This window comes from Heterocephalus glaber, unplaced genomic scaffold, assembly GCF_053883595.1.
Source record: "Heterocephalus glaber isolate CG9 unplaced genomic scaffold, H.glaber_assembly_v1.0 deba00001532, whole genome shotgun sequence".
Classification (NCBI taxonomy): Eukaryota; Metazoa; Chordata; class Mammalia; order Rodentia; family Bathyergidae; genus Heterocephalus; species Heterocephalus glaber.
In genome coordinates this window covers 34372177-34444265 of record NW_028258330.1, presented here as the reverse complement: position 1 = coordinate 34444265, position 72089 = coordinate 34372177, and the positions used below count along the sequence as shown (strand labels likewise).

The 72089-nt window shown below is 37.5% G+C and overlaps 1 protein-coding gene and 3 pseudogenes across 1 annotated transcript; all 4 read right to left on the bottom strand.

Annotated features, from left to right (window-relative positions):
* Positions 1 to 3424: 3424 nt before the first annotated feature.
* LOC101698989 (N-acetyltransferase ESCO2 pseudogene) lies at positions 3425 to 6140 on the bottom strand (annotated as a pseudogene).
* Positions 6141 to 13115: 6975 nt separating this feature from the next.
* Positions 13116 to 28544, bottom strand: LOC101698623 (olfactory receptor 7A40-like; annotated as a pseudogene).
* A 9638-nt stretch (positions 28545 to 38182) lies between these two features.
* LOC101700920 (synaptotagmin-9-like) lies at positions 38183 to 39754 on the bottom strand (annotated as a pseudogene).
* An 11537-nt stretch (positions 39755 to 51291) lies between these two features.
* Positions 51292 to 52721, bottom strand: LOC101698242 (olfactory receptor 7E24-like). Its single transcript, XM_021248962.2, has 2 exons — positions 52687 to 52721; positions 51292 to 52234 (listed from the first exon to the last, which is right to left on the bottom strand). The coding sequence occupies exons 1-2, from the start codon at positions 52719 to 52721 to the stop codon at positions 51292 to 51294; spliced, it is 978 nt and encodes a 325-aa protein (XP_021104621.2).
* Positions 52722 to 72089: the final 19368 nt, after the last annotated feature.

Below are 72089 nucleotides of genomic sequence, written 5' to 3'. Positions count from 1 at the left end.
TCAACTCTTTTTTTTTTTTTGAGGAATATGAAACATTTTTTATTTCACCTTTAAGTTTTTTTTCTTTTTTTCTTTATATATTAATTGACACATTGTAGGTATAGAATACATTTACATTTATCATTGGGTGTTTGTACCTGAACATGATGTATTTTAGTTCTTATTTTTCCCCCCATTACCTATGCACCCTTCAACCCCACCACCCTTCCCTATTTATATAGAGTTTGTTTCCATTTGTTTTTCCTTTCTTATAATTTTTCCTTTCCTTTCTTCCCTTTCCCCTTCCCCTCCCACCATCTGTCCACCTTTGGACCTTTACCTATTTCAAATTACCAATTATTAATTTTAAACATTTTAAGCCTTATTTACACTTTCAGTTTCTCACACTAGAGAAAATATTCAGTATTTACCCATATGTGTCCTATTTATTTCACTTAAGAGTATGGCCTCAATATGTATCCATTTAACTATATATGACTCTAGTTTCTTGTTTTTCATGGCTGAGTAGTACTCCAAGCTACTGTGATAAAAACATCATGGTACTGGCAAAGAAAAAGACCCAAAGATCAGTGGAATAGATTAGAAGATGCAGAAACAACTCCAGACATACTCAGCCACCTCATCTTTGACAAAGGAGCCAAATGCCCTCATTGGAGAAAAGATAGCCTGTTCAATAAATGATGTTGGGAAAACTGGATTTCAACCTGCCAAAGATTAAAACTAGATCCATGCTTGGTTTCGCCACCTGCTGCACCTGCTGTGCAAGTGCAAGGACCCAAGTTCAATCTCCAGTACCAAAAAAAAAAAAAAAAAAAAGAAAGAAAAAACTAAATCCATACCTGTCATCGTGCACTAAACTAAGATTGAAGTGGATTAAAGAGATAAATATCAAGACAGAAACAATAACTTGCTGGAAGATAAGTTAGAACTCTCAATGACATTGGCATAGGAAAAGACTTTATGAACAAAACTTCAGTAGCACGGGAGCTAGCACAAAGAATCAACAACTGGTACTTCATCTTATTAAAATGTTCCTGCACTGCAAGAGAAACTACCAACAGACCTAAGAGACAACCTATAATATGGGAAGAAACTTTTAGCAGCTGTACCTCAGACAAAGGACCACTATCAATAATATATAAAGAATTGAAAAAAATCAGACCCCCTCAAATTCAAAGACCCAATTCAAAAATGGGCATCCAAAATGAACAGACATTTCTCAGACAAAGAAGTAAAAAGAACAAACAGATATATGAAAAAATGTTCAACATCACTAGTCATTCGAGAGATCCAGATGAAAACAACACTGAGATTCCACCTCACCCCAGAAAAACAGCTATCAAGAAATCAACCAATAACAAATGCTGGTGGGTGTGTGGAAAGAAAGGAACCCTTCTCCATTGTTGGTGGGAGTGCAGCCTGGTGCAACCACTGTGGAAATCCGTATGGATATTACCTCAAAGAACTAGGACTTGAGGTCCCATTTGACCCAGCTATTTCCCCTGATGGGTATCTTTCCCAAAGAATTAAAAGAATCATACCACAGTGATATATGTGCACCTATGTTTATAGCAGCACGATTTGTAATAGCTAAGGTTTGGAAACAGCTGAAGTGCCCATCAACTGAAAACTGGATAAAGAAGATGTGTTGTTTTCTTTTAATAAAATGGAGTACTACTCAGCCACAAAGAACAAGAAACTACAGTCATTTAGAGCTAAATGGATGCATATTTAGGCCATACTCTAAACTGAAATAAATAGGACACACATGATTTTTTTCAACTCTTTACATATTATACATATTAGTGTTTTGTCTGAGGAACATCTGGCAAATATTTTTCCCATTCTATTACTTGCCTCTTTGATCTGTCAGTGGTTTCTTTTGCTGTGCAAAAGCTTCTCTCTTTTTTTTTTTTTTTAGAATTTTAATGGTTTCGTCACTAAAAGCATTAACCAAACAAATGATGTGAATAAAAATTTTTGAATAAAATAATTTTTAAAACAGTAGTGCAGAAAATACCATTAAAATGTTTGCATATTTTCACTCATTTTACCACTCCCACCTCCCTTTTATTTTAATTTATTTTGGTACTGAGGATCAAACTCAGGACCTTGTGCTTGTGAGACAGGTGCAGTGCCTCTGAGCTAATTCCCCAGTGTCCCTTTTTCGAACATCAGCTTTTAGAACCACATCAACTAATAAGCAAATAAAGACTACATCTAAACAGTTCAGACATAGAGCAAGACAGCTTGGAAAACTTTGAAAACTTACTTTCTGATCATTTAAAAAAATTTTTTTGTTGAACCAGGGATTGAACTCAGGACCTTATGCTTGCCAGGTAGCTGTGGTGCCACTGAGCTGTATCCCCAGCCTGAAAACTTACTTCCTTAAAGTCATTGCCGGAGTATGGTTTTAAATGACTTAAAAATCAAAACAATCTGAATTACTTTTTGCTCTTCAAAGTGTCCAAAAATTATTCACAGCAACGTGTACTATGTTTCCAGGCTGTCATAATCCTCTGTGGTGCATCAGTTTAGATATAGTGACTAACGTTGGTCTGTTATGAATCAATTTGCAAAGAGTTTTGCTGGGCATCTCAAAACAAGTGAGGTGTATTTTAAACAAGCAAAAAAACTCAAACATTAAACCAAATGAATCATTTGATCTAAGCATTTGTTTTGTTAATGACCTCAATTACTAGTATAAGTTCCCTCAATATAAGCAGCATTAGACATATTTTCATGTAGTAAAAAGTTAATGAAATGACTATAGTGCAGTGAGTATAATTTCAATTAAATATAATGGTGTGTATGTGATTGATTGGCTTTTTAAAAATATTAACACATTAAACTATAAAATACATTTTACATAAACTGATATAGTGTATGTTACTCCTTCTTTACCATCTTTTCTTATCCCTAATTAGAAATTCAAAACTGTCTCTAAATATATTGAACTGAGCTTCTATGGATAACTCATGTAAAGTGAGAACCCTGTATAAAGAATTCAGAAATTATCTTTAAAAATTGGAAATAGAAATTATTTGCCTGGGTTTAGATTTGCTTCTCTGCTTCTGATGAGGTTAGATAATCCTGGTCGAAAATCATGCTGTTTTATACAAGACAAAGTGGTGATATTTCTGTAGAAACCAGCTTGCTTTGTCAATGTTCTTGTACAGGAACCCAGAAGTTTTCTAATTATGGCTATAAAGTTCCATAATTACAGACTCAGAGTGCTAATCAGTATATTATCCAAAGATTTTTTCCTTTCAACAAACTTATCCCTGACTTTCCAAATCATAAGGAACATGACTATGGGGTGGCGGGGTTCAGTATTTTTTATTTTGATATTGATTTGTTTATACTGTATAAGGAGTCATCTGAACTTATCCACATAGTAACTGTTTTATAGCTGAAATTGACTTTAACAATTAAAATTATATACAAGGAAATTAGACATGTTGCAGCACTTGGTTGCAAATAGCTTGCCATCTGGTGTAGGGTCAGAAAATGCTATTTCATTTGTGCTGAGGAAACAGCCAAACATGAAGCAATTCCTGAGAGTATCTACCAGTCATCTTGCAATGTGCTTTCTTGTCTTCAGTTTGAAAACCCAGATTCTACTTAACCTACAGACTGCAGGTTCTGTTACATTTTAACATTGCCAGGCTCTGGGACATTCTTTCGAGCCTGAGGATTCTGGGCCAGTTGGCTCAGACAGGACATGGAAGTCCTGTTTGATGGGCTCTACAATTACACATCCAGCTACTTTCTTATCACCAGAAACAAAGAGAAAAGTTTTGGTTTTTCTTTGGACACCTGGGAATGACTTGCTGGAAGCCCAATTCATAATCATCAAGTTCTTGGAAATCTGTTATATTTTTGATATAGTAACTTGGATCATAGGACAGGACCAACAGGACCTGGGATGACAGGAACATTTCAAAACTCTGCCAACTACTTGTTCTCTTTTCAGCCTGTATATATGATTCCCTCCATAAATCAGTGATGATACTGGATGTGTTGCATCTCATCTTCCATCTTCAGGATTTGAAGCAGTATAGATCATGCCACAAGACTTACACATAGTAGTCCCAAAATATTTCTGACTTGCATCAATGATGAGCTGGTCTTTTGTTTCTTTATTTGTATCTCCAGTATTCACATTTTTATGTGCATTGGTCTGTTTTGTGGTAGGTCCCACAGAAGACTCTTCTTCAGCTGGAGATCTTTGTGTATTGCTTGAAGACACACTGAAGATAGGATAGACAAGGTCCTCAGGAGAAATTTTGTTGTCACCAATAGAATCATCTGAAGGCAAATGCTTATTTTTATCAAGTATATATTCCTCTGAAGAAACTACTGGACCTGATGAATCCTTTATTAATTTCTCTTCATTTTTACTTCTTATAATCAGCTCAATATTCAATTTCTTTAATAGTAGCAAACACTTGGGCACTTGCTCTTTCACAAGTTTTTCTTTCACATACAGTCTCTGCATCACAGACTTCAATCACTTCTGATTAATTCTTTTGGTTGAGACCCACTGATGGTTTATTTTCCAGGGACTATTTTCTAAGACAGAGCTCTTTTTTAAAAAAAAAAAATTACTTAATTTTCTTTTAGGAAAGAGCAACAATTGTGCTATATAATTGAAAGAAAACAAGCTGAAACAGGTACATCTGAGGCAGGGCTTTGTTGGGGAAGGATCTGCCAGGAGAAGACCAACTGGGATGAGGTTTACATAGGGTGATGCAGTGGGGAGAGTATCCTGAGAGTTGAGCAACAGGACACTGGGTGATTGGAAGGGGAGGATCATGTGGGTAGCAGAGTGAAGCAACAAGTTAGGTTTTGTTTCTCCAGAGGGGGTAGGTTTCACTTTTCTGAATTGGCTCATTTCCATAAGCAAGGACTATTTTAGGAATGGGAGCCATTTTAGAATGTAGGACCATTGGGACCATTTTGTCTGGTAGAGAACTCTATCATTCCAGACTCTTGTTATTATGGAATAGGGGCGAAGGCCTCTTTTTCTGTAGCTTCTTCCTGCCTTCAAAGGGGTGTTGTTGGCTGGGGGCTTTAGATGGTCAAGGTGTGGTCTCTAGGTGGAGCCAGCATCAGTAGTGAGGGCCTGGTAGCCAGCCATGATGAGTTCCGCAACTGACTGGTTGGTAAAGGCCTGCATGCATTACTGCAAGAAATTTTGAAAACAATGAGACAAGCAGGGTGGGAAAAGCATGGTCCTGCAGATAATAGTGAAAGGACCTAAGAAAGTAGGAGCCAAGGAAACCATTGGTTAAAATATCCTGACAAAGAATGTTGGGTTTTTAGATCTTGTCTGCACTTTTCTGTGTGTTCCCTGAGTTTTCTAGCCTTGTTGCCTATGATGCCTGACTGATTTACAAAGTAGCAGCATTCTTCTTCCAGCAAGAGAGAGGTCCCCCCTCTTTCTGCTGTGATCACATCCAGAGCATGCCTATTTTGAAGTACCACAGCTGGCACCAAATTGATTTGTGATTGTAGGTTGAACTGAGATAGGGAGTAATAGAAGTGTGTTGGTGTTGAAATTCTTGCGACCCCTGTGCCTATTCCTGCCAGAACTCCAGCTCCCATCAGGAAAGGGAGTACAGGAAGGGCAATTGGTTAAAAAAAAAATGTCTCTGGCATTTGTTGTTGATAGTATCTGCAGGATCACTTTGAATTTGGCAACCTATAGGCAAGAATAAACAAGATTTTTAAGGAAATTAGAGTATGAAAAATCTAAACATGAATGGAATTCTAATCTACATTAGAAGAGAAGGGCAGGTTGGGGGGGAGTCATGCTTAGATACTGAAATAGTGAGGGATTGTAACTAACAGAGAGCTGTTTGACTAACAAAAAATGCTGCTCCACCCTGTAGTGTATAGTTTTATATTTTGGCTTAAAACTCGAGGAGCATTCAGTTTACTTCCAGTTGAATTCCAACTATTCTCTTTCTCCACAGCTGGATTATATCTCATTCAATTTTGATTGCAATTTTTTAGAATTTTTTGGTACAGGCTTGATGGACTTATAACTTGGTTGATACTTAGTAGTTAAACTTTTCTGTTTTTTTGTTCCTTTTCTTGGTGCAGACTGGTTTTCCTTGCATTTTTTCTGTCATAGTCCAAAAATTGCTGCTTCCTCATATTTCAAGCAAAAGCTACCATGTTCTTAGTTGAATTTTCTGCACTCCAAAAAGTTCCACATCTGCTCGGCCTTCCATGTGCAGCTTGTCACTCACAGGGGAAACCTATACCTCAGCTTCCTCAGACCTCTCCTCAGCCCAGCAGTTAGCCTGCATTCATATTAATGCAGCACAGAAGCAGCAGGCACTGCTACATTCCAATTCATCCCTCTGCCCAAAAACTTCTAATATGATTAGATCCTGGTTGTTGATTCTTTGTAATATTTCCTGTGTGATCCAGGTTGTATTCATAAAGTCTTTGTCTACACCTATGTCTTCAAGAGTTCAGTCTATTCTCTCTTCCAGCAGACTTAGTGTTTCTGTTTTAATTAATATTTAGATCTTTAATCCACTTTGATGTTAGTTTAGTGCATGGTGAGAGACAAGGGTCTAGTTTTAGTCTTTGGCAAGTGGAAATCCAGTTGTTCCAGCGCCATTTATTAAAGAGGCTTTTTTTCAATTAATATGTTTTGTCCCTTTTTCAAAGATAAGATGGCTGAGTGTGTTTGGGGTTAGTGCTGCATCTTTGATCCTCAGGTCTCTTTTCTTTCCACCAGTTTCATGCAGTTTTTATCTCAGTAGCTCTGTAGTATAATTTCAAGTCTGGGATTGATATGCCCCCTGCCTTACCTTTGTTGCCCAGAATAGTTTTTGGTATTCTGGGCCTCTTCTGGTTCCAAATGAATTTTAGGATTGTTTTCTCTAGTTCTGTGAAGGATGCTAGTGATATTTTGATTGGGATTGGATTAAATCTGTATAACAAGTTAGGGAGTATGACCATTTTCACTATGTTGATTCTTCCTACCCACAAGCACAGTACAACTTTGCATTTTAAGATATCTTCTTTCATCTCCTTTTTCAGAATACTGTAGCTTCCACTGTAAAGATCTATTTCCTTTGTTGGACTGATTCTTAAATATTTCATTTTAATGTGGTATTGTGAAAGGTATGGTTTCCCTAATTTTTCTCTCCTTAAGTTTGTTATTTGTGTACATGATTAATATTGATTCTAGACTGTTGACTTTCTTTTTTTTAATTAATTTTACTGGTACATTTTAGGTAAAAATACTATGACATTAATCACTGGAAATTTGCACCTTTACATAATCTCCCTTGGTTCTTTATTTTTCCCCATTCCCCTGCCCTCCCTTCAACCTCTCCACCCCTCCCTATTTAAAAAGACTTTGTTTCAATTTTTTCATTTTCTATTATTACTTTCATTCCCTTCTTTCATTTCCCCAACTCTCTCGATTTCCCCTTCCCCTATGCCCTTTTTCTTCCTATTTCACATTATCTATTATAACTTTTAGTCCTTACATACACTTTCATTTACTTACACTAGGAAAACAATTCATTATTTACACATGTGTACTACTTATTTCCCTTAAGAGTGAAGCCTCAATGTGCATCCATGTAGCTATAAATGTCTCTAATTTCTCATTTTATATGACTGAGTAGTACTCCATTCTATAAAAAGAAAAAAACCACATTTTCTTTATCCAGTCTCCAGTTAGTGGGCAATTGGGTTGGTTCCAAGTTTTAGCTATCACAAATTGTGCTGCTATGAACATGGGTGCATATACATCACTGTGGTATGATTCTTTTAATTATTTTGGGAGGATACCAAGCAGGGAATAACTGGGTCAAATGGGACTTCCAGTCCTAGTTCTGTGAGGTATCTCCATACTGATTTCCATGGTGAGAGACAGAGGTCCAGTTTTAATCTTTGGCAAGTTGAAGCCCAATTTTTCCAGCACCATTTTTTAAAGAGGCTATCTTTCCTTCAGTGAGGGTGTTTGGCTCCTTTGTCAAAGATGAGGTGGCTGAGTGTGCCTGGAGATGTTTCTGCATCTTCTAATCTGTTCCACTGGTCCTCAGGTCTGTTATGTTGCCAGTACCATGCTGTTTTTATCACAGTAGCTTTGTAGTAGAGTTTCAACTTGGGGGTTATGATACTCCCTGACATGTCTCTGTTGCCTAGAATTCCTTTGGCTATTCTAGGTCTCTTCTTGTTCCAAATGTATTTTTGGATTGTTTTCTCTAGGTCCGTGAAGTATGCTGCTGGGATTTCAATTGAGATTGCATTGAATCTATATTGAAGTTTTGGAAGTATGACTTTTTTCACTATGTTGATTCTTCCTACCCAGGACCAAAGGATGTCTTTCCATTTTCTGATATGAACTTCAATCTCTCTTTTCAGAGTGCTATAGTTTTCAGAGAAGAGGTTTTGATTTCTTTTGTTAGGGTAATCCCTAGCTATTTTGATTTTTTGGATGCAATTGTGAAAGGAATTATTTGCCCTATTTCTCTCTCAGTGAGTCTGTTGCTCATGTATAGGAAAGCTACTGATTTTTGCGTGTTGACCTTGTAACCAGCTACTTTAGTGAATTTGGTTAATAAGTCTAGAAAACTTCTGGTGGAGTTCTTGGGATCTTCTATATAGAGTATCATGTCCTCTGCAAATAATGACAACTTGACTTCTTCATTTCCTGTCTATTCCATTTATTTCTTTCCCTTCTCTAATTGCTGTGGCTGTTTCCAAAACTATATCGAACAGCAGTGGTGATAGTGGACATCCTTGTCTTGTTCCTGATTGTAGTGTGAAGGATTTCAGTATTTGACCATTTAGTATGATATTGGCTGTTGGTTTTTATAGATGGCTTTTATCAGATTGAGGTAGAAACTATCTAGTCCAATTTTTTGTATTGTTTTTGTCATAAATGCATGTTAGATTTTCTCAATTGATTTTTCTGCATCTATTGAGATGATCATGTGGTTTTTGTCTTTGGCTGTAGTAATATAGTGCATTTCATTTATGGATTTGCATATGTTGAACCATCCTTGCATCTCTGGACTGAATCTGATATGATAAGGGTACATGATCTTGACGTTCTGCATTCTATTTGCCAGTTTCATATTAAGGATTTCCACATGTATGTTCATTAGTGAGATTGGCCCATAGTTCGCTTTTTCAGTTAGGTCTTTCTCTGCTTTGGGGATCAAGCTGGTGCTTGTTTCCAGAAATGAATTTGGGAGTATTGCTTCCCCTTAAATTTCATTGAAGTGTTTAAACAATAGTGGCAGTAGTTCCTCACTAAATGTCTTGTAGAATTCAGCAGTGAAGCCATTAGGATATGCACTTTCCCTGTTTGGTAAGTTTTTAATTATGTTTTCAATTTCATTGATTGATATTTGGTTGTTTAGAATTTTTACATCATCTTCACTAAACTTTGATAATTCATACTTATCTAGGAATCCGTCCATTTCTTCTGTGTTTTCCATCTTATTAGCATATAGTTTCTCAAAGTAGGCATTGTTGATCCTCTGGATTTCTGCTAGGTCCATTGTAATTTCATCCTTTTCATTCCTCATTGCATGGATTTGGGCCTTTTCTTTCCTTTTTCTGATAAGGATGGCTAAGGGTTTGTCAATTTTGTTTATCGTCTTTAAGAACAAACTCTTGGCTTCATTTTTTTTTTGTATTGTTCTCTTAGTCTCCATTGCATTGATTTCTTGTCTAATCTTTATAATTTCCTGTCTTGCATGAGCTTTGTGTTTGTTCTGTTCTTCTTTTTCTAGACGCTTTCAGTTCAGCATCAGTGTGTATAGTTGGGCTCACTCCATGTTCCTAATGTGAGTATTCACTGCTATGAATTTCCCTCATAAGACTGGTTTCATTGTGTCTCATAGATTCCAATATGTTGTATTGGCAGTGTCATTTAATTGTAGGAACTACATAATTTCCTTTTTAATTTCTTTTGTGAACCATTTGTTGTTTATTAGTTGGTTGTTCAATATACATGTTTTTATGAAATTCTTGCTGTTTCTTTGGGAATTAATCTCCAATTTCATTGCACTATGATCTGACAATATACAGGGCCTAACTTCAATTCCTTTCCACTTTCTTAAACATGTTCTATGAGTGAGTATGTGGTCTATTTTGGAGAATGACCTACTTGCAGCTGAAAAGAATGTGTATTCTTATTTTGTAGGCTGGAACACTCTGTAAACATCTATTAAGTTCATTTTTCAAGAGTTTGAGTTTTATTATTTTGTTGCTTATTTTTTTGTTTAGTTGATCTATCTATTTGTGACAGTGGGGTATTGAGGTTCCCAACTACTATAGTACTAGTGTTTATATGACTCTTCATGTCCATTAGTATTTGTTTTATATAGTTGGGTACACTGTTTGGAGCAAATATATGTATGATTGTCATCATTTCCTCTTGGACTGTTCCTTTACAAGGATGTAGTGTCCTTCTTTGTCTCTCTTAATCAGTGATGGTTTAAAATCCAATTTGTCTGCAAAGAGGATAGCTACTCCTGCTGGTTTTGGGTTCCTGTCTCATACAATACTGTTCTACTCTTTAATGTTCAGTCTGTGAATTTCTTTTTGAATTAAGTGTGTTTCTTGCATGCAGCATATTGTTGGATCTTGCTTCCTTACCCATTCTGCAGGTCTATTTCTTTTGATTGGTGAATTGAGACCATCAACATTGATGGCCATAACTGATACATATTGACTTATCATTGTCGTGACTTTTCTTTTTGTTGGATTCTCCCCCTTTGTTTTTCTTTTTTTGTCATGCCCGATGCATTCATTCTGCTGGGCTTCCTTCAGTTGTGATCCTCATTGTCTTTTCCTAGGATATTGTCTAAAATTTTTGGAGTGCGAGTGCTGCTTTGGTATTCATGAAGTTCCTCAGGTGCTCTTTGTCATGCATGAAAGTATCTTATTTGTCCCTTGATTTTTAAAATTATTTTATTGTATATTTTAGGTATACAATACATTTGCATTTATCATTGGGTGGTTGTAACTGTAAATGATGTATCTTGGTTCTTATTTAACTGAAAGTGTAAATAAGGATTAAAATAATTAAAAAGAATAATTGGTAATTTGAAATATTAAAAGGCTCAAAGGTGTAGGCGTGGTGAGAGTGCAAGGGGAAAGGAAAGAAGGGAAAGGAAAAACTATGAGAAAAGAAAAAAATGCAAACAAATCAATCAATTTTGAAAGTTAGTTTTGCAGAGTACATCAATCTGGGTTGGAGGATGTTTTCCTTTAGTGCTTGAAATATGTCACTCTAAGCTGTTCTTGACTTTAGAGTTTGCACTGCGAAGTCAGCATGGGCTTTCATTTGTATGTGATTCATTTCTTTTCTCTCACTGCTGGTAGAATTTTGTTCTTCTGTTGGGTTTCTGGAATCTTAACTGTTATATGCCTATGTGTAGAATTTTATATCATGGCTAGTTGAAGTCCTATATGCCTCACTTATCTCTATGTCAAGTCCTTTTCCCCCATTTGGGAAGTTTTCTGCCATTACTTCTCTGAACAGTTTTTTTTATGTCATCTGTACTCTCTCCTGTTTCTTCATTCAAATAATGTAATTGATCACATCAATAGGCAGAAGAAAACGTATGATTGTATCAATAGATGCAGAAAAGCAATATAAAAATTAAACAATTGATTAATGACAAAATTATTAGCAAATTTGGAAGAAAAGAGTATCATGAACTTGATAATCTTTTTAAAATCACTGCATCTATCACCATCTGTAATGGTAATAAAGTAGGTATTTTCTCAGTCTTATAAAGAAAATGTAAAGTGTGCCCTCACTGATGGTTTTCAACACAGTTCCAGAAAGAAGAACTATCTGAGGCAGTAATATGAGAAAAAATAAATTAAAAATATATAGATAGGGAAGAAAGAAAAATAACTTTAGTTCACAAAAGACATTACTAGGAAATCTTTGGAATAAAGAAAACAACAAAAACTTGGAATAAGCAGTTACAGCAATGTTGTAAGACACAAGATTAATGTACAAAATTATATGCAGAAATAAATATAAATTTATTATAAAACATATATATACAACAATTGATTAAAGTGTATATAATAGGCAAAAAACATTATGGACAAATAGAAATAAAATTATAAATATATTATTAAGATCCAAGAAATATAAATTGATGGACATATTCTACATTCATATATAAAAAGATTCAATATGATAAACCATCAGTTCTTTTAAATTGATTTATAAATTTATCTTAATTCTAATAGACATACCATGAAGTGATTTTTGTGTAAGTTGAGTATGAGTATGAGTATATGTTGACTATCCCTTGTCTGAAATATTTGGGAACAGATCTGTATCATATTTTGGACATTTTAATCTTCTAGAATATTTACATATACAAAATGAGATAGCTTGAAGGTAATGAATGAAGTCTAAACAAAGTTCATTTAATTTTTCTTCTCCCTTTTCTGGATACAAGTCTTGCTTTTTAGTTCAGACTGTCCTTGAACTCACTGTGTAGCCCAGGATGGCCTTGAATACATAGCAATCCTCCTGCCTCACCCTCACTAGTGCTGGGGTTACAAGCACACACCACCACATCTAACTTCATTTTTAAAATATGTGTTATATGCATGACTTGCTGGTAATTTTATACAAACATTTTAAAATGTTGTACATGAAGCAAAACTTCATTGTGTGGCTCTTTCTACCTGTTGTGCTATACTGGTGCATAAATACCTTAACATTTTGGAGCACTTGGAATTTTTAGATTAGAGATGGTCAATATGTGCTGGAAAACTGATGATACAGTTTATGTACAAAGGCAGAAACTTGCCACAATATGAAAGTAAAGGGAATCTCCAAAGGGTTTGTGATCCAAGCTTGGGAAAAACAATGGGAATAGAAATGAGAAAGGGAAACAATACTGGATATCAGAGAGAGTGGAAATCTTAGTGATGAGTTTGCTGAAATTCCATAAAGCAACTGATGCAAATAAATTGAAACTCCAAGGCATAAATGAGAAGAGTGATTATACTTCATGATCTGTTGAAAATGTATGGATCTGAGGCTTAAAGTATCAGAACCACAGGAATTTCGTGAAATGGCTCTTTTATGGCTTCCCTCTAAAGAGTTTTCTCAGAGCTCCCATTAGGTCCTTATTCCTCAAATGTAGATGAACTGATTCAGCATAGGAGTGACCATGTGGCATATCACCAAGGCTGTTGTACTGGAGTGTGACTTTTGTGTCACAGATGAACTAAAGTACACTCCTAGGCATGTACAATAAAAAAAAGCAGACAACATATAGGTGAGATGCACAGGTAGAAAATGCTTTGTACTTCCCCTGAGCTGATGAGATTGCACATATGGAAGAAACTGTCTTGGAGTAAGAGTAAAGGATACCAGCTAGAGGTCCACAGAACAGCACCCCTGCTGGTAAAACCATTATCATGTCATTAGAAAAGATGTCAGAGCAGGCAAGTAGGACCACCTGATTAATTTCACAGAAAAAATGTGGGATTTTCAGTTCTGTGCAGAAGGACAGCGACAGAACCATTAAGCTTTGTAACCAGGGGTTCAGGGCACTTGTGATCCAGGACACAAAAACCAGCAATCCACAGAGCTTGTGATTCATGATGACTGTGTAATGCAGGGGGTGACAGAGGGCCACAGAGCAGTCATAGGCCATCACAGTCAGGAGAAAGTTGTCCCAAACTCCAAAGAGTATGAAAAAGTACACCTGTATGATGGAGCCATTATAGGTTATGCCCTTGTTGTGTGTCTGAATATTCACCAGCATATTTGGGATTGTGGTAGATGTGAAACAGATGTTGACAAAAGACACATTGGAGAGAAAGAAGTACATGGGTGTGTGCAGATGAGAGTCTGAGATTGTGGCTAGGATGATGAGCAGGTTCCCAATCACAGTGACCAGGTACATGAAGAGAAAAATGCCAAAAGGAAAAAAAAAAAAAGGAAGGGTTGCAAGCTTGGGTTCTCTGAAATTCCCAGAAGAAGAAATTCTGAAATTTTTGTGTCATTCTCTGTTTCCAGAGAAAATTAACGTAGCACATTATGCATTACTAACCTTACAGAAATGGTACAATTTATATTTTACACTCAAGTCCCCTGAATATGTTCCCCTTCAGTGGATCCCCTTTGCCATCACTGACTGGAATTCCTGTTCTCCTCTAAACCATTCTCCAAGAAGATTCATATTGAAAAATTGGAATTTCTTTCATGCAATTGAGTAATATAATTTAATGATGATCATGTTCTGGACACTGTCTAGGCAATGACTGATCAGGGCTAAAAGAAAACCAAACAACCCAAATGTTCCTGACATCTATTGAGGAAGTAATAATACAAGCAAATGAGAGCAAATAAGGGTAGGTAAAGATACAATCATACAATCTACCAGATAGTAAGTTATTTTGAAGGAAAAAAGGCAAAGATATTTACAGCTTTACCTGTTTGCTCATTAGGGATATTAAGGGGTTATTTCCCTCTTTTTATTCCCTGTGGGAATGTTGTTCTACATTGAAATTTTTTCTTACTGATTCTTTGTTCCCAAGACACCAGGATAAATGCCAGGTGAATAAATCTTTATTATATCTTCCCCATGAATTCCTCCATCTTCCAGAGATCTAATGCTCTGATACCTAATTTCAGCCCTGAACTAAAGTTTTGTTGAAGTTTGACACTGAGAAACCTGTCTTAACTAGGTCCCTTAGCTCTCCAAATCTCACATTTGTGTTGGGGACACAGTTCCACCTACAGTATTTCCAAAAAACTGACTATTCTTCTCCTCAACAAGGGTACACATTGGAATGCCTTAATATAAAACCATAAGTAGTATAGTTCTTGGCTTCATGACTTTTTTGCCAATAGAAGTTAAAACTTCATATATATAGCCCAAGATTAAAGAGCTATAATCTAGTCATTTATGTATAAATCTTTCATAATTCAAAGACATATATACAGATATTTTTATGAATATTTCCCCCAAATTGGCAACTTACAACAATTCTCTTTCAGTTTTTATAAAATTCAATTTTTGTGGTCTTTATGATTATGAATCTCATTATTCATTTGTAGGAACAGGGCTGAGAATGGTTAGGTGGTCAGCACAGTTGGGTCCATTGAGGGTTAGAATCTCAAATTATTCATTCCATAACTGAATGGAAACCCATAAGGACCTTGTGGCTGGAACATAGCAGGTCTTTAATAGATTTTTGATAAATGAATAAATATATACATGATTTTAATAGGACAAGTGGTATGAGATGTTCATGGCAAATGCTGGTCAAATAGCTCAGGGTGGTGCAATGTGAGAATATGCCATGATGGGAAAAAGAAAAGGTATGTAAAGGTTACAAATGTAGAAAAAAATTTGCAGGCAGGACATATGGGACATTTAGAGGACAAGAGTCAGGAACAGTCTAAACAATGTCTAGAAAAGGGTTCCTGAAGACTATGATATCTCTGCTATCCTAGAGGTAGTAAGCTGTACTGTTGAGAGAAATTGTGGAAATTGTGGAGAATTTCTAGTGCTGAGAGTGACCCTTGTTGAGAAGGATAACTAGATCTCAGTCTTAAAAATACAATCAGGTGAATTCTACCACAACCCTAAATGAGCCTAGAGATTCCTGAGCTCCAGATGAGAACATGGCTTGATCAGTGGTTTGACTTAGCCCAGATGAGATTCTGAGCAAAGAAGCCAGACTTCTATCCCTGGAATTCTAATCTATAGAATAGAAAGAAAATAAATGGTTTTTGTTTTAATGCACTTAGTTTCTGACAATTTTTTGCAGCAGTGACAAACATATGCACACAATCTCTCTTTCATTAGGTCTACTTTTTGTTTAATGGATATCTAGCTGCCATACAATGTGATATTTTAATACATATATAAAATGTGTAATGACTCCTTTACACATATTCTTCTGACATATCCTTCATGTTTGACATATTTTATTTGTCTTGGGAACAGTCAAAATATTCTATCACACTATAAGTAGGCTTCAGAGTTGTGGGTCTGATCTATCTGTGTTTTGTTAATTGTGTGTTATCATTATGAGATAATGGCTAAAGAAAACAGCTCCTGTGTGAAAAGTGCCCATTGTCTCAATGGAGAGGAAGGCAGGAGGAGGTCTAGTTCCAGTATACCAAAATGCCTCTTATAGCTTCTTCCTACTCATTGGGCATGTCATGTCTCCCTATATTCTATCACCTACAGCATACCATTTATATTAATCAGATTTCTCCAGAGAAATGAACAGAATAGATGGAGAGACACAGACAGACAGACAGAGTTCATTCATATGATCACAGAGGCTGAGTATTTGTGCAATGGCTGCAAGCTGGAGAGCCAGAGAAAAGAATCATGGAATCCAGCTCAAAAGCTGAATAATTCAGAGGCTGGAAGGCCAATGGTGGATAATCTGGTTCAAGACTAACATAGACTGAGCTCCCAGTGGGCTGTTACTGCCAGTCTTAGTATGTTGGGAGCAATGTGACATAATTTTGGGGAAAATCATTTGATTAGGCCTTGTTCTCCTGCCTACAGGCCAGCTGTGGCATTTTGAGACATAACTCCATTTTGGCCTCCAATCACAACTGAGACCTCAATGATCTGGTGATGCTGTGATGCTCCAGGACAAGATTACAGCAGCTGAAGACATCCTTGGAGGAACAAAATCTTCATCTGCATAGTTCCTCATTGATCTAGGAATTCTGCCACTCTCCAGTCACCTGTTACATTTGTTTCTCACCAAGTACTGAACTCTTTGCCCTGAGTCATTTCTTACATTTGTTTCTCCCTATGTACTGAATAAAGGTGTGGCAAGCTTGAGGGCTTTCATCTTTGCTGCCCAAAGGAGCACTGATTAGGCCCAAAGCTCAGCTTCTTCTCAAAGTCTCATTTTTTCTACTTTTCCTGTATAATAAGTTAATTCACCTTGTGCTGACATGGCCCACAGGAGACTAGGACTCACTGCAGAGGTTCTAGTAATGTCCCCATTTGCCTGTTCTCTACACTAGTGTGCAAAAATGAAGAAAGTACAGTTTGTTATACAAGGACAGCAGCAGGTTTCAAAAGGAAGAGCCAAAATGAGAGAGTGTGTGTTTCCTACTTTATTTGCTTATTTCAAAACAGATAACAAGGCTACTGGATGATTTATGTCCTTTTTCAGAATGGGTCATTCTCATTCAGTTCAGTGACTCACACGCCAGTCTTTTATGAAACACTATCCAAGATTATGACCATTAATTGTGCTGTATAAACTTGAGTGGTTAGCCCAAGAGATGAGTAGAATCCCTTGCACATGTGTCTGGATGAGTCATGGAGGCATGAACTTGGGTACTGTATATGAGCCTTGGCCCCTTCCTGTCTGAAATTCCTCTGCTGTGCTTCCCAGACAACATGAACTGAGGAACTTTTCTCTGGCATGCTCTTTGAAACTTGAAATCAGATTATAAACTGAAATACATAAAACCATGAGCCAAATTCAACTTTTTTTTAAAGTCATGGCTATCAGGTATTGTGACCAAGTAATTGGAAAGCTGAGTAATACACAGATACACCCAGAAATAATGTTTTAATATTTCTCTGGGCATACCTCAATCAATTTAAGTTATTAACACAAATTACCCAACCACTTGTTCAAATACAACATCCCATGGAAGGGACATCGAGGCTTATCATGAGAGAAATCATGGGTATCAACACCCAAAAAGTGGGTAGAGTTGTACAATATTCTCCTCGGAACTAGAACTGTGATAAACAGTGGTGAAATATACAATAAATTATACCTAGTGCAGAAATAGAAAGGTAAGCATTTCATATTTTGATGAGTAGTTTAGAACTATATCCTATGGATTTGCAATAAGGAGGATGAGAATAATGGGATAATTTGAGTAATGAAGAAATATAAAATTTATAGACGTTCAAAAGGTGGAACATAGTAAGATGCCTTACTATGAAGATCCCCCTTATTTCTTGTATCAGAGTTTACTAAGAGGAAGTTTGATTTACAATGGCCACCTGTGGAGTCAGATATGAAAGAATGCAAAATGGCCATATGGGTGCTACAAAGTGGAGGAGCCAGTCAAAAGTCAAAGTCCTGGAGCTCACTTCAGAGTCCTGTGAGAGTCAGTATTAGGATGCCAAATAAGTCTTCCCTGGAAGTTTGAAGAGTCTGTGATGGAAGCCTGGAGATGGATCTTTAAAGGCAACAGTGAAGACTGGAGCTCCTGCAAAAAAAAAAAAAAAAAAAAAAGGAAAAAAAAAGAAGAAGAAAAAGAAAAACAAGACTTTTCTCTTCTTTCCTTTTTTATTTCATCCAGTCTACAAGCCTAGTGATTGGCAGCACCCACACCCCGGTGGGTCTTCTGTCTTCAGTAAACCAATCACCCAGATACCCAGAAATGTGCTACACCAATATGCTGGACATTTCTTATTCAAGTTGATACCACAATTAACTATCACATTTATATTTTGTTTCTTTAATAAAAGAAATTACCTAATGTTTAAATTTTAGTGTATGACTTATTTCAGTTAGCATTATAATCTGAACGTCTATCCATTTTTTACAAAGGACATGATTTCACTCATATTCATGGCTGAATAATATTTTAATGTATATATATAATATTTATACATTTAAGATATAAATATATATAGCATTTTTTCATACACACATTGTTAGGCTGTATACACTGTTCCAAGAGCTTAGCAAATATGAGTTGTGCTGTTATAAATATGAATACACATGTATCATTATATTATGATGTATTTGTTTCTTTTAGGAATTACTCATTAGAGATATTGCTAGGTCAAGTAGAATTTTTAGTGTGTCGAGGAATCACTATAGAGATTACAGTAATGGTTTTACTTGATTTCTTCATGTTTCTTACTTCTTTCCGGAGTAAGACAAAACCTCAGTGTTGTTTTAATTTGCATCTCTCTAATGTGTAGGGAAAAGGGAAAGGGAACATTACTAGAACCTCTGCATTAAGTCCTAGTCTCCTGCAATCCAGGGCAGCACAAGATGAATTACAGGAAAGGTAGAAGAATGAGACTTTGAGAAGAAACTGAGCTTTGGATTTGATCAATGCTGCTCTGGGGAGCAAAGACAAAATCCCCCAGCTTACCACACCTTTTATTCAGTACATCTGGAGATACAAATGTAACAAATGACTTGCAGAGAGTTCAGTACATCTGCATAAACAAGATGTAACTATCCAAGAACAAAGAGGAACTGAGTAGATGAAGATTTTGTTGCTCCCAGGATGTCTCAGCTGGTGTAATCTTGTCCTGGAGAATCACAGCATCACCAGATCATTGAGATCTCAGTTGTGACTGGAGGCCAAAATGGAATTATGTCTCAGAATCCCATAGTTGGGCTTTAGGCAGGAGAAGTAGGCTAACCAAATGATTTTTCCCTAAAATAATGTAGCATTGCTCCTGACATATCTCCCTTTCTTTTTGTTTTATATGAAGGTGTTTTTAGGAAAAGCAAGCACACTCAACAATGGCTTGTCCCTGTGTATTGTGAGGATCTATAGTGTGTTTGACTGGCTCAGCTGTCTAAAACAAGCATACTTTCTCTTAATTGGGGCTGTAAAAGGATTAAAAATTTAATAATTTTTTAAAGCAATGTTGGCTAAAATACTTAAAACTTTTGTGGAACTCAAATAAATATTATCATCTGTTTTACTTTTCTACTGGATATTTAAGACCAAATTACAGTGAGACCTATGTTAAATAAAATTAACCTCTTGCTATCTAACAAGATCAATTGAATCTCCTCAGGCACTGTCTTAGAACCATACATAGAGCCTCTTAGCTCCTCTGTCAGTGTCAGCCATCAGGATATGTCACTGCCTTGCTTGACCTTGTTGCCTTCTGCGAAAGCATGGGAAGTATTTTCCTCCAGGTGACATTCCTTTGGCACACTTTTTGTTGGATCTTTACTGTTTTGGTGTTCAGCAACCTCCCTGCTCAGGAGGTTGGGTGACTCACCAAAAATGCAGGATCTTGGAGATGGTTCCCTCATGACCTCAATATTTTTGCTATTGTCATTGACCTTGGAAGGCCAGGACCAAAATATTGGCTGCCTTCTTAGCCCAGATACCTCTTTAGTTTTGGTCTCTAAACTTTGGTTGTTGAACACCCAGAAGAGAAGATCCATAACATTAGCATTGCAAGAGGAGTAGTGAAATCAACTGTTATAATTTTACCCGGATATTAAGCATTTTGGAATAAAAATATAGTTAAACGACTGTTATTACTGCCAATTATGGTTGATCTTGTGGTTCAATCCCTAAGTAGCTATCTATTTATAGGACATCATCTAAGGAAAATAAATCAGCCTACAAGTGTGCTTATCATCATAGGTAGCTGGAGAGTAAGAGAAAGGCAAATATCTGAATCAAAAGGTTATTACCACAAACAATATGTTGAAAAACCCATACAATTAAAGGCCATGAATACATTTTGTACACCAGAAAAGGAGCAGTAATAAATATCACAGTTATATAAAACCTTATGTTCTTCAATGTAGTTTGGTACCAAAAGCATCTTTCTAATAACTCTTTTGTTTATGCCACAGAAATTAATCTTTTGAAGATGACCAATATAGACATATCACAATAGCATTTTTAGAACTTAACCAATATAAACATTTTATAATAACATATTTAGAACTAAAACTTCAATGATAATCAATGTAATCAATTTATAATAACATAGCAAGATAATATTTATTGCAGTGTGTCTCCCATAAGATTATGAACATTACTAGGGGGTTCCTTTAGTGAATTAAGACCAGAATAGTTATTTTCTAGGCAACTGCTTCTTTATTCACCAAAGGGAGTACTCATGGTCTCTATGTACTTTGACAAATATATCTCAATGGCGCTTTGATCAGTTAGCAACCTGGGGGAAGAAAGGCATGCCTTTAATTTAATAATATTTATCTGTAAGCCAATCCAATAATAGGTGAATATCTTTTAAGGAAAACTTTTTTTTCAAAAGGTGAAAAGGAAAAGAGAGAGGCAAAAAAATTTGAGCTCAACTGTACAAACAGACAGACAACAGACAGACATATAAGAATTTATAAAATTAGAGTGCACTCAAATATATTTGGCCAAATTGAATTACAATATCCTTTTTATGATTTTTAGGTTTATAATTGTATATAAGTCTGGCCAAATACTTTTGTAGTCAATGAACAGAGATCTCTTGATATTAGAATCAGAAGGAATGCAAGCAGTTTTATACCCATAAATGTAAAAAGAACATTTTCAAGTTGTGCCTCCCCTTTTAAAAAATCTATATTTATTCTTCCTCTGGGGACATCATCTCAATCCTGGACCCTGGTGTGGATTTGTTGGTCATTGCTGGTGAGGTGGGTTACTCAGTTGCAGCTGGCTCACTGCTCTCAGTGGGGGTGCTATCCCTGGTCTCTGAGATATTGGTGGTTCCAGCAGCATGATCCATGATCACACATTCCAGCAGGGCAGTCACAAGGTTTCATCCTTATCTGTCGGGACACAGGCAAAATCTCTCCCCAAAGTTATTAAGGCAGGAGCAATTTTTTGACACATAGCCTTTTGTAATCTTAAAATCAGGTTTAATAATTTAGGTTCTAAGGTAGAGCAGGCCATAGCTCCTTCCAGTCTTTGAGTCAACCAAACTGCATAAGAAGAATCACTTAAAATATTAAGAGGTTGGGAAGGGAAATTTTCAATCACAAATAAAATTGCTAGCAACTCTGACCTCTGAGGAGAAAGACCAGGTATAGGCAACACATAACGAAAGGAAGAGCTCCAAATTGCTGCTTGGCACTGAGAGGAGCCATCAGTGAAATAGATTGAAGCACCTTGCAATGGCTGAAATTGAGTAATCTTGAGGAAAATAAACTCATGTCATGAAAAAAGCTGAAATATAGGATCACTAGGGTAATGATTATCTGTCCAAGGAAATCTGCAAAGGCTACTTGCCAATATCAAGCAGTTTGTAGTAGCATCTGCATTTGATCCTTATCAATTGGGATAATGATGAAATGAAGGTCAGCACCAAATAACTGTCCAGTTTGATTATGTCTCAAGAAAACTAGTTTTGCAATTTGCTCTAGATACAATTCTAGAGATTTCACTAACTGGTTAGACAAAAGCCACCATTCCATGGGAAAGACCTGTTTCTCATACCATTGTCCTATTAAACCTATAGGCAAATGAGGGGTGTTAAGCACAAAAAAATGAACTAGGTAGTTAGAATTCATAAGAAAAACCTGTCAGTTATATATTCTTCTATTCATTATAACTCCTTTTGTAAAGGTAAAGCTGCCTTGGACAGAGAAACTTCTTCAATAGCCCTAATTAAAATTTTTTTACCATATCCAATTCTAAGGTGATTATTTTTCTGTTGCTGTTCTATAGACTGTATTCCACCCTGAAGTTGCTTGCCTAATCCTATTTCTGGTTCATATCCCATTTTAGACATCATGTGTTGACCCAGTGAGATTTCAGGGGGCAAAGTCATCACTATGACTCTCCATTCATCCAATAAATCTCAGTCCCATAAATTTACAGGTATGGGAGCTATATAAGGATAAATATGTCTCAACTGACCATCAGGCCCTTCATGAGGCAGGGGAATGGAGCTTTGCAAAACTTGTTGAGGGGCACCAAGGCCTACCAGAGATGTTTTAGTTGGTTTTTTGCCCCAAGATGATGGCCAAAAGCATGTGCCAATCATGGACAAATCTGTGCCTGTGTCTATCAATCCTGTAAAGAATTTGCCATTCAATTTAAATTTTGCACATGGGTTGCTTTTTGGAAATCTCTTCAGTGAAATAAATCTCTTCAGTAATTTCTAACTAAGGATCCTCTCAGGAAATTTTTAAAGCTAACATTATTTAATTTTGGTTTAGGTAAAAGCAATGATTGTGCAGTATAATCTCCTTGTTCTATTACCCAAAGTCCTGTGGAGCTAACAGGAACACATAATTCAGAGGTATAATCAGAATAAACAATAGTTGGAATAACAGTAATGCCTTTCAAAGTTAGAATTTTCCAAGTATTAAACCAATACTTCTGGAGGGTGGGGGTCCATGAAGTCCTGTGGGGACAGATATCAGAGTCTCACCTCCCAACAGGTGAACTCTCTGAGCAGCAGAAAGATCTCTTCCTGAGCTACCCAGTGTTCCCCTGATGAGGGAAGAAATGTCCCTCTTGACACCCATGCCATCTGATTTTTGTACTTGTGCACAGGTCTGAACCAGGTACCACTGACTCTGGGAGACTGGAGCCCCCTGGCCTTGACCTCCTATAGTTTCCTGGGCCCAATTTCCATTTTCCTAGCAGCAATGTGCCATCCTTTTCATATTTAGAGTGGCAAGCTTTAGCCCAGTGAATGACTTTTCGACAGCAAAGGCAAGGGCCAGGCAGTAACCTATTTTCTTTGGATGCCTGGCCTAGTGGCTCTGGGTCAGCTTATAAAGCCACTTTCATTTTGCAGTTTTTTCTGAGATGCTCTGATTTTCCACAATTAAAACACTTTAAATCACTGTGTGTACCTCATAAATGTTGGGAGATGGCTTGAGCCATCAGAGCCAAATTGTATACAGGAGACCAAATATTTTTGCATCCCTTAATATATGCTCCAAGATCTTTAGGGGAGTGAACAGGATTTATTTTTTGCAATCCATATTAGCATTTTCAAAGGCTAGCTGTAAAATCAGGATGTCTGCTGCCTGGGGATTAGAAATCTGTCTCCTAATAGTTTGTTGTAATCTCACTACAAATTCTGTGTAAGTTTCCAATGGCCCTTGCATGATTTGTGTAAAATAGCATAGGTGCATCATCAACTGTCACAGAAGCCCAAGCCCTCTGCAGCAGGTCCTCTAGCTGGTAAAAGAGTAACACTTGGCAACAGGCCTGCCTGCTTAAATTTGAAAAGTCACCTGTTCTCGATTACATATTAGTAGTAACTTCTCTCAACTGAACATCTCCCTGAGCATTTTTATGAGCCTGTTCCCTGATTAAAAAACACAGTTCAACCTCCATGGGGAGATACTGGTGGGGGACAGGCATATTTTCATAAGGTGAAAAATATTATGTGGAACCAGAGGATAAGTCTGAAGTACGTTGCCCAACAAACCCACTGTATAGGGGCTTTGGGCACCATTAGTTAGCATGCTCTGCCTGAAGTCTTTTAGGATGTTAAAATCAAATGAAGCATGAACATACATGTCCACCTCTGAGTTGTCAGGATCAGGCAAAATTGAGATAGGAAAGCACAAAGCGTCTCCCACTGCCTTGCCTGATGTCACAGCCTTTTGCAGGGTATGGCGATAGGGAGTGACCCCAGAAGCAGACTTCACAAGAGGGGCAGCTAGACCTTTTTGAGATGGCTGAGGGGCTGGAGAATTCGGGTCTTCCTCAGCATTCTGTGGTGGTGGAGCAGAAGCCAAAGTGAGATGAAAGCAAACCAGAGAAGAAGCCAAACAAGGGCAAGCCTGGACAGAAGGGCAGGTGGGGGGAGGCATAGCCTAGGTTTCCTGAAATGCCTGAGAGAATTTGAAATCAAAGTGGGCTAAGGCTCAAGTGGGGACTGTTTGGGGGGACAGTGTTAGACCCAGCAAGAAAGAACCAACCAGAGACCGATATTAAATCCACACAGAAGTTTATTACCAGCAGGGACCTGAGCTGAGCATCAGACTCGAGCCCAGACTGGGCGGGGACAAACATGTTTATACACTTTTGAGGCCAACAGTTTCTAGGCCTCACTATGGGATAGAACTAGCAAAGCAAGCAAAAGGTACAGAAACAGAACGGCCTGCCCTTAGAACATTTGTAAAACAATAGTTGATTAATTGTTATTTTTAAAGGGACATTTAAGGGGATGAGATTTCTAAGCTTCCTCCTTTTGAGTTCATCTAAAGAACAGGCAGGTGTGTCAAGCAGCAATATGGAGTCTGTCTTGCTAACTAGAGTCCTTCATTTTCCACTGTTTCTTGTAACTTAATCAAATCTTTGATTCCTGTACTTACTCTTCAGATTTTTTGAAAAACACCTTTTAAAATCTTATAATTTTCTCTCAACACAATCAGTTTAACTGTATCAAGCCTCTGTCTAACATATTTAGTCAGAGTATTTATAATCTGGTAGCATATGTCAGTATCACAGGGTTTATTGTGATGTAAGGTGGGAGACATTTTTAACCAGGGATTTGTAACTTGAATGGACTAAGGAGCTATAGGTTTACATCCCCACTGGGCACAATGATAGTCATTGCTGTTACCATCAAAATTTGAATCTTTATTTTTTGGACATATATAGTATTGGATAGTATGGAGTCCCCATTTAGTGAGAGTATAGCACCCAGATTTTGTATAGCCCCAGTTCCCATTATACCAGGCATCCTCAACCATATGACATAAGCTAGTGGTAAATGTAACCTCAGATTGTTCAGGTTCTTTTATTTTTGCCAGGAATTTATTTACCAGAAGTCAGTCTTAGTTCCCAGGTTTTTGAATGGGGAAGAAATAAGTTATTTGTTCCCTGGAGCTGACATAATTGATAGAGAATATATACCAAGAGTACTAGTCCTATTTTTAAATTTTAACTTTAAGCCTTCTGGGGTGCTTAGAATCTTCTGTCATGCTGGCTCTGAGCTCTCTGTTGGTGTTGATTTGACATGAGTATGATGAATCCAAGCTGTGACCCTGGCTATTTTGACCATGGAAGGGGTTACCAAAATTTTTGAGCCTGTTGTAATGTAGACTGGATTTCACTCTGAAGAACTGTAAGGCTTGAAGAGACTGAACTAAGGAAACACAAGAATTTTCTGTTATCTGTTTAAGGTTTAACTTAGGGAGGAGTGGCGGTGGCCTCCCATACAAGATTTCAAAAGGGGTAAACTTGTGAACATATGGGGTACATCTAACTCTAAACAAGGGTAGAGGAAGCAGATCAGGCCACCTACTGCCAGTTTTTAGAACATATTTAGTCAGGGGTTTTTGTTAGGGTTTTATTTATCTTTTTTACTTGTCCTGAACTTTGTGGGCAATAGGCACAGTGTAACTTTTAATCAATATGTAGTACTTTCACCAAAAATTTGGATATCTGTGCTGTGAAGGCAGGCCCATTGTCAGACCCCAGGTAATGAGAGATGTCAAATCAGGGAACTATCTCCTGGAGCAAAACCCTAGTTACTACGTCGGCTGATTTTTCACCAGTGGGGAAAGCTTTTACCCAACCCAAGTAGGTGTTAACCAATACCAGTACATATTTGAACCTATTGCTGGATTTTATTTTGGTGAAATCAAGTTCCCAATGTTCCCCTAGCTCTCTTCCCCATAGTCAATTACCTTCACTCCTTGGCCTCATCTTGGAGTTTATCTGTGGACACACCTGACACCTGGAACTGATGTCCTGGACCATAGAGGTCAGTCCTGGGATTGAAAACTTAGAGCTCATTAGTCTTTTTAACTTTGATTTTCCCAAGTGAGTTAAGTGATGTAATTGATGAACAAGTTGTCACCCCAGGGGTCAGGGGAGACAAATTTGTTTGTCCCTTTTTACCAGGCTGAGTCCATTTTTGTACCCCCTCACTTCTTTTTTTTTCTTTTTCTCTTTTGGGGTATATGTGGGTCTTTCTGGCAGGTAGCCAAAGGATCAGATGGGCAGAATGTCTACTGGTCCCACTGGTTCTCTGGCCACTTATCGGGCTACACCATCAGCCTCTCAGTTACCGTGGGCCTCAAAACTGTCTCCTTTTTGGTGGCTTTTGTAATGAATAATGGCCAATGCCCTGGATTCCCAAATTGCCTCCAATGAGGCCAAACTTTTTTTTTATTTTTGATAGTTTTCCCTTCTGATGTCAATAGCCCTCTCTGCCTATAGGTGTCACCATGCACATGGGCAGTGGCAAATGCATACCAGCTGTCAGTGTAGATGTTTACAGCCTTGCCTCAACCTAACCTTAGGGCTTGAATTAAGGCTATTAGTTTAGCCCTCTGTGCCGATGTCCCCTGGCTTAAAGTCTGTGTCCAGTGTACTTGTCCTTCTGGACTGATTATGGCTGCCCCTTCATATCTGACTCCATCTTTCACAAAACTGTTACCATCGGTGAAGAAGGTCTCAGCCAGGTGTTGTAAGGGAATGTTAGTCTTGTCTGGGGGGTTGTTGGTGGAAGTTGTTAGAGTGTCCAGTCATGGCACACATGGGTCAGAGTCCAGGAGTAAGATGGCTGGATTAAGGGCCATTTCTTGGGAGACTTTGATGCATGGCACATCCAGCAACAGGGCCTTGTACTGAGTCAGGTGGGTGTTGGAGAGCCATCATTCTGGGGCTCATCTCAGCAATGTCTGCACTACATGGGATGTGGTGATGACCAGGTCCTGCCCCAGGCTGAGCTTATCTGCTTCCTTGACGAGGAGGGTGGTGGCTGTAACTGCCCTCAAACAGGTAGGTCATCCACTTGCCACAGGATCAAGTCTTTTAGACAGGTGGGCCACAGGTCTGTTCCAAGGCCCTAATGCCTGGGCTAGCACTCCTTTGTCTATGTCCCCTTGTTCAGCCACAAACAACCAAAAGGGCTTGGTGCTATCAGTTAGGGCCAGGGCTGGTGTTGACACTAAGGCATTTTTTAAAGCCAAAAATATGGCTTATTCCTTTTTTGTCCACACTAGGGGAGTGCCCCCCACCCCTTGGGGGGATGGCTGAGTAAAGCAGTTTGGCAATCTCAGCAAAACCCAGAATCCACAGCCTACGATATCCCACCATCTCTAAAAATTTTTTCACTTGTCTCTTAGTGGTGGGCAGGGGGATTTGTAGGACAGCTTGTATCCTCTGAGGAGAAAGCAGTCTGTTTTCTTTAGTGAGCTGGTAGCCTAAGTATAAGGCCTGAGTTACACATAATTGGGACTTTTTGGCTGAGACCTGGTAACCTAGCTGTTCTATCAACTTCAAAAGATCTTGGGTAGCTTTTTACACATGTCAATGCAATCAACAGGTTATCTACATACTGTAGTAGAGTCACCTCTGGGAGGGTGGCTTGAAACAAGGGAAAGTCTCTGTTCAGGGCTTTATCAAAGAGAGTTGGGGAGTTTTTAAAACCCTGTGGTAATCTAGTCCAAGTCAATTGACCAGAGTAGCCACCATCTGGGTCCACCCATTTAAAGGAAAAGAAGGGCTGGCTTACCTTGGCCAGTGGGATACTGAAGAAGGAGTAATTGAGATCCAGAATGGTGTAGATCTGTCTCTCTGGGGGAATTAAGCTCAGAAACATGTAAGGATTTGGGACCATGGGGTAAATAGTTTTCACCCTCTTATTGACTTCTCTCAAGTCTTGGACTGGTTGGAAGTCATCTGTGCCTGGTTTTCGGACTGGAAGGAGAGAGGTGTTCCCGGGGGACTTACATGGCATGAGGATTTCAGCAGCAAGGAGCCTCTCAATGTGAGTCCAGATTTTATTTTTTTTGGCCTTTTGTCTGATTGGATATTGTTTTACTGTAATTGGAGTCATGGTGGCATGCAGAGTGACCACCACTGGGGGTTGATGGGGAGCCAGTCCTGGGGGGTTAGTCTCTGTCCATACTTTAGGTCACAAGGTGGTCAGTTCCTGAATCAATTGAAAGTCTCGGGTTTTTGAGTCTATAGGTGTGATATTGGGGAGCAAGATATTTCTCTGATAGGGGACAAGTAACAAGAATTTTGGCAGGCTTGTTACCAATTGAAAGACTAGCATGCTGGCCCTCAGTGGATATTGTAGCTCTTAACTTTTTGAGTAAGTCCCTTCCCAGCAATGGGTATGGGCAATCTGGGATCACAAGGAATGAGTGTGTCACCCTGTGGTGCGCAAGGTCCACTGTCCTTTCTGTAATCTAAGGGAAGCCTGTAGTAGCAGTCCCAGTGGTTCCCTGAATGAAAGTTTTTCTTTTGGTCATTGGTCCTAGTGGCTGGGTCAGAACTGAATGTGCTGCTCCTGTATCAACAAGGAAATTTATAATTTTGTCTTCTACTTTGGCTTTTATCCTGTGATCCTGGGGGCTTGACAGATAAGAACCCTAACCCCCCTAGTCCTCTTTCTAATGTATCATCAAAACCTCCAGTTTGCCCTTCTTGGGGGGGGACTCCTTTTTCCCCATAGGGACACTCATTTTTCTAACGTCCAATCCTCTTGTATCTAGCACATTGGTTCTTCCCCAAGTGGGGATGGTATGAGTCCCTGAGGGGCTTACCCTTCCTTCTGTCTGGAGGGACTGTTTTTTGTGCCTGGAGTGCAGCAATAGTGATTTTTCCCAGTTTCTTGGCTAGGACTTCCTCGGAGACAACACAGTTATCATAAACTTTCTGGGCTACATTCAGGAGTTTAGTCCTATTCTTTCCCTCAAATCCTTCCAATTTCTGTAATTTTTTTTTAATGTCTGGGGCCAACTGGGAAACAAAGGCCAAATTTAAAGCTGTTGCATTTCTGGGAGCCTCTGGGTTAATAGGAGTGAAAACTCTATATGTTTCCAAAAGTCTCTCTAAAAACATAGAGACTCCATTTTTCCCTGGTGAACCTCACTTATCTTACTCAAATTAGTGGGCTTTCTGGCAGCTGCCTGGAGTCCCCCTAATAAGTGCTGGTTGTAGGTCCCCAGCCTTCTCCTACCATCATCATCATTGAGGTCCCATTCAGGGCACCATGACAGAACTGTAGCCTCAGCCCTGGCCAAATACCTCAAGGCTCTGGGAGTGATGTCGGGATTTGGCCCCAAGGCCTCTTTGACTGTCTGTTGATAAATGTAGTCCTGCTCCTCAGTGGTGAACAGGATCTGTAAAAGCTGCTGGCAATCATCCCAAGTTGGCTGATGGGTATGAAAAACAGACTCAAGAAGAGATTAATGCCTGAGGTTTTCAGAGAAGGGGGTATTTTGATGTTTTCAATTGTAAAGATTACTAGTTGTGAAAGGGACATAAATTAATCCTCCCCCGGGTTATGTCTGTTTTAAAGGAAAAAGGGAGGAGGAAGATGGGGCTGATGGACCATAGCCCTGTCCCAATCGTATGGCGAAGTGAGCGGATCTTGTCTGAGGAGGAATCCAAAACCAGGGGGCCTCCAGTGGGAGATTCAGGGCCCCTACCCTGGGTGCCAATTCCACCCGTGTGATAAGGGGGAGGTCGGTGCAAATGGTCCTCAGGGTCAGACTTGAGAGCACCTTTACTGGTTGACACAACCATCAGAGAGGGACACTTTTCTAGTAGATTTTGATTTCTCCTTCTCCAATTCAGAGTTATCAAAGGTCGATCAGGACCTGTACATTGTATAAAATATTTAGGGGGATCTTTCAACATATAGATCCAGATGTCAATATATGGGAATTGACCCAGATGCTGTGGGGCCCTGACTCCTGTGACCACATTTCAAACCTTGTGAGCAATGCGCATAGAATAAATTCCCACCAGGGGCCAACTGACTCTGAAACTGGGCCATTTTAATTGACACAGGGTTTGTAAATTGTCTTTAGAAAATTTTATGCCATATTTATCTTCTCTGTTTGTGGAATAAATTTTTTGAAGTTATTCAAAACACAGTCAAGTGGAGTTCTTTCTGTGGACTGTGAGCAACCCATAATTTTAGCCTGTGAAAATGCAAAAAGGCACACAGAACAAGCAGACAGGCAACAGTAAACAGACAAAGATGAACTTTGGCCAAGTAAAACCTCTGGGGCTGAATGGATACAGACCCCAACCCAGGGAGTCGCCCTTCTGATGACTCCAATACAGTGAGTTTGCTTGCCATTTGGAAGAGACTCTAGATTGGGGAATCTGTGCTGGATCCAGCTTCCTCCTATCTACCCTCAGTGCACTAAGAATCATTCAATTCTTACCTCTAGAGGCTTTCCCGATAAACTCCTGCAGGTAGGTTGATCAACGATAGGGGCCAACTGGGACTGGGCTACCCAGAGCCCCAGAATACCATCAGAGTGACCTCTCCTTCTGCAAACTGGAGCCCACAGGGCTCAAACACCACTGATGTCTAATCCTGGCCTCTCCTAAAAAGAAACAATGGCTCCAAGATAATAAGCTCCAGAGCAGCTGGCTGTCTGTCTGGGACCTCCAAGAATGTTAGACCCAGTGAGAAAGAATCAACCAGAGACCAATATTAAATACACAGAGGAGTTTATTACCAGCAGGGACCTGAGCCCAGTATTGGACTTGAGGCCCAACTAGGGGGAGACAAACATGTTTATACACCTTTGAGGCCAACAGTTTCTAGGCCTCACTATGGGATAGAAATAGCAAAGCAAGCAAAAGGTACAGAAGCAGAATGGCCTGCTGTTAGAACATTTGTAAAACAATAGTTGATTAATTGTTATTCTTAAAGGGACTTTCTAAGGGGAGGAGATTTCTAAGCTTCCTCCTTCTGAGCTCATCTAAAGGACAGGCAGGTGGGTCAATCAGCAATATGGAGTCTGTCTTGCTAACTAGGGTCCTTCAGAGAGATGATCATCCCTTCACCGGGCCTCACAGAGAACAGTACCTACACATTCCGATGCTATTAAGTTAGTTGTCCCTTCCTGGGGAAAAGATGGGATGTACATTTGTATGTCTTTTAGCAAATCTATCACAGCATCCTTAGGTACTGGATACATAGCTTGCTTTAACAGCAACTTAAGTAATTTGGCAGAGTTACGCTACTCTGATGACAGAAACTGACCCATATTTGTAACTTAGCAAAGATAGAAAGTAACCCCCAGCTGGACACACTTACCACCAGTGTCCCTCATCTGAGTCTGAAAATCATCCTGGGAGATCTGTGTGCTGTCTCTTTTACTCTGAGTTTGTCTCAAAGGTGAGTTCATTCATGGATCCAATTCACATCCATGTTGGGTGCCAAATATAGGGAACAGGGAAAGGGGATGTTACTAGAACCTCTGCAGTAAGTCTTAGTCTCCTATGAGCCATGGCAACACAAGGTGAATTACAGGATTACAGGAAAGGTAGAAAAAGGAGACTTTGAGAAGAAGCTGAGCTTTGGGTCTGATCAGTTCTGCTCTAGGCAGCAAAGTTTAGGCCCCAGCTTACTGCACCTTTTATTCAGTACATCAGGAGAAACAAATGTAACAAATGATTTGCAGAGAGTTCAGTACATCCATGTAAACAAGATGTAACAATCCAAGAACAAGGAGGAACTGAGTAGATGAAGATTTTGTTCCTCCCTGGATGTCTTCATGTTGGAGAATCACAGCATCACCGGATCATTGAGGTCTCAGTTGTGGCCAGAGGCCAAAATGCAATTTTGTCTCAGAATTCCATAGCTGGCCTGTAGGCAGGAGAACTAGGCTAACCAAATGATTTTTCCCTAAAATTTTGTAGCATTGCTCCCGACACTAATGGCCAGTGGTGTTGAACTTTTTTCACATATTTATGTATTGTATGTCTTCAGGGAGATGTGTATGCATTTCAATTGACCATTTTTAAGGTGTCTTTTACTTTACAAAAAATCTTTATATATTCTAGATATTTGTCCTTGTAGGAATAGCTAACACAATATTTTTCTGGTCAGTCTTTGGGGGAAATAGGAACTTTATACATTGTTCATGGAAATGTAAATGGCCCAGTGACCCTGCTGTTGAGCCAATCATAGCCTGCAGCTTTGTTTGGCCTAACTGGGCTCCTAGCATGAGAATACAATGAAACACCTCCAAAAAGTTTAAAACCCCCAGAGCTAATCCATGGTGCATGGAAGGTTGATTGAAAATTGCATTGGCATTGTTTGCATCATAATTTGTACTACATTTTTTATTGATACCAAGCCATCTCAAATCCTTTGAGTAAGAGACACAAATGTGTTCACACAAGAGTACCTAAAGTGTACTTTTATATTTCCTTGCTATCCTAATAGGGATTTAATGTAAACCTTACTTTGGATATCTTTTTGAGGTTGAATGGGTTGATAAAAACAATGACAGAGATGTAGAATGTGGCAAGAATATTATGGTTTGGGGCCGAGAATCAGAGCTGTACTGAATGGTCATGTGTCTACATTCTTTTTTAATGTGCCTGTAATCTACTGCTATCATTCCTATAGTGGATGCAGCAGTGGATACACAGTAATCCATTCTATGATCTTCTAGAAGGCCCTACAGGAAGAGCACAGAGAGCCAGCTTTCTCCCCTTAAACGACAGAGAAATAAAATGCTTCATTCTTCTTTGAAAGGAGCAACCTGCCAAGATTAGCAGTCAACATCCTATATGTGAAATCTGATATCTCAGTTCAAAAATAGCTTCTTTCATTCCTACTTAATAACCTAGTACTAGTTATCTAAAATGTCACCTCTGATTTTCTGTAAAATAATAACAATGTTGCTGTCAAATCAAGTTAAAGTTTGTGTATTAGAAAAGAAACAAACTATATAAAACATATAAATCATGCCTGGGATTTAGGAGAGGGTCCATAGCAGATTATAATGTAAATGTTGTTATCCTTGTCCTCATCCTCATCATCACATTTATGAACTGTTTAGAGACCTTAGGAAGTGGGCTGATTATTCACCATAACCTGACTTTGGAGTTTCCATGCACAGAACTCATAATTAGACAAACTGTTCCTTTCTATTCAAACCTCTAAAGATTTCTTAATTATAGTAAAAAAAATGAAGGAATATGAATGTTTCAGAAGATATTGGCCTTTTATTTATTCAAAAAGAATCTACATAATATCCACATCTATTTTCTAAGACTCACCCCATTTTCCACTCTACCACATGATTCCATTCTACTACATACATGTATCACCAAAATAAAGGTTTACCATAGAGTCTGGGGTTATATTGTAATATCCATATATACTTGTCAGTACTGAGTTGTGAATTCATGGGATTTTTTTTGTAATTCCTAACTGCAAAGTGCCTATAGGTCAACTACATTCCCTACAATGTAACAACTCAAGTTCCATGTGCTACATCGTATTGACACATGATCATAGTCCCTCTGTGAAATACAAACATGAAATTGATGTGATCCACAGCATTACCTAAGGAAGAAACATCATTTAGTGAGTTTCTTATTACAGTCTTTTCAAAATCTTTCTCTTTCTCATTGTCACAGAAATGAAAATTTCTAGATAATATATTGGTCAAGAATTGATATATAAATTAAAGCAATTGAAGCATAGAGTTTGTGCCTTACTTAGCATAAAGGAATTTGTTAATCTTGTACGAGAGAAATCAATCCTTTGACTCCTCTGGAGAAAGCAGAGCCCTGGTACTGAAACTAGATGATCGATACCTTAGTCCTGGTGTTTCCTCCTCTACAGGTGGAACATGTGTAAATCTCTCTCTCTCTTTCTGCTCATGATTTTTGAGATAAATGGGGAGAATAACCTACTATCTATGATATCTGTAACAACTCATGGAAGTCTGAAACTTCATAATAGGGTGGTCACTTTTAATAAAGAATGCATTACAGGAATATCCAGTTTATTCAGGAATACTATTATGATCTCCTGTCTAAGTACAGCAGACCACAGAGAGATAAAGATGGTGGAGTAAAAGCCAGCAGGAAATCATTCTCTCCAGGACCTGGAATTGAGATACTTGGAAATCAAAATCCAGATAACAGAAAGAAAGAGCTTCAGGAATCAAGAAAGAGAAGAAATGAGAGTTAGAGATCATAGAGTAACTGAAGTAAATGCTGAGAAAAGCATGAAAAAGTCTAGAAGGCCAAGTCTGGCTCCTGAGACAGAGATCTACCTCCATAAACACAAGGAAAGCCTGGAGAGGGATGGCAGGCCAGGGATAAACAATGGTTCAGCAGCACTCCCCGAAGATGAGCCTCCAGTTATTATGAGCTGTGATGCTCTGTTATGTTTCACTCTGAAACGATGCCTTCCTCAACTCAGGCCAGCATTGCAGTCAAAATCCACCTGCCATATCTTCAAGAGATTTAATCTGGAGCTGTTTTGAAAGAGAGTTTATTGTTTAAGACTGTAGTGGATTCTAATACAACTGCTTCTGGATAAGAACTATTCACCCAAATATCTTAGAGCAGAGGATTTTTTTTTTTAACACACATCTCTCTTTGTTTGGGTTTATTGTTATTTGTTTGTTTTACTTTGCTTTGCTTTTTGGTTTCTTTTGCTCTTTGTTTTACAATTTTTTTCTTAGTTTTTCTTTTTCTTATGTTTTTTCCTGTCACTTTTGACTAATTTTACTTATTTTCCTTTATTCTTCAATCAAATTTGTCACATTTTGACTCATCTTTTCATTCTTCTTTCTTTCTTAAATTTTGTATCTTCTTACATTTTTCCCTTCCCCCACTCCTCCATTTTAATTGTTGCTATGAAAATTTTCTAATTTTTAACTTTAATTTAATCTACTATTATTGATTTCTGATCAAAGATTAATGGTAGAAAGCAGTATGGAGATTTCTTAAAAAAATAAAAATATAAATTCCATTTGAAACAGTTATACTCTAAGTATCTTTCCAAAAGAATTGTAAAACATTGAATGAAGCATACCCATATTTACAGCAGCTCAAATCATAATATTTAAAATATGAAAACTGCCTATATGCCAATCAACACATAAATGTACTAAGAAAATGTGGTATCTACACTCATTGGAGTAATTATTAACCATGCATAAGGATAAATAACAGTCATGCTTTTCAAAATGGGTGCACCTTCAAACCATAGTCTTAAGTGCAGTAAATCAGACGCACAAACTTAAATATCACATGGTTTCTCTGATATGAGTAACACAAACTATAAATAAATTGAAGAGAATAATAAAAGATAGGTGACAGGAAATAGAGATGAACTTTGTGGAGAATGAAAGAGGATCTGGACCTTGGGATTGGGAATGTCAAGAGATGTTAAAAAAAAACAGGAAGTAAAAACAATCAAGATTGAATATGTAGTGTACCAAGTCTCCATGTTTTATTTTATTTTTTTAGAGTTTTCAAAAGTAATATTTATAGGAAACTAAAGAGCAACCAAACAGAATGCAAGAGAACAGAGGCAGAGGTACAAATGGGCTGAAGGTGTTCAAATTTATAACCAGCCTCTGGCCACACCTATACAGGCTAGGCAAAGCTTTCTAGACACAAAGCCACTTGCCCACCATATGGCTTAGTGTCTCTACAAAGCCACCTCATTTCATCTCAACAAGCCAGTATCATACTCTTTAGTACCCCAAGGCTGCCATCTCTGAGCCAGAAGATCCTGAGATGGGAATAACAGTCACAGCTGCCTCACAGTCTTGAACCCAGGCTCCCATTCCCAAAAACATGTCAGTGGTTAATGGGATGGCTGCCTGCCACTATCTACTGGAGCCAGTCTTGTTTCTTTTGGGGCATTCTTTTGGGCTTATCTGCCTGGATCTAGGGACAATCTTTCTGTTCACTATCCTACTGGGACTAACCCTTCATGCTTTGGTTCTAAACACAGGTATGGTGGAGGAATAGGCAGAGGGAAACCTTGGTAAAGAAAGTTAAATTTTACCCAGGTCATCAGGCACAGGCACGACTTGGATTCCTTTTGAATCCCCATGGTCAAAAGCCAATAAGAGATGGAAAAGATTGGGCAGGCTAGGGAGTGCACAAAGCTGGAGTGTAATAATACTACCTCACCCAACTAAAGGCCTCTACCATTTTTAGATCTGACATCAGGTTATGGTTTCTTGTACTAGGCAGGTGTGGCAGCAACAACTTCCTGATAACATGCAAGGATCCTGTTTCCACTCAGTCTCACATTAAATGTTAACTCAAATGAATATAATGAGATTTTTAGGAAGCTAAACTACAACCCAACACTGGATTCTGCTGCAAAGAAATTGTATGAAAAGGGAAATGTTATTTTTAAGTAGAGATGCAAAATGTGTGGAGAGGATGTCTTGTACCATAATGGGACAGAGAGAGGACCACCAGGAAACAACCCCTGGCCCTCCTATTATATGCTGAGGCCTTGGTTTCATTTCTGTGGAAGCAGAAGCAATGAAGATGAGGCATATACGTGACACTAAATTGGCAGGAGGGAAGTGAATAGTGAATGAGCTAGCCAGGGAGAGCCCTTGACCTTCACTCTTGTAGGCATTTCCATTCCCTAAATGCTATGAAAGTGATATATGTCTGCATTGAGAAGAAAATCACTATATGTGGCTGCCTGAGCCTAGATTGTGGGCTATTGCATATGGAAATATCTGAAAAGGCACTCAAGCCATGAAGGCCCCCAAACTGTGCCTTCCCTCAGGAGGACCCTGTGTCATCTCTGTAATATCATATCATACCATGCTATACCTATTTGTGAGGCTGTTCCAACAGTGAAAAATGTGCCTGGGAAAGGGTATTCCAGAATGCAAATGTCATTGAGAGGTAGGCCTCTCTAGTGGGGATGGACATTAAATTTCATTCTAATAACACCAGTTGAAAGGAAGTGGCTACTGGCTACCTAGAAAATAATGTTCTAGACTCTCAGAACTCAGAATCTGATTTTAGCAGAAAAAAGAGCCATGGTCAACTGGTACTTTGTCATGTGCATGGAAGGGGGCAGTGAATTTGCTGTAATCTAACCCTCCTTGCATTTGAGTTTCTTCAGGGGATTGACCTGCTTGTCCTGTTATTCTCTTGAGGCTATTTATTGTAAAGCTGGCTTACTTCAGTACTTCGTGTGGTGAAACTATTCAATGAAGACATTCATTAGCTCAAAGGTAGTGGAATTTGAATTGAGATCTGCTGCCTATATAGCACCTGGATATATTTTTAAATATTCTATCCTTCCAGAGCATTAAAGCAAATAACTTCAAGTCAGAATGACCATTGCCAGGGCAGGTGCTATGTCCCCATTATCAAGGCCTTATTATAAATCACTAAGAGTCTTGGTTCTCCTGGGATACTCACTGTGTCATTTGCTTTCTTCCATAGTCCAGTATTGGTTCTTGCAATGAGAGATGAGCTTCCCCTATAGCACAACACCTTGGGCCACCTGAAGAAGGTGGCTGGATCATTCAGGTTTACCAAATCCAGTTGGGAAAGAGGGCCAGTTATTGCTCTGTTTACAGCTGAGCATTTGATCACTGGATCTTTCTGAGTGTCAGTGGATGCAAAAAGTTACTGAAGATCATTTTTCAATGGTTGTCCTACTGTGTCCTTGGCACAAGCTGTCCTCATCCATAGTCATCTTTTCTCTACCAAGGAATGCCAGTGTGTGATGGGCTTCTGAGTATATGACAGCATTTCACTCCAGTGGACTCTGACCAGCCTCTCAACCTCATTGTCTACTTCACACCAATGATCGCATTGTGAGCTACATAGTCTCTGACTGCTATGGACAAGTGGATTTGGTCAATGTTCTCAGGAGGGACATCAAAGACTATTGCTTCATTGTAAACAGGATTCAGAGTGTTCCTCTTGGTGGATGTTTCCCTCTTCTTCAGTCATCTGCCATGATACAGCAGTGAGACTTTCACATAGGGATCTGATACTCTTTTATTTTTATTTATTTGTTTATTTTTTTGGTACTGGGGATTGAACTCAGGTCCTTGTGCTTGTGCTGCAGGTGGCAAAACCACTGAGCTAAATCCCCAGCCGTCTGATACTCCTTTTATGTCCATGGCCTTTAAATCCCTTGCTTTGATGATGGTAATTATTATCCTGCCAGCCGTGGGAAGATAGCAGAGGGAAAACATGAGCTCTCCAAGATCTATGTTGTCAATGGTGACATATTTGATATTCTTCCAAAGGATAAACTCCCTGGGGAAATCAGCCAAGTCTAAGAAGTGATCCAATAGCACTTGGCCAACTAAGTCATGGCTAAAAGAATTTGTCCAAGTCATGCATGGAGAAGCACAGTTTCTGAGCTTCAAGATCACTGTAGGGAGCTGGAAATAAAAACACTTCATCAAACACAGGATTCAGGGTCTTTCTATGAATTTTAGCCTAGTGTTTTGTTTTCCAATCAGGAAGCAAGTATATTTTCACCTAAGGATCTGAAGTCCCAGAAAAGTCCTTGGCAGGCAAGTTGACAGCTTTGTGAATCCTCCTATGAGCTGCTCTAAGTCGCAGACATATTTTAAAATGAAGTTGTTTCCCACAAGTGTTTCTGTTACTCCTTCTGCTGTCATAATTAGCCAATAGCCTCTGTTTATATAACTCTTGTTTAATTCTACCAATTCCAGTCAACTGTTCCTGTTTTTGAAGCTGCTGGATATTGAAGTCGCAGTTAGACAGGTTGAGTTGTCTTCTGATTGAATTATGCCGAGCTGATGAGGTTGGCTCTGTGGCTTGAGGCTGCATGCAGACCCCATGGCTACAGTTCTCCTGGATCCCTGCCTGGGTGGAGAGGGGAATGTCCTGGGAGGTGTGGCTTGTCTTTATGGAGGAGTCAGGGAAGGGTGGGTCTGTGAAGTCCTCACCGTTCAATTGCTCATTGGTCTCTGTGTCCATGTAGTTAAGAGGCTCCTGGTTGTTGTCTTTGCTACGAGAGAACAGGTCTCATTCTTCCCATGGAACCCAGAAGAGATTCCAAGACATGAAGAGAGACACATCAAAGAGAGCAAGACCACAGGCAGCTACCAGGAGGGTCAGCAGGCTCACTGAGATGTCTGGGTCGAGAAGCAGGGGTCTCATATGGTCCTGCAGGTGGTAGATGAAATCTTGGCAGCTGTCATCCTCCAGGGTGCCATGGGCACAGAGTTCGGCCAGCAGCTGCAGTGCCTGATGACAGAGCTCGACCCTGGACCCAGGCATGCCCCCCTTCCCCACATCCTCAGACCTAGCCAGGCAGGGTCAGGAGACATCCCTCCACCTGCCAGCTCAGAGCCACAGATTCTGGGTGGTCCATGCACACTGCCAGGGGCCTGCCAAGAAAGTTGGAGCACTAGCCCCAGCCCCAGCCCCTGCCCCTCTGGCCTGGCTTCCCACCAGTTGCATGCAGCTAGCTCTTCCCCAGTGAGTCTGTTGCCCTTTCTCGTTCCTGGTCGGCTCCTCAGTCTTTCCCCCTCTCCATGTTTAATGAATTTATTTGTGGCAAACTTATACTAATTAAATTATTTTAGAAAAATCAGTAGATATTTCATATTCACTGAAGAATTTGAAATCCTAAAACAAAAGCAATGAGTACCTGCCACAACACTTTTTTCTTTCATATTATGAAATCTCTTCAATGTTTTATTGTTTTTCCAACTAATGTGTTTCTTGTGTTTCCAGCATAGATACAAATAACACTATTGTGTCTTACCTCTGGTCCATCAAAACATTCTTGCAAGAAGGAATATATAGACAAGAATGGTCTGAGGTTGGGGAATTCATAACTCAGCTTCATTTCTGTGAAGCAAGAAAAGGACTACTGATATTAAATTGTTAATGCCTCTTCCCTCATGAGGTATACACACTGGCAAAATTGAAATAACAAACTTGTGCATTCCTCCCCAAATACTCAGGATTTATGTATTGGAGACAAAAATGATGTGACCTGCTAGGGAATTAGGAAAACTCTGACTTCTGGTCACAGGATATTTAAGTCAAATTATGTAATGACTAGCAAAAACAACAACAACAACAATAATAATAAATGTCTCTTATTTTCATTTATTTTCTGCATTCATCACACATTGATCACATAGTGGCCATGAGTTGTGTTTTAATCCACACTAAATGCAGTTGTACCAACTAGAAATATAAACACTTGTCTCAGAGAGGCTAACAATCTACCCTATGTAAAAGTACTAAGTGGAGCCACTTGGACTAGAAATGAAGTTATTCTTGGGATCCAATGAGATAAACATTTTAATTTTTTCTGAATTATCAGAAAGAATTCAGCTAAAGTTTAGACTGCAGGGATGCCTTGGTCAAACTATATAATTACTCCAGAATATAGGAATATGTAGAGAGCCACAGTGGTATCTTGGATGGGGATGAGAGAGAGGTATGTGCTGAATTATTATGCATCCACACTTTATGAGGTGTTTGATCATGATCTGTCACTGTCATTCCTACAGCATATTCAGCAAGTGCCAAACACAACTCTCCCCCATGATCTCCAAGGATCCTGAAAAGGGAAGAGCAGCAAGCAAAAGAGCTGCTCCTGGTGTGACAGTCTACAGAAATAACTTTTGAGGACATTCATTTTCACTTCTTCTTCCTCCACAAATACAAGGCCATCCTGAGCTCTGGGAATGGGGAACTATTTGTGGAATCATGGGAAAAATTGTGAGGGGAACAATTCTTCTGTTATGATACCACATGTCTCTAATCATACAGAAAAATCCAAATGTGTATTCTGTCTTTTGAACCTGACAATCTGGTTTATTACACTTATAATGCTTTCGTATTACTTTTTCTGTAAACTAATTATAATTTCACAGTTGTAACTAGGGGAGTGTTATGCAGAGGAAATAAAACAAAGTATATAGAACAAATACCTCATTGACTAGCATTCAGAAAGCCCTTAGAAATATCTCATGATGTTATGGGCACTGTCTCCTCCTCTTCATACTCATCATCACCTGCATAATTCTTCTTGAATACTTAGGAAACCAATAGGAAGGACAAACATTCTGTTCTCACAAATAAAATGTCAATGAAAAGTAGAACAGGTATAAGAGGGAAAAAATTTATGAGATTCTGAACTTCCATCACAACCAACAACAACACCAATGCCCTGATAAGTTAAGTGTGTACATACATTTGTCTACCCACAACGTTGTATTTGTACTGATGAGGGGAAACAACTCTTCTTATAATCCTTCTTCCACCATCTCCCTCAACTCTTTCTGGGTAAAGCTTCACTTCTGCTGAGCTGTGACCAAAGACTAAGGATCCAAACCTGTCCTCAGATTAGTGCCTAATGAAAACTTGGGCACTATCCTCAGGATTGATGGGTGTACTATGTCAGCATCTTGAAGCATAAAAATGGGCAGAGTAGAAACAGATATAGACACACTGGACTATAACATTGGTCTGAAGATCTGGAGGTTTGGACTGATTATTGATGATCATATAAATTTGGAGACCTAATACACAGAAGTCATAATCCACTCTTAATAAATATTCTTCAGATCTCTAAGGACTTCCTTGTAGTAATTCAGGAAGAAAAAGAGAATAAAAGACCACCACACTTTTAGATCCTCTACTACTGAGCAGGAAGTGTATGTGTAATAATCCCCTCTTCATGTCTTTAACTTTTGTAAAAGCCGTGTGCACTTCATTCATATTTGTTACACTGGCAAAACATATGTAAAAAAAAAATCACCATTGCAATCATTAGTGTAACATAGTGCCATTAATTACATTAAATTTTAATTAAACATAATTAAATGTAATTATATTTTATTACATTTAAAATTTTGTGCAATTATTGCCATCAAACAACTGCACACATTTTTCCTATTCTCATATTCCTACACATTTCAAAAACACCCTATGCCTCCTCCTATCAGTGTCTGACTTCTCACAGCATTCTACTATGAAATTTGATGAGGAATTAAGCTCACAAACCCACTTAATATTATGACTGTGGACACAGAAATTATAGAACCAGAAGTTTATTTTTTCATCTTTCTCCAACTTATATTTCCAAATAAAAAGTCACAGATCTTGAGAATAGATTGTTATACTGTAGTGCCTGCTTGGAGCATTTTCTTTCTTGTTATATTTTAGCACTGCTGGGAGTTGAACCAAGGGCCTTCAAACTGAACTACTCAGCTACTTTTTATTTTCTGTTGGGAGACAGGGTCTCAGAAAGTCACCAAACTTCCCAGGCTGTGCTCAAATGCTAGGTCACCTTCTTCAGCCTCCCAGAGCGCTAGGATTACAAGTGTGTGCCACCACACCTGGCTTTCAGATGACTTTAAAGTCCAGCACTTTTAATGTCCCTGTTCCAAAGGCTGAAGGAGAAGGATTTCTACACAGAGATGAGCACAATCATCTTTGGGACTGGAATAGATATGAAACAGATGTCAGGCAAGGACAGGTTGGAGCAGAACAAATACATGATGGTGTGGAGGAGGGAGTCAGAGTTGATGGACAGAAAGATGATCAGGTCTCCAACTATAGTGACAGAAACAATCCAAGAACAACATGTCACAGTTCTGGATTCTCTGAAAGTCCATGAGATGAAATTCTGAGCTGTGGATTAGATTTTGTGTTCTGTATTGATTGGGCACCTTCTTAAAGGGTTAGGATAAGAAAACAAGAAAAGTAGATACCAGGAATGCTGTCCTATAGTCACAAAGAAAGTATCCACATTTGATTTCCATGTACCTTCAGAAATACTACTCATCTGGGACAAACCCAATATGCTTTGAAATTTTTCTCTATTGTTTTCTATGCTATTCACTTCTTCCTATGCACACTTATATTCGTGATATATAACTGAGAAATATTAGATAACCAAGAACATCACATATAACAAATCCATAATTACAATAAAATACAGCTCACCATTTTTAGAAAATTGGAGAATAAGAAATATCTTTCCTGCTTTAAGACAAAATATTAATGTTATTAAATGAAATTCAAAAGCTTCTCTTATTCTTATACAAAATGAGAAATTTTCCCCTTGCCAAAATATTAATAACTAATATATTAGTGCTTGACTACATTTTCTAAAATTTAAATTGAATTTCATGGCTCATCATTAGGAACTATTGCTATATAACATTTAATGCCCAGGACTTTTTCATCATTCTTTTATTTTTATATATATCACCCTTTTTCACCACCAGTGTCCACTCAACTTCTGTTTTTCTTTTAAAAATAATCATATATTGAATAATTCCTCATTATTCAATGACAAGAGAGAACTCTCTGTCACAAAAATAGGAAAAATTAACTTCACAGGATTTTTTTTGTAATGACAAGATTAATCTTGCCATTGCTACTAATTATAATATTCAAGTCTTAGTTAACATTTTTCTTTTTTATCACATATGAATTCATTGAGAGTATCCAGTATCAGTTTACTCCTTACTCAAGGCAGATGTCTTAAGCATAAATCAACTCAGAAGAAAATGTCCAGTCCCCGAGATACTAACAAACCACCTTTTTCACAGAAATAAAATTTTGGCCAGCAGAATTTCAAATTAAATTTTAAGTACCTAGGCACCATGCACTAATCTTTCCTATTGCTTTCTAAAGTCCAGAAAGTTTATGTGGAGGTACAGACATTTTAAACCCATGTCCAACTCAGTTTTTTTATTTTTTTCAAAATTATTTCCATTCCCTAAGTAGTAATGAATCAAATATCTGGCATTAGGACTCCTTCTGAGATTGAGAGTGCTGGCCCATTAGAGGGGAAGGATGCAGAGCTGCAAGGGTCCCCTGGGGTGGGACAGAGGGAGAGGCCTGTGCTGACTGGTGAGACTTCTCTCCTGGAACTTTCCTATCATCACAGCCTTCTGCAATAATTGCTGCACCAGTTAACACCCACAGATTGTTCTCATCCTCCACCAAATACCCTCCAAGTGGAAGAAGACAGTGAGAAAGGAGCTGTTACTGGAGAGACAAGGAAGTGAACTGTGTGCCTGGGTTGTCAGAGACTATATTCCAGAATTCTCTGGGCCAGAAGTCAGACATACCAAATCAAAGACCTCTTCGCTTCTTTCTATACAAGGACAGACTTCAGTGAATTGTAATGAAAATGTTGTGCCCCTTTATTCAGTGAAATAAGAATAATATAGGAGCTCATACTTGAGAATGTTGTTCACAATGAATGAAACTAATTACAAAGGACATATAACTGTGATGTTGTCTTGTAGACATTCCTCAATATTGGCTCATAACTTGATGCTTATTGTCATTCTCATCATCATCCTCATCCAAACTATCATATTCTTTTGTTTTGGACATAGTTTACTGACACCCTTCTTTTTCTATCATGCGTTAGATGTATAGCAGATGGAAGGTCAGTGTTGGAGGAAAGGAAAACTGTGACTGACACTTTTGAGACCAGCACAACAGCCATGTGTATAAAATTCACTGTTCTTGTTGTTGAAACTTTGCACATTTTCATTCTCTGACTACTTAAACATTCATGATTGTCCTCTTACTGAGGAAACAGTGGTTCCCATAATCCTTCCTCCCTCCCCACATGTATCAATTTACACCATCTCTCTGCTGAGTGATGACCACAAACTACAATCCAACACCCCTCTCTCACCGGAAGCCCAGTGCAGACTCAATCTCTGGCTTTAGGAATATATCCATGCAGTCTTGAATCAGGGTACCCTAATGCAGAAAACCAAGGATTGGAGGGACACAGAAATGGGCACCCTGGACCTGGAGCTATCAAAATGAAGGGCTGGAGGTACAGAGTGATTACTGAGTATTGTACAACATTGAAGGCTCATTATACACATTTGATAATGACTCAAATTGGCCCACATTATCCCATTCCCTAAGGATTCCAGATAATAATGGAAGAAGAAGTAAAGCAATAATATCCACAAAACATTTTAGGTTCTTCCACTCCTCAGAATGAGGATGAGGTGTACTAATTAGCCTGACTATGTTTTTCTTTTTTAAAAATTCAGATTTTATTTACACTGTTTATTAGGGAAAATATGCATAACCATTAGGTATCATTTTAACTATATTTAAGTGCACATTTTGCTGGCATTAATTGTGTTGACATTTGTGTGCAATAGACACTCATCCATCCCTATACATTCTCCAATTTCACAAAATAATATTTTGTATTAATTTTTAAAAATACAGTTCCAGGGCCTGGGATTTAGCTCAGTGGTTTCACTGCCTGCTGCGCAAGTGCAAGGACCCGAGTTCGGTCCCTGGTACCAAAAACAAACAAACAAAAAAACCCAGTTCCTCCAGCCCCCAACTCTCAATGTACTTTCCATTATGAAATGTGATGAGGAATTAAAACCATTAAACCTCAAATATAATGCCACCAAGGGCCAAATTTAGAGGCCTAGGTGTTTAGTTTTGCTCTATGTTCTTTTTTCCCCTTTTTATTAGTATTACTGATATATGTAACATTTGGACTTAACATGTTTAATTTATTCAGTTCTTGTCCAACTTTTTTGGGGATCAGAATCATATATAGATATAGATATAGATATCTCACATATTAATCCTTACTTTTCCTTTCCTCCACTCTCTCATCTATCACATTCCCAGTGGATGGCAAAGTCTTAATTTCAGACTGTTCTTCCATGGAGTCTCTTCAGGGCACTACTCATGTCCCTGTTCTGCAGGCTGCAGATAAAAGGATTCAACATAGGTGTTACCACAGTGTACATCAATGAGGCCACCATACACTTCCTAGGAGATTGTGATACAGCTGAGCTAAGATACACTCCAATGCCTGTTCCATAAAATAAGCAAACAGCTGACATATGAGACCTGCAGGTAGAGAAGGCTTTATGCCTGCCACCTGATGATGGAACTTTCAGAATAGAGGAAACAATTTTATAGTAAGAGTAAAGATTCCATCAGATAGGAAAGAAACCAAATATAATAACAAATAAATACAATTAATATATAATAAATACAATTAATTAATAAATAGGAAAGAAACCAAATATAACAACAAGTAAATACAATTAATAAATACAATTAATATAGTATTGGTAAAAGTATCTGAACAGGTATGGTTAAGGAGTTGAGAAGGCTCACAGAAGAAATTAGCAATTTCTACATCTTTGAAGCAAATAAGTTGTAAGGCAATCATATTGTGCATCTGGATCCCTGAGCTGACCTGTTGTCTGGCTTGCAGCTGGGGCCTGTCCACACTTGGGATGGTATCAAGGAGTGCCTCTGTCTAGCACCTGTCCCCCTACAGAACTGTTGTCTGGGAGTGGCTTTGGCTAGGGGCTGTGGACCTCAGTCCCTGGTGCCTGAGCAGGTTTCTGGCTAGGGTCTCTGCTAACTTAACAATGGTATGGGTGTGGGATTCTGGGTGATGATTGCGCTTCTGTGCAGCTCTTTTCTGGATGGCACTTTGGATTGGGCCTGTGTTCCCATGTGGCTGGGGTCATGTTGAGGCTGTGGCTAGAGCTGCATGAAGCTATGCAGATCTTGTCCACACCACTGCTCACTGAAATCTGCATACACTTCTTGATGGTATTTGGGTGGGTCTCTCTGGTGCTTGTCTTTTTGATGCAATATCTTTGGTTCCCTGATCTGGAGCCAGACATGACACTACTAACCTAAACTGTGGCAGAAGTACACACCTTTCAGTGGCTTAAAAAATAATAAAATGTTAATGAAACTGATTTTTAAAATTTTATACAGGTTTACTTTACTAAAACCGTCCAGTCTCAGGAATATATCTTTTAGGGATTTTTTTGCATGACTATTTTTTGTTTTGTGTTCTGTAGTGAAGTGTTGAAACTGTTCCATTTTTTCTCTTTCTAAATTTCCTTATTTAAGAATTAAATTTCCTTGTTAAGGACTAGCAACATGACATTCCAAACTCCAAATTTAAATATCAACATTTTTATCTCTCATTGACAGGTTTTTGTCACCTTTTCCTGACACATGAAATGCTTTCACAGCTGCACAGCCTTACCAAAGAAAAATGTGTGTTATAATTGTCTGGTTGTTGTTATAAAAATATACTTTCCAAATTCATTATATCATCCCAGTAAAAACTACCACATAATATGAACATGAAAGGATGTGTGTTTGAGCTCAATATTGGATGTATATTCAATTTGACAATGAATCACTTATTTTTTCCCAAGAAAAAAATCAGTGCTATTAAATACATCATGTCACTCATAAGATAAACTTCCACAGGCCAGGAATTTAGCTCAGTGGTGTCACTGTCTGCCTTGCAAGGTCCCAAGTTTGATTCCTAGTACAAAAAAAACAAAAAAGAAAAAAAAAGATAAACTTTCAAAAATATTCCTGAAGTCTCTTTGTTAATAATCCTTAAATGATTGTTTACCAAGTAATTGCATATTACATAACAAATATTTTCATTTAGGCTCAGTAGAGAATACTGGAAATTGCAGTGAGAGTGAGGAAGTTAACATTTTAGACCTGTACCACTGACCTATTACTAAATGCACACTGTGGGTTAATCTGTACACTTCCCTTGCTCTTACAGCCTCATGCAAATATGAAGAGAATTGCCCAACTCCACTACATGGGTGGACCTAAAGGAAGTTTGGAACTTAAATATGTAGTCACTTCATGTTTTCATCTTCAAATAAGACCTTTTTATTTTACAAATAGCATGCTTATTGGTGGTTAAATTTGAAAGAGGTGCAGAAGCATAAAAGGATGTTAAGTTCTAAAATATACATAGACCCGTTCACCATGTCACCTACTTCTCTTTGTGTATATTTTACTATTTTTATGCCTATGCAAATATTTGCTATGTTCTTGGAATAATTAAATGTCTTAGCTGCTTCTAAATAAAGATACAAGGCCTTTGTATTCCTAACATAGACAAAAACAAGAGCTATTTTACTTTGGCTCTAATTCTATGTGACATTCCCAGGTGGGACATAAGCTGCACAGAGCAGAGCACCAGCCTGTAGAACCCACAGCCATTATGGCCACTTATCGTGATCCACCTAAGAGACGAATCAGTGTTTAAAGAGGATTTTTATTTTTAATTCCTCCTGTGTGTCAGGATAGAGACAGGATCCAGGAAACCTGAAATGAAAATCAATTGATCTTCTCCAAACACATGCATATAATTATACAAAGGTCAAAACCAATTGCCACTTTATAGAAAAAATAAAATGAAAATTTCAGATCCTGGAAAATTTTACTTTAAAAGCATGAAACTGAATCTTTATTCATTGGTTCTAAGAATACCTACATTTCATGTTAGGCTTACAGTGCAGTTGCATAAACAAAAAATCAACTCAGATGTCAAGGCTTAGTGTCAGAGATTGAAAAAACCTTGCCATATGTTATAGAAATCATAAGGTCTGGAAATGGGATTCAGAAATAAACTGTGATTCTTTATATGTGATCCACCACTCCTTTACTTTGTTTCCCAAGCATCAAAAAGTTTTTAGCAGAGATCAGAGCTTAAAATTACACTCATGTCTCAGGAACATTAAACTTTTTCACATGGGTTCTCTTTTGTGAAAAAAAGACTAGTGTAAGAATAAAATAAAGAAAAATAGCAGGAAACAAAGAGCCAAATCTTTTACAAAAGGTTATGGGGACCAAGAGATTGAGGGAGGAGAGAGAGAGGAGAAGGGGGTGAAGAAAGAATAAAAAATTCTTATTCACAACTACCAACTCCCCACTGTGAATATAATCATGATGTTGTGTAAACATGAACTAATGAAAATAATTTTTCTTAATTTAAAAATCTCCAGTTTCCAGAGGAGGAATAAATTCAAACCCTGGGTTGATTTTTGTTGTTGTTGATATTAGGCATTGTTAAAAGGTGGGGAAAAATATGAATATCTTAAAGGAAAATTTGCAATATGGGACAAGAACGACATCAGTACACAGATGTGTGTGGTGGCAAATGCCTATAATCCTATCACTTGTGAGCTAGAGGCAGGACAATGACTATGAGTTTTAGATCAGGAGAGGTTACATAGTGATTTCCTGCCATTTTGAACTGCACAGTGAGGTGCATTGAAAAAATAAAAACAAAAACAAAAAATTGATATCAGTGCTAAGAACTGTGGATTTTATTTTTTAACATCACTTCTGATCTCAGAAATGTTTCCTACAGTGGATGCAGCATGTGTCACTCTCTTGCCCCTGTAATTTACTTGGAACTCCCAAAGGGTGGAACACAGTAAAAAGCTGATCACTTCCTGAAGATGGGAAAAAGAAATGGTGCTTGAACTGTCCAATGGTCTAAGTGCCAAGATTCTGGTGGCAAGATCCCCTATGTGTGATATCAGATAGCCATGTGTAAACATCTCTTCACCCTCTTCTACCCTACACCTTGTAATAGATTACACAAAACAGTATATCCTTTTCATTATTTAAAATATTAGTATGTCACTCTTATGCTTGAGAAACATAGTGCTGCTAAAATTTAAAAATTACATGTAATTGATAACTCAGATGTTGCCATTTTGGGATCCCTCAATATTGGTTCACAATGCTTTGGTTAATTCCATCCTAATCCTCATCCTCATCAGCACCCTAGGAAGAAATGTTCTCCCTTTTCAGGAGCTGAGGAGATAGTTTACAGATAAGCAAAATCTACTATTATGGCCTAGATATTTGGGAAGAAACACCAGTAGGGAAGGAAAATAAAACTTTGAGGATTTGGGAATCCCATCACACACAAGTACATAAGACTAAAAGCTCTTGTGGGGAGGAGTGTGCACAATGCTATAATTACATCTCACAATCCAAACTTTTATGTGTGTTTATGATGCAAAACAATGGCTCCAATAATCCCTCTCTCATCCATCTTTCCTTTTAACAGTTAAGTAAGTTTCCTACTTACATACAAATGAGTTCCTTTCTAAGAGGATGTTCACAAGTCAGATTCATTCATATATGACAACTTGAATCTTCTACAGTACACTTGTAGAAGTTTTCAACTGGAATGTTCCTAAGTCAGGGACTTACTGTATTGAGTTAATTGGTGTCTCTACTGGGTTATGTCCAAAATCTATAAACCCATACCCCCACATGCCAGAGGACCAATGAAGTCTCCACATAAACCCAGAGCACTGACATCAACAATATCAGGTAGGGACATCCTATTTCAGACAACTATGTTGGAGGAGACATAGCAGTACAAAACTGATTGGAAAAATGATAATGAAATGCAGCAGGAACCAGCTGAGTAGGTACTGTGATCTTGGAAACTGACTGCACACAGCTCTTAACTGACAAAATTGGTACATGTTACCCTAATTTCTAGTGACTTCTGAAATATAATGGAAATTGAAGAAAAGAGATAAAATGAATATCCTCAAAAGATTTTGGATCATCTGCTACTCAAGAAGAATCGCAAATGTACTATTCACTTTGTTAATTTCTTTCTTTAAAGTAAAAATAGTGTGTTTTATTTCCATTCTTCACTGTGTAAGATACACATAACTCAATGTATCATACTTACAATTTTCTTGCGTGTGCTGGTATCATTTTTGAGCAAAAATCACTCTTTATCCATTTCCAAAAATTTTTCAACTTTCAAAATAAAACATAGCATCCATGTGAATTCTACCTCCCCCAAATAGCTATAAGTATAATATGAAATGTGATAAAAAAATTAAACTTCTGAAATCAAATGACCAGTATTTCAAAGTGAGTTTTGGGTGTTTAATTTCACAATATTTTCAAACTCACATTTCAAACAGTTGACAAAAATCTTGGGATTATACTCTCCAACCATAGAGCCTCTTCAGGGTGCTACTAATGCCCCTGTTCCTCAGGCTGTAGATGAAGGGATTCAGCATAGGGGTGACCACAGAGCATATCAATGAGGCCACCATGCCCCTGATGGGAGAATACGACACATCTGAACCAAGATATACTCCAATACCAGTTCCATAAAATAAGCAAAGAGCTGAAAGACGAGAGCTACAGGTAGAAAAGGCTTTGTACCTCCCTCCAGATGGTGGGATTTTTAGAATGGAGGAAACAATTTTACAATAAGAGAAAAAGAGCCCTGAGATGGGAAAAAGGCCAAAAATAATAACAACAATACATGTGACTATGGTTTTGATTAAAGGACCGGAACATGAAAGGCTAAGGAGTTGAGAAGGGTCACAGAAGAAATTAGCAATTTTCACATCTTTGAAGCAGGTAAATTGTAAAATAACCACACTGTGCAGCTGAGACTCCACAAGGCTAACAGGGATAGCCATCAACAGTAGTAAGACACACCGGTGTGGGTTCATAATGATTGTGTAATGCAAGGGGTGGCAAATAGCCACAAAGCGGTCATAGGCCATTATAGTCAGAAGCATGTGATCTATACTTGCAAAAATGAGAAACACAGACATCTGTGTGAGGCACCCCACATAGGAAATGGCTCTGTTGTGACTTACAATGTCTACAATCATCTTTGGGACCATAGTAGAGATGAAACAGATGTCAACAAAGGACAGGTTGGAGAGAAAGAAGTACATGGGGATGTGGAGATGGGACTCAGTGCTGATGGCCACGATGATGAGCAGATTTCCGAGCACTGTGACCAGGTACATGGATAGGAACAGTCCAAAGAGGATGGGCTGCAAGTCTGGATCTTCTGAGAAGCCCAGGAGATGGAATGCTGAGACCTGTGTAAGATTATATGTTTTGATAGTGCTTGAACACCTTTTCAAAAAGAAAATTCATTAGAAAAATTAAATTAATAAATAGCACACAAAACTCTGTATATGTTATACATTTGGATATTCCCAATAAAATTATCTCTATATGAAGGCCAAAACTTTCAGCAATATTGTTCTACTATGACAAACTTGACATTCATGAAGTCTTTCATTATTGTATTTCTTTTCCACTACCTACCATACAGTCCCAGTAAGTACACACAGTTTTATTTCAAAAAACATTGAAAGAAAGTTAAGCCATCCCTCCTTTAAATGTATGATTCTATTTAAGAAAATAAAAAGTATTCAACTATAAGTTGCTTTAATTTGAGGGAATGGTAAAATATCCCATAACTTCAGGTGTCTACAATACTACAAGTACTAGGACTGCATTATCTGATAATAAATTAAAGTGAAATTCATCATAATCAGAACACACTGTATTGAGGCAGTTACCTCACAGAAATTTTCTTCGGTTTACTGATTTCCATCTTTCAATGAGATAAGAGCTCACTCAGGCTTTTTTGTGTATCAATAATTTAATATGTAACTCTTATCCTTGTCTTATTCTTGTGTTAACTCATGTGTATGAATGAGGCTAAAATAGGGGCACATAGTTTTAGTACATTATGACCACAATTATAGCATTAGCCCACACTGTACTTGTCAGTGATTCTTAAAAAATGATAAAATACACATTTGACAATTTAAATTTATGCAGTATTTTTTATAATAAAACACCACTGATATATTTGCTAGTTTGACATCTCTTTGTTCCTTTTACTGATTCAGTATTCTACAGTATGTTGGCAATATGCTTTATTGTTTTTTCTGATCATAAACCTTTTTTTTTGCAATGCAAGATGTTAGAATTTTAAAAAGCCTGGCTGAGTCCTATCCTGCTTAATTCTGACTGACAGATTTTCACATCACTTTTTTTCCCATTATAAGCATTGCATTTCTCTTATTTCAGCTACACTAAGGAAACTAGGTTACATGTTTTTGTCAAGCTAAACTGCAATTTAGCTGGGAAAATATACAAAAGAGAAAAGCACATGGAATAATATAAGCATTCTTGGAAACTCATCTGCAGAAAAAAAGTACATAAATAGGGTAAGCGTGTGTGTAAATAATGTAATCCTCTTTCATTTGTATAACAGGAATAATTATCTACCTTACATGGTTCTTTTAAAAACTTGTTTTGAAAATAATTTAGTTTGTGTCATTGTTCATTCTAATTTGGTTTTATATTTATCCAGGGACATTTTCAATATTCAGATACTATAGCCTCAGACCATGAAACTTAATCTACATTTCAGGTTTTTGTGTTATTATCTTACAATAGAGTTGAGAACTACTGTCTTAGCATATTTACTAGAATTTAGAAAATCTTCAATTTAGTATCACCTATACAAATACAGACATAAATATTTAATAGTATTTACATCAACATCAATATATTTTGAGATATGCACAATCACCTAAGAAATGTGAATTCTTGCTATATCCCCATAATTTCATTCTCTTGCTCTCCTGGTCTCATAACAATCAATTCTCATCAATTTAATGGCTAGATTTTCCTTTCAATATTTCAGGATCAGCATTGATTTGTGAATTCACAAGCAGTTTTCTTAAAAACTTACATACAGAGTACCTACAACTCATCTCAGTATTTTTTTTTTTTTTGGGTCTCAGTATTTTTTTTTAAAAAAAAAACAAGTATTGTGCCTTATGCAGAGTGGATTACATACTCAAGTGATTTTAACTCTCCTTTAACTATTGCCACCAGAATCTGAGAGATTAAAAACTTCATTTGACTTGTAAGTTTATTAAGACAATATTTTCAAAACTCTTGTGACTCTGTGCTTGTCACACAAAAATTTGTATAAAATATATTGATGGGGGATACTTTCTGATTTCCAACAAATAATGTATGTGAAACCTCACAGGTTATTTTCTCAAAACAGCAGGTAAGTCATTATAATTTACATCCTTTTGTTCTTGAGACTTATCATCAAAATATCCCTGAGGTCTGTCCAGTCATGATAACACACAGAAATAATTCATGATCATGAAGAGAATAACATTTCCAATTTTCTCCAGTGGAGGAGCTTGAGTCAAGAAATAGAACTGACAAATTGAACATTTTAGTCATCTGCCATTGTTCTGTTACAATAGGCAGAATGTGTGTGAATCTCTCTTCCTCTCTGCCCTCATACTGCCTGAAGATAATAAGGACAAAAATATTCATCTCCACAAGGTGGCAAATAAACAAATTTTGGAACTTAAGTATTTGTAATTTTTGTTTCATTATAGATGACTTACATGATTATGCAAGTAGGAAGTTTACTGATAGTGTAAACTATATTCAAAAGGCACTGGAGCCTGGAATGATATGAAGTTCTATAATGCATCTCAGCCAGAAGTACACATTCACCTGCTCCCAACTCTTTGTGCCTTTTTAAACCAATGAATACATCTGTTGTGTTTTTAAAGATTTTATATAGATGGAATTAAATGGATTATAGCATTCATGTGTCAAAAATAATAAGTGAACCAGAAAGAATTAAAAAATAAATTGACAGATGCTGTCCAATACAGTAAAACTTTTCATTTTACAATAACAGAAAGATATGAGAAGAGATTCCAAGTCCTAATCACTGGTATATTATAGTATCATATTTTAACTCTCACATTTCCTAAAGGGAAATAATATCATGACCTGACTTATCCCCATTTGAGGCTATGGGAAATTATTGGAAACATGGAGGAGGATGTGGGGAGCAACTAGGTATCTTCCAGTAGTGGCAGGAGAGAAACTTGTGAGGGTGATCTGTCTTTCCTATGGTAGATGTAGCTGATTCCATTCATTGCTCTGTTCTTTGAGCTTTCAGGAACCCTCAACAGGAAAGGGATGGTGGACAAGCACTCCCTACCTGATGCAACAAAGAAGTGAAGTGGTTGGTTGTGTTGTTAAGGCAATGCGCCAGTGTTATTTCTCCTATATTTCCATGTCTGTTATCAGACAGCCCAATTCAAGTGAATAATTTTTCTTCCTAACAATCTACTGCAGATTCCTCTGAAATGACAGGCTTTCAATTTTTTATAAGCAATAATTATGTGGTTAATTATAACTACAGTAAGACAAAGCACACAAAATGAAACAATCTACATAGAACACATTCCTCAGTGCCTGGAATGCAAGAAGCCCACAAAACTAGTTTGTGATGTTATGGTTACTGTCCTCCTCCTCTCCATCCTTATCATCACCTTCAGAAAACTTTTAGCATGCTTAGCAACACTGCATAAGGGAATATTTTCTGATGCTATGTATGAGCCACCAATGAGAAATAAAAACAGGGCATGTAGAAAGCAAATTTTAAATAATTCTACTTTCCCCATTAAAACAATGAACATAAAATTTTGATTCCTTATAACTGTTATTTTTCATATTTCTACCCCTCTACCTGACTACCTAAACTGTCATATTTGTCCTTATGATGAAGAAAAAATAATTTAAAGGATCTTTTCCATATCATTGAGACCCCCTTGCACTTACTGAGTGGTGCTGTTTCTCTGCTGGGGGATATTCAAGGAGACCAGACCCAAAGACTCTCCTATTTTTGCTGCCCAGTGAATTACAGGCTCTGTCCAAAATATTGAAACTAATACAAAGTCAAGTAGGAGCTTCCTGAAACAGACAACCATGGAGCCTGGGACATGGGTATGGAGGTCACTGGACTGAAGTCATCAAACTGAAAGCCTGGGGCACAAGCTGATTATTGACTACTCTGTGACCTTAGGGGCTCAATGCCTACAGCTCATAATTAGCCAAATCGGTCCCTGCCATCCCAATCTCTAAGGACTTCCAACACTAATGGAAGATGGAGACACAAAGAAAATAAATGTCCATAAGAATTTTTGAGTTTTTTCTCTGCTTAGGTAAAATTGGTATGTACTATTTGCTTCTGTAATTTGTGTATAGCTTTTAAATAACCATCTGCCTTTATTTCACCCATGGGGTAAAATACACATATCAAACAACTAATTTACCATATTAAGTATACATTTTGATGACACAACATCATACATCATCAAATAATTTTCATTTTCCAAAGTAAAATATATACTCAATATTAAAATTGCCTTGTCATCTCACCAGGATTACACTATGAAAATTTTTAACAAATGAAAACCACAAAATTAGAATATTAACAAGACCAAATAGGCAGAACATACAAGTCTAGATATTAGGTTGATTTGCTTTTTCCAAACTATATTCAAATGGATGTTACAAGTCCATAGAGGAGACTGTTTTGCTATGGGGTCTCCCCAGGTTGCTTATAATGCCCCAATTTCTCATGCTGTAGATGATGTATTCAGCACAATGGGGGCCACTGTACATATCACAGAAGCTACTGAACTCTCTGTAGTAAATTTTGATAAAGCTGAGCCAACATATACTCCAATTCCTTGTCCACAAAATCAGCAAACAAATGACAGTAGGGAGACACACATAGAGAGGACTTTATACTCCCAAACACTAATGGAGTTTTCAGAATGAGAAAACACTTTTGTAATAGGAGGAAAATATCTCTAAGAAAGGGTTCAGGGAGAACATGGCACCAGAGATATACTTCACTGTGTTACTAGGGAAGTTGTCAAAACAGGCAAGATTAAGAAAGTGGTCAGTGTTACAAAAGAAATTAGCAATTTCCACATCTTTGAACTTAGGAAATTATTAAGACAATATAATTAGGCAGATATGAGTCCAAAATCCTAAGCAAAAATAAAATCCCAAACTAAGAAGCCACAAAGGCAAGATTTTCTGACTACTGAGTCATTGGGTTACAGATGGCCCCAAACTGATCACAGGCTACACAGTCAGGAGCCTGTGATCCCTACTCCCAAAGATAAAATGACCTTTGTGTCAAACACCCTACATAGTAGATGACTCTGCTGTGAGGCTGGGTGTCCACAATCATATTTCAAACCATGGTGGAGGAGATGAAGCAGAATTAGTCACAGAGAAGATCTAGAGAAAGACATGGGGCTGTGGAGGTGGGAATCAGAACTGATGGCCAGGGTAATGAGCAGATTCCCGAGTACTGTTCCCAGGAACATGCACAGAAATAGCCCTGAGAGGACAAGCTGCAAGTTCAGAACACATGAGACTCCCAGCGATGGAATTCTGAGGCAAATATTCTTTTCAATAGCTTGGACACCTCTGTAAAAGAAAACAGTGTTGAGCAAAAGAAACAAATGTGCAGATACTAACTATCTATTTGAAATCCAAGTTCTCACTAGTAGTGCATACACTTATGAGATCCAATAACTTTAAAAATTCTTTACGTTTTGACAAATAACATCTTTTTATAACTCTTTCAATACTGATTTCTGAGTTATTTACCAGCTTCTATATCCAACTACTTCAGAAATACTCATCTGAAAAGTCTAAAAGACCAAGAACCTTAGTGACAAGCCTGTGATCCCAGTGAGAGTCATCCTGTCTCCATAATAAGGAGAATAAGAAATATTATTCTTTCTCTAGAAGAAAATGGTTCTTACTAAAGGAAACTAGAAAAGAATGAAATATATCTTATTTTATTCTAAGTAAATGGTACAAGTTCTCTTGAGATACATTATTTATAAACAGTAAGAGTTTGCTTTCCATTGTGTGGAAAATAATTAAAGTCAATAGTTCATAACCTGAAAATATTCCTATGTATCAGTTATTTAGCAAGAATTTTTAAAACATTTTTTACTGTATTGATTTCCCTCCCTTATGGGTATCAGTAATGACCTAAATAATATTTATTTTATAACAATTATGACTATCTAAACTTTCTCTTTATCCCTCGTGGAGTCCAAGTCTCAGTGAATATCCTTTAGTAAAATACACAACCTAATATGATTCCACTGACCTAAAATTTGGCATCAATCCACACTGGGCAAATCAGTGTCTAAGAAAATAATGAAATGTTACAAAACACATTTGAAATTTTTTATTTGTATACATATTTATTTCTATGAAATCCATCCAGTGGCAGTAAAATTACTTGTGAAGATATTTTTGGATTTTTATTTTTTGTTCTGTATTATACAGTGAACAGCTGAAACTGCTTCATTTTCTTCTAATCTTAAACTTCCTTATTTACAGTTAAGAATTAGCACCAGTGAGATTCCAAAGCCCATATTTGCACATCATGTTTATCCCTTATTAATAGAATTTTTTTCAATTCTTTCCAGTATATTGCTTACTACTTTTGTATCTCAGCTCCATGAAGAAAATTCTGGTTCATTGTTTATCAGCATAAATTAATTAGAAAAAATACAAAATACAAAAATACATGAAATGGTGTAAAAAATTATCCAGGAAGTTTCACTGTGTATGCTATACATATTAGTGTTGCCTACCACATATAATAGTTTTCAAATTGTTTTGAGAGGGAAAACTCTGTCCTGGTGTAAAAATGGGTAACAGTTAGTTAACTGTGTAACCATCCTTGCTGAGAAAGATATCTGTAACTGTAGTCACTATTGTAATGCAACCTCACTGGAACAAGGAGATCACAGAACACTCCTGCTTCCCCCTGAATTCTCCTTTGCTTATGTAATTATGTTTACATTGATGTCTGTTTCTGCAGTGATTAAGGTTGCTGTTTCCCCCCAGTGAAAACATAAAGGTATAAAAATGAGAGTAAACTTCTGTTTGATGCTTTTGAAATTATTTAAATCCCTTGAAACTGCAAGTAATAAAGCTGATTTTTTGCTCTCCTACTCCATGTGGTTGGTGGTCTGTCCAGAGACCCTCAAGCAGTCATGCTTCAGTTTTATTGATGCATGTTAGTTTTACTGAATTGTTTCACTTTTCCATACCTGTACATGCATATACTATACTTGACCATTTTTAAAACTCTTAAATGGAGTAAATTAATGTGCTCTAGTCCTATTTATCATTATTTTTGTGTGAAAATATGTCAAAATATTCTCCAAGGATGGTATCATTCTCAGACCACTTCCATCAGAATATGTGCATATACATTTTGGGTGGTCTTTTCCTAAACCAGGATTCAGAAACACTGCTGTTGATATATCCTGTCATTAGAAATTGTGCACTAATATCACCTGTTATTATTATCATTTACCTGTAAAGCCAATTTGAAAATGTTTAGTAATATTTTATTGTTATTTGAATTATTATTTATAAAATTTGATTTATTGATATTTCTGCATGAGTGACTTAAGATGTGTAAACAAAATACTGTGAATGGGGCTGCTGGGATCCATCTATTGCAAAGGCAGACTCATTAACAAATTATAGTGTGTCATTTAACTTGTTCACAAGATCTATCAACAATTGACTTCTAGCTCTTCTCCAAAGTCACAATGGCCTTAAAAGGTAAATATTTAAAATCAACTTACAACATTGAGAATGCCATGACAGCACAACTAAAGACATAAAAATGTGCCATAAATATGGTCAAGATGAGGGGAAGTACATTAATAGAGATTAATGACAATGTATTTTTACTTCTATAATTTTATTAATTTCAATATTCATCCTAGTTTTTGATCACAGATCACATAAGGACAATAGCAAATGTAACATTACTGAAATACAAAAGCATTTCATCTGAACAAACATTTTATTGAATGGTATGTAGATGACCTATCATTATTAATAATATTTCTACCTCAGGTTTATTTGTCTCTACTTTTAGCTTCACAAAAAAATCACAAAGAGAAAATCCATTATATGCTGAATCCTTACTGAATGAAATTGTATCAACTATAAATCAACTCAGGTGCATTGCTGAGTCTTACAGATTCTAACCTGCAAGATGTTGACAAGAAAGTAAACCAATCACAGTTATAATTAACCTGTAAGTCCTATATAGATCTCAGGATAGAATGCATTAATCTTTTCCATGTTTCCCAACCATCAGGAAGTTTTCAGAAGTCCAGAGGTCTTAAATATATATTCCTGGTAAGAACATTATAAAACTGTTTCCAGTCTCCTGAATAGGAAGGAAATTAAGACATGAATTTGTCTCCTTTTACAGCATTTGCCATACACTGCTCTATCTTCTAATCTATCAGGCAACCCCTAAATATGTGCACAGTGAGCAATACATTTCTTCTTAGATTGATAAAGAATTCAAGGAGAAAGTTGATTTTTCAAGGGGACACCATGGAAGTAGTTGCCTGCAAAGGTGCCCTTGGTCTCCAATTAAATTTGGCATTTCAAAAATGGCTTCAATGTTTCAAGCTAAACACTTAGCACAAGTTACAATAAAATTGCATGCTCTTCAATTTTCTTTCTTTTTTTTTTTCTTAAATTCTTTTATTGGTACATTTTAGGTATACAACACATTAACATTTCGCATTGGGAACTTGTACCTTTACATGATGCATTTTGGTTCTTATTTTTTCCCCATTCCTAGCCCTCCCTTCACCTCCCCCCCACCCTTCCCTTTTTACAAAGACTTTATTTCCATTTTTTCCATTTCTCAGCATTTTTCCTTTCCCTTCTTTCCTTTCCCCTGCACCTCCCACTACCTCTAACCCTTCGGACCTTTTCTTCGTATTTCGCATTATCAATTATTCATTCTAATCATTGGTGCATTTCAGGTATACAATATAATGACATTCATCATTGGAAATTTGCATCTTTACATAATCTCTCTCAGTTCTTATTTTTCACCCTTGCCCAGCCCTCCATTCAATCCCTCCTTTTCTCCCTATTTACAAAGATTTTTTTCCTATTTTTCCATTTTTCATATTAATTCCATTCCCTTATTTCCTTTCCCCTATCCCTCCCACTTCCTTCCCCTTTGCCCCTTTTCTTCCTATTTCACAATACCTATAAACCTTTTAGTCCTTATTTACACTTTCAGTTTCTCACAACAGTGAAACTATTTGGTATTTATACATGTGTGTCCTATTTATTTCATTTAAGAGTATCACCTCAAGGTTCATCCACTTAGCTATAAATGTCTCTAATTTCTCATTTTTTATGGCTGAAGAGTACTCCATTTTATAAAAAAAAAAAAACATTTTCTTTATCCAGTCTCCATTTCATGGGCATTTGGGCTGTTTCAAAGTCTTAGCTATTACAAACTGTGCTGCTATGAACATGGGTGCACATATAACTCTGTGGTATGATTCTTTTAATTCTTTGGGGAAGATCCCCAGCAGGAGAATAGCAGGGTCAAATTGGACTTCCAGTCCTAGTTCTTTGAGGTATCTCCATACTAATTTCCACAGTGCTTGCACCAGTCTACACTACCACCAGTAGTGGAGCAGGGTTCCTCTTTCCCCACAGCCCTGCCAGCATTTGTTATTGGTTGATTTCATGATAGCAGCCATTCTTTCTGGAGTGAGGTGGAATCTCAGTGTTGTTTTCATTTGTGACTCTCAAATGACCAGTGATGTTGAACATTTTTTCATGTATTTATTTGCTATTTCTCATTCTTTGTCTGAGAAATGTCTGTTCATTTCAGATGCCCATTTTTGGATTGGGTCTTTAAATTTGGGAGGTCTGATATTCTTAAATTCTTTGTAGATTCAAGACAGTAGACCTTTTTCTGAGGAAATGCAGGAGAAGATTTTTTCCCACATTGTGGGTTGTCTCTTCACAGTGCTGGTGGTTTCTCTTGCTGTGCAGAAGCTTTTTAAGAAGAAGAGATTCCACTTGTTGATTGTTTGTGCTAGTTCACGGGCGACTGAGATTTGGTTCATAAAGTCTTTTCCTACATCAATGTCTTCAAGGGTTCTACCTAACCTCTGTTCCAACTGGTTTAGAGTTTCTATTTTAATATTTAGATCTTTAATCCATTTTGATTTTTGTTTAGTGCATGGTGAGAGATATAGTTCTACTTTTAATCTTTGGCGAGTTGAAACCCAATTTTTCCAGCACCATTTGTTAAAGAGGCTACCTTTTCTCCAGTGAGGGTGTTTGGCTACTTTATTGAAGATGAGATGGCTGAGGATGTCTGGTGCTGTTTATGCAACTTCTAATCTGTTCCATTGGTCCTCAGGTCTGTTTCTTTGCCAGTACCATGCTGTTTTTATTACAGTAGGTTTGTAGTACAGTTGCAAGTTGGGGATTGTGATACCCCCTCCCATGTCTCTGTTACCTAGAATTGCTTTTGCAATTCCGGGTCTCTTCTTATTACAAATGAATTTCTGGATTGTTTTCTCAAGGTCCGTGAAGGATGCTGGTGAGATCTCAGTTGGAATTGGATTGAATCTGTATGGCAGTTTTGGAAGTATGGCCATTTTCATTATATTAATCCTTCACACCGAGGAGCAGGGGATGTCCATTTTCTGATGTCATCCTCAATCTCACTTTGCAGAGTGATATAGTTTTCAGAGAAGAGGTCTTTGATTTCTTGTGTTAGGTTGATTCCTAGGTATTTCAGTTTTTGGATGCTATTTTGAAAGGAATTGTTTGCCCTATTTCTCTCTCAGTGAGTCTGTCATTTGTGTAGAGGAAAGCTATTGATTTCTGTGTGTTGACCTTGTAACCAGTTACTTGACTGAATTTGGTTATTAAGTCTAGAAGACGTTTGGTGGAGTTCTTGCATTCTTCTATATACAGTATCATGTCATCTGCAAATAATGACAATTTGACTTCTTCATTACCTATCTTTATTCCTTTTATTTCTTTCTCTTGTCTAATTGCCATGGCTAATGTTTCCAGAACATTGAACAAGAGTGGTGATAGTGGACATCCTAGTCTTGTTCCTGATTTTAGTGTGAAGGATTTCAGTTTTTGACCATTTAATATGATATTGGCTGTTGGCTTTTCATAGATGGCTTTTATCAGTTTGAGGTAGAGACCATCTATTCCAAATTTTTGTAGCATTTTTACCATAAATCCATGTTGGATTTTGTCAAATGCTTTTTCTGCATCTATGGAGATAATTGTATGTTTTTTGTCCTTGGCTCTGTTGATATGCTGTATTAATTGACTGATTTGCATATGTTGAACCATCCTTGCATCGCTGGGATGAATCTCACTTGATCAGGGTGTATGATCTTCATGATGATCTTCTGCTTTCTGTTTGCCATTATCTTATTAAGGATTTTTGCATCTATGTTCATTAGTGAGATTGGCCTATAGTTCTCCTTTCAGTTGGGTCTTTTCTGCTGTTGGGATCAAGGTGATGCTTGCTTCCAGGAATGAATTTGGGAGTATTGCTTCCCTTTCAATTTCCTTGAATAGTTTAAATAGTAGTGGCAGTAGTTCCTCTCTAAATATCTTGTAGAATTTGGCAGTGAAACCATCAGGGCCTGGGCTTTTCTTAATTGATAAGTTTTTTATTACGATTTCAATTTCTTTGGTTGATGTTGGCTTGTTTAGAATTGTTATGTCGTCTTCGTTCAACTTTGGTAATTCATATGTGTCTAGGAATCTGTTCATTTCTTCTGTGCTTTCCAACTTATTGGCGTATAGGTTCTGGAAGTAGGTATTGATGATCCTCTGGATTTCTGCTGGGTCTGTTGTAATTTCACCCTTTCCATTCCTAATTGCATGGATTTGGGCCTTTTCTTTCCTTTCACTAATAAGTTTGGCTAAGGGTTTGTCAAGTTTTTTGATTCTTTCCAAGAACGATCTCTTGGCTTCATTGATTTTTTTTGTATCATTCTCTTAGTCTCCATTGCATTGATTTCTCCTCTGATCTTTATAATTTCCTCCGTTGTATGAGATTTGGGGTTGTCCTGCTCTTCTTTTTCTAGAACTTTGAGGTTCAGCATCAGGTTGTTTAATTGGACTCACTCTGATTTCCTAATATGCATATTCACTGCTATGAATTTCCCTTGTAAGACTGCTTTCATTGTGTCACACAGATTCTGATATGTTGTATTGTCATTGTCATTTAATTGAAGGAACTGTCTGAATTCTTCTTTAATTTCTTCTGTGACCCATTGGTTATTGAGAAGTGTGTTGTTCAATTTCCATGTGTTTATGAAGTTTTTTGAGTTACTTTTGCTATGGATCTCCAATTTCATCACTCTATTGCCTGATAATATACACGGGATAACTTCAATTGCTTTGCACTTACTTAAGCATGTTCTATGAGTGAGTATGTGATCTATTTGCAGAATGACCCATGTGCAGCTGAGAAGAATGTGTATTCTGATTTTTTGGTGTAGAAGGCTCTGTAAACATCTGTTAAGTTCATTTGTTCAAGAGTTCGATTGAGTTCTAGTATTTCATTACTTTTTTTTGTCTAGTTGATCTACCTATTTGTGACAGTGAGGTGTTGAGGTCTCCCACTACAATTGTATTAGTGCATATATGACTTTACATGTCCATTATTTTTTATTTTATATAGTTAGGCACACTAGTGTTTGGTGCATAGATATTTATGATTGTCATCTCTTCCTGTTGGATTGTTCCCTTTACAAGGATGTAGTGTCCTTCTTTGTCTCTCTCAATCAGTGTTGGTTTGAAATCTACTTGATCTGCCAAGAGGATAGCTACCCCTGCTTTGTTTCAGGTTCCTGTCCAATGGAGTACTGTTTTCCACCCTTTAACTTTCAGTCTATGAGTTTCCTTTTGAATTAAGTATGTTTCTTGCATGCAGCATATTTTTGGATTTTGTTTCTTGACCCATTCTGCCAGTCTATTTCTTTTGATTGGTGACTTGAGACCATTAACATTGATGGTTATAACTGAAATGTATTGACTTGTCATTGCCATGACTTTTTGTTTTTGTTGGGTTCTCCCCCTTAACATTTAATTTCTAGTCATGCCAGATGGGTTCATTCTGCTTTCCTTCCCAGTGTTGTGATCCTCAATGTCTGTTCCTAGGATATTGTGTAAAATTTTTTGGAGTGTGTTTAGTATTCTCAAAGTTCCTAATGTGCTCTTTGTCATGAAATTATCTTATCTCTCCATCAATTTTGAAAGATAATTTTGCAGTGTACATCAATCTTGGTTGGAGGTTGTTTTCTTTTAGGTCTTGTAACATGTCACTCCAAGCTCTTCATGCCTTGATTGTTTGTGCTGAGAAGTCTGCTGTGATTCTGATGGGCTTTCCTTTGTATGTGATTTGTTTCTTTTCTCTGACTGCTTGTAGAATTTTGTTCTTCTGTTGATTTTCTGGAATCTTAACAATTACGTGCTGATGTGTAGATTTTTTTTGATCAAGGCTATTTGGAGTCCTATATGCCTCACTTATCTGTATGTCACTTTCTTTCCCCCTGCTTGGGAAGTTTTCTACCATCACTTTTGTGAATTTTTTTTTATGTCATTTGCACTCTCTCCTGTTTCTTCTTTGACTCCATTTAGTCTTACGTTATTCTTTTTTGCATCATCTAGCAGCTGCTGGATTGATTGCTTATGTTCCCTTATAATTTTGAAGAATTTTTTCTTTTCCTGGTCATTAATTGCAATCTTATCTTCTATATCTGAAATTCTGTCCTCACATTGGCTCATACTGCTGTGTAGACTTTCAGTGGAGTTTTTCATCTCCTGGAAATCTATTTGCATCTGTTTTATTGATTCTATTTCTTTCCTATGTTGGGATTCCATCATGTTCCTCTCCTCCTCTCTAGATTTATTAATCATGCCTTGCACTAGGAGCACAATCTCTGCTGTTATCTGAGAAATTATTTCTGATTTTATTTTTTCCTGATCCCCTTTTGTTGCCAGTTCAGTGGGTCCAGGTTGTTGAGTATCAGAGTGTTCCTTTTCATTTACCTTTGGGGTTGCTGTAGGTGATCTGCCAGTCTGGTTTTCAGACTTAATTATGTGTTTTCTCACTTCAATTGGGGGGGGGCAGTGGGGTGCTGTTGATGCCTGCATGGCTCACCTCCTATGAGCTAGGAGAGGTGGGACAGGGGCTGGGACTGGTGCTATGGATGGTGACCCAAAAGGCCTTTCCTCTGGGCTGAGAGTGTTAGGATGGATGGTGGCCCAAAAATTGCTTCCTCTGGACCAGTGAGATGGCAACTCAGAAGCCCCTACCTCTGGGCTGGGAGTGGCAGGACACACAGTGTCCTGGAAGCCCCTTCCTCTGTGCCAGGAGCGGCGGGACAGGTGGTGGCCCAAAAGCCCTTTCCTCTGGCCTAGGACTGGCTGCTCTTCAATTTTCTATAAAATAAAATATATTAGAACCTGGCAATCAGGACTGTCTCAATAGCAGTTCATGGTGTCCTGATTTCTGTCTTACTCATTCTCTACCTCATTATGTAAACCTTTTTCAGTGTTTATAAAAGAGTGAAGATGAATCCATTTTCTGCTGTCCAGGATGGTACATCTATGGGAAGTAGAATCAGTGTGGAAGGAAAGCAAAAGTTGAGATGAGATTTTTCTGTCCTTCATCAGAAACACCAATATACACTTTGGAGTACTCTTGAAATTCAGCACATTGTCTTTTCATCCATGTCCTTTAATCTGCTGTACTTGTCCTGCTGAGGAAGAAATGTGTTTCTGATGACACTGCATCCATCCATCATCCACCCTAGTATACCTACTGGCTTTGTTGCATTCACGCTGGGGCATTACCATGGCATGTGGATCCAATGCCCCTATCTTGCATAGTGCCAATAAAGACTAAGGCATGACCCTCAGTAATAATATGAATGTAGTCTCAGATAGAAGCCTCTTGATGCAGATGACCAGAGGAGGCAGAGCAGACACAGTTTTGATGCCGACTGGCCTGGTCAGACAAAAGATGAAGGTATTCATCAGAGGGAATGGTCATGGTGCACATCACTAAGGCTGGCACACTATTTCTGGGAGATTTTTACTATAGATGAGCCAAAGTACAGTCCACAGCCTGTTCTATAAAATAAGTGAAAGGTGAGATTTGTACATAGAGAAAGCTTTATATGAGCCACCAGATGGTGTGATTTTAAGATGGAGAAAAATATTTTATGTTAAGAGAAAAGTAATTCTTAATATTGGGGGGAAAACAAATATGATGCCAGAAATATGCTTCACTGTTATTGGTGAAGTTATCAAATAGGTGTGACTAAGGAAATGGAAAAGGGCACAAAAGAAATTAGAAAATTCCATATCCTTAAACTTGGTAAACTTAAAAGTCAACAGAACTCTGCAGCTGCAAGTCCAAACCACTAAGGCAAAAATAATGCCAACATTGAGAAGACACAAAGGTGAAGATTCGTGATGACCAATAAAGGTGCAAATGGGTCAGAATTGACCACAGTCTTCACAATCAGGTGCACATCATCTATGTATACAAAAATAATTTTAAAAGACATCTTTGTTAGAGACATTAGTTCAAATGTCCACATTCATCTTTGCCATGTTGATAGAGATTAAGTAGATATGTGATGATGAATGGTCAGAAAAGAAGCACGTGGTGATGTGGAGTGGGGAGTAAGAGCTGAGAAGTAGGATAATTAGCAGGGTCCCAAGAACATGAACAGATACATGCACAGAAGTTTAAAGAGGAAGATCAACAGTCTGGATCCTCTGAAAGACAAGCGACATGGAATTCTGAGACATGTTAGATTTTTTGCTTCTGTAATACTTTTATACCTTTTGAAAAAAGAAAGAGCATTGCTCTACTTTCCAAAGCAAACACCACCATTATGTAATATTGATATACAATAGTAAAATATACTCATTTTATAAAGAAAAGAAGGGTGAAAAAAGGAAAGAAATAAACAGGCACTTAGCACTTTATATATTTTGAATTCAATTATTCATAAGTAAGGTATATATACTCAAGGTTCCATAGAGCTTTAGTTATATTTCAGCTATGTTATGTTAAGGTTGAGCTTCCTAAAAATCATTCGATATTGGTTTCTGAGTTCTTCACATCTTTCTATGCACACCTACCTCAGAGACACTTAACTGAACAATTTAGAAGACCAAGAACATAATAAGTAACAAGTCCATAACCACAGTAAACTACAGCCCACTCTTTTAAAACACAGAAGAGGATGACAATTATCCTTCTGTCTTTAAGAATGAAAGGCTTCTCATCAGACATTAAGTAGAGGCACTGAAAGATTTTACTTTAAGAAAATGGGAAATATTGATATAATTTAAAATATTTGTGAACATTTAGTAAGCACTAGGACTACTTAATATGGACAATAAATAGAATCAGTTCTTCAGGGTCAAAAACATGTTATGTACCAGTTTTCTCCCAGGAATTTCTCAATATTTCTGGGCTTTCTGATTTCCCTCCTCTGGGAGTGTAAGTGCTCTCACAAATGAATTTTATCTTTTAAAATATATATATTTGATAGCTCTTCTCCTTGGCTTTATTGGATTCAAAATTTTAATAAAAAAGTTTTAGTTAAATACACAACCTAATATAGTACCAGTGACCATCAATGTGGCATTAGTGCATACTGCACCTTTCAATGGTCAAAAATAATAAAATATTAATAAATATTTTTAATTTTTTTATTTTTCACAGGTTTGTTTGGATCAACCTGAATCAAGTACACTAAAATATCTTGTGAGGAAGTATTCTTTTTAATTGTTTTCTTTATTCTGTGTTCCAGCAGTTGTGCTGTAACAATTTCAGTGTTTTTCTAACCATGTTTTCTAATTTACAGTTAAAGACTTTAGCAGTACATAAAATCATAAAGCACAGGTTTTTCTTCCAAACTTTTTATCCCTAGTTAACAGATTTTGTCATCCATTCTCCGTGATACATGAATCACAATTTTCTAATCTTAGCTCAGCAATCATGGCTATTTAATGGGGAAACACTTCAAAAAATAAAAGTATTTCAACTTATATTTTTAAAAACCCAAGTAGTTTTGTCATTTGTGATATGGAGACAATGACTATTATATGTAATTTTTAAAAGGTTGAAGGATCTTTTAAATTGAATAGAATAGTGGGTCTCAATTCCATTTCTCAACATACATGATGTTGTATAGATATATAATGGAACCTGAAACCAAAATTAGCTTAATCAGAATACCTGCATCTGAAGTTTGTCACAGTCTTTTCTTACCAGGTCTTAAATTTCCTAGGATATTGTTTAAAATTTTTTTGCAGTGCTGGTTCACTATTCATGAAGTTCCTCAGTTGCTCTTTGTCATGAAAGTATCTTATTTTTCCATCAATTCTTAAAGATAGTTTTGGAGGGTACATCAATCTGATTTGGAGGTTATTTTCTTTTAGGGCGCAAAATACTTCACTCCAAGCTCTTCTTGCCTTGAGGGTTTGCATTGAGAAGTCTGCTGTGATTCTGATGGGCTTTCCTTTGTATGTTATTTGTTTCTTTTCTCTAATTGTCTGTAGGATTTTGTTCTTCTCTTGGATTTTTGGAATTTTAATTATAATATGCCTAGGCATAGGGTTTTTTTGATCAAGGCTCTTTGGAGTCCTATATGCCTCACTTACCTGTATGTCAAATTCTTTTTCCTTGCTGGGGAGCTTTTCTGCTGTTACTTTTGTGAAGAGCTTTTTTTACGTCATTTGCATTCTCTTCTGTTTTTATTGACTGATCAGTCTTATGTTATTCTTTGCCTCATTTAGCAGCTGCTGGTTTGGTTTCTCTTGGTCCTTTACTATTTTTAAGATTTTTTTCTTTTCCTGGTCTCTACTTGCAATCTTGTCTTCTTTATCTGTTAGTCTGTGCTCACATTGGCTCATTTTGCTGCTTAAACTTTCCATGAAGTTTTAATTTCCTGCATATCTATTTGCATGTGTTTTATGGATTCCATTTGTTTACTATGCTAGGTTTAGATTATGTTTTTCAGTTCCTACTTTTCTTTATGTGTGTTTGCTCTAGAATTATTAATCATATATTTCACTATGGACACAATCCCTGTAGTTATTTGAGAAATTATTTCTTATTTCATTTTTTCCAAATCATCTTTCACTCCCAGTTCAGGGAGTACAGGTGGTTGAGTATCAGATTGTTTCATCTCATTGCCTTTTGGGGTTGTCTTAGGTGATCTGGAAGACTTATTTTGAGATTTATTTATGTGTTGTCTCATTTCAAAATATGCAGACTGCTGTGGCTTTGTTGAGGTGACTTTTTGCTAACCAAGTGGTCTTCAATTTTCAGCAAGACTCAGAGAGGCCTTCTCTCTGCTGCTCACCTCTGTGGCAATTCCTGGGTTCAGAATGTTGGAATTCCAGATCATTGTGCTGCTCTTTTGTCCAGGCAGGTTCTGGCTGGGGTCTGCCCACCTGCATAGCTGTTGTCTGGGAGGGCCTTTGACTGAGGGTTGTGCACCCAAGTTGCTGGTGTCTGAGCAATCTTCTGGCTGGGGTCTGGGTACACTTACCCATGGCATCTGTGCAAGCCACTGTCTGTTGCCTGCTCAATTGTGCAGCTGTTTTCCAGGCAGGCCTTCATCTGGGGCCTGTGGGACCAAGCTGCTGGTGTCTGGGTGGGGTTATGGCTGGGATCTGAGCATGTGCAATGTTTTGGTTCAGGTAGGCTTGTTGCTGGGATCTGCATGCACTTACTGATGGAATCTTTGTGGACCTTGGTTTTGGTATTTGTATCATGATATGCAAGTGTTTCAAAAAGATGAACTGACTTTCATTTTCCACTCCTCAGATCCTATCTCATTAGTGATATGCAAGATAATTTAAAGGTAAAATTATCTGTCAAACATTGAATAGACTCTTCCTTGCCTCACAATAAATGAACATAATCACTGTAGCTACTACAGCCTGATACTTTCCCACTCACACTTTTATCTCTATTAGGAATATCCCATGGAACTAGAAACTAGGTAAAAGAGCTCTTGTTTGTGTCTACATGATGGACACATGGTGCCTTTATCTTCATTTAGCAAAGGCTACCACATTAGATTATTCAAAGATCATGACAAAAATCTTTCTGAGTGTAAAACTAAAACATTCATAAAGAGAAGGGGGTAGTATTGTGAATGAGCTTGAGGGATATTTTAATGTTTTGCATCATGTCACACCCAGTTCCTGTTCACAGTTTTATCTAAAGATAAACATGCCACTTGTATAAAGTTAGTGTGCTCTAATTGAATAGAAACCACAATAAATATTTAAATTCTCAATTTCCGTTAGGTGCACCAATGTTGTGAAGCTGGGAAATTCCATCCATACTGCCAACAAGCTGTGACAGCTGAGAGAGGTGGATAGATTTACACACTGTACATTTAGTAACAGGTCAGTGGTACATGTCTAAAATATTAATTTCCTAACTTTCATTCCAGATTCCAATTTTCTCTAATGGAGCCAAGTGGAAAGATTTCCTATGCAGGGTGACATCTTGGTCAGTAATCATGCAGAAATTATTACTAGACAAATCTTATTGGCTTTTATTGAGGTAAACAGAGTGATCAATAGGAAAATTGAGTATACCTCAGCTGTTGGACTTCAAATACACAGTCTCCACCCTGTTACTATCTGGTAATTTTCTCCTGCATGATGTAATGAGAAGCATAAGAATTTTGAAAGTATATTGTGATAATAATGAACTAACAAATTATATCACACCCTTTTATCTATTAAAGCAGTGTATCAGTGAAAGCATTTAAAGTGGCTATGTGTACTTCACAAAGGGAATTAAATTTACATCTATATGTAAAAGTACTGCTATATTGCAGGGTAATAGCTGTTGTATCTTCACCATTTAGAAGATCATTATGTAACCTTAATGTAAATTATTTAGAAAATTTTTCATTATCACTATATCCCTATTGTTTATTTTGTGTGTGTGATAGTTAACCATCGAATCAATTTGAGTAAGAAATGCCAAACTGATTTGCTTAGCATAATCCATGATGTGACTGAATTGACTTGCTGAAAAGAAAAGACCCACATAGGTATAAGTGGCACTATTCAATAACCTGAAGGGAATAAAAATAGGAAGTAAGAAGGAAGACTCACTCTATTTTTTGGAGGAGTG

Excerpts from the sequence above, each read along its gene's own strand:
- LOC101698242 (XM_021248962.2), bottom strand. The coding sequence starts at position 52,721 with ATGGAAATCAGTAAACCGAAGAAAATTTCTGTGAG. Across the intron at positions 52,235-52,686 it reads CCGAAGAAAATTTCTGTGAG|GTGTTCAAGCACTATCAAAA; the intron begins GTAACTGCCTCA and ends CTTTTTGAAAAG.